This window comes from Bos javanicus, chromosome 26 (genome assembly GCF_032452875.1).
Source record: "Bos javanicus breed banteng chromosome 26, ARS-OSU_banteng_1.0, whole genome shotgun sequence".
Classification (NCBI taxonomy): domain Eukaryota; kingdom Metazoa; phylum Chordata; class Mammalia; order Artiodactyla; family Bovidae; genus Bos; species Bos javanicus.
Genome location: NC_083893.1, coordinates 10,755,368 through 10,827,456, shown reverse-complemented (window position 1 = coordinate 10,827,456; position 72,089 = coordinate 10,755,368). Strand labels below are relative to the sequence as shown.

At 40.4% G+C, this 72,089-nt stretch overlaps 1 protein-coding gene across 4 annotated transcripts; it reads right to left on the bottom strand.

Moving 5' to 3' along the window:
• Positions 1 to 17,775: 17,775 nt before the first annotated feature.
• On the bottom strand, positions 17,776 to 68,186 carry FAS (Fas cell surface death receptor). Of its 4 annotated transcripts, XM_061402742.1 has the most exons (10): positions 67,917 to 68,140; positions 53,043 to 53,199; positions 42,592 to 42,729; positions 41,212 to 41,320; positions 38,290 to 38,345; positions 38,047 to 38,121; positions 36,254 to 36,315; positions 35,067 to 35,091; positions 28,880 to 28,960; positions 17,776 to 18,624 (listed from the first exon to the last, which is right to left on the bottom strand). In XM_061402742.1, the coding sequence occupies exons 1-10, from the start codon at positions 67,944 to 67,946 to the stop codon at positions 18,617 to 18,619; spliced, it is 741 nt and encodes a 246-aa protein (XP_061258726.1). In that variant the 5' UTR covers positions 67,947 to 68,140; the 3' UTR covers positions 17,776 to 18,616. The 4 variants fall into 4 exon arrangements, with proteins under 4 accessions (XP_061258726.1, XP_061258725.1, XP_061258723.1 ...); XM_061402741.1 differs by lacking the exon at positions 17,776 to 18,624 and having other exon boundaries at positions 28,456 to 28,960; XM_061402739.1 differs by lacking the exons at positions 17,776 to 18,624; positions 28,880 to 28,960 and adding an exon at positions 32,391 to 34,348 and having other exon boundaries at positions 67,917 to 68,186.
• Positions 68,187 to 72,089: the final 3,903 nt, after the last annotated feature.

Below are 72,089 nucleotides of genomic sequence, written 5' to 3'. Positions count from 1 at the left end.
GAATAGAGGACACTTACAAAAATGCAAAAAAAACACTAATTAAATGCAATAAAAATGCTAGTTCAACCTGTGTTTATTGAAGACTTACAAGATGCACAACTCTTTCAGTCACTAAGCTCTGGGACTTCAAAATCAGCACCAATCTTTTATGAAAGAATTTACAGCCCAGCTGGGGAGACAAGATATAAAGTTATAAAACAATTAGTGATAAGAACTAACAGCACTATGTAATGTAATGTATTAGGTTATGTAATGTAAAATAATGTACTAGGTTATGTAATGGATCACTCAACTCTCTAAGTCAAGGGCTATGACAATAAATGATATGGTGACGGCTATTTAGACAGTAAGAGGCAAAAAAATTAGAACCTAAGTAAATTTGACCTCTAAATGACTTTGGAAATTCCAGAAAAAAAAACCTGGAGGCAAATTAGCATGTTTGTGTGTGTGTATGTGTATAAGATTGCATTTTTCCAGGAAAGATAGACTCAAGGTTGTGTTTTAGTCTTTCTGTATCCTTTTTTTCCCTCTTCTGTATCCTTTTTGAAGTAAATTACTTACTGACACTATAGGAGGAAACACATGTGATGTTTTCTGCTTCCTCCTAAGAGTACAGATTTCTATTAATTTCCTATTTCTCAAAGCTTTGTGCTATACTTTTTATTGTTCTTTTGCCAAGGCCGTCCTTCTTAACTTTCTACTGGATTCAAAGTACAATAATGAATTCTTAGAATGGAAATTGTGTGTATATTTAGTTTTTTTCCAGGGCATATATTTAGTTTTTTCCAGGGCATATATTTTAAAGCTTTTTTTCTTTTATTAAAATATTTGAAACATTTCTGACAACTGCTGATATTTGTTACACTTTGGTTGTGAGTACATGAATGTCTCTATTGTATCATGTACCATATATATCCTATTAGATTATATTTAAATTTTTCAAAATAGAAACAAACTTTTTACCCAATTATAATATTCCCAAATTCTTGGCATTAGGAATATAGCTCACAGCTACAATCTAACATCCATCATCAACAAATGAGGCAAACCCCAGGATAACTTATATCCAACACAGCAAGTAGGAGGAAAGTGAGAAAGATTAGCTTGGGATGACAGTTACAAAACTGTTTTAATATAAAAAGGAAGGCAAATCTCTAACTTAAGTTTAACAGAATCAAATTGCGATAGAAGTCAAATGTACCACCCAGAAAACAAAAAGAAGAAATGGTATAATTCCATATTTTTTACTATTCCTCTTCTCTACACATCCTTCCAAGGCTTCCAAACACATAATGCATTTAACATCTCTAGCTCAGAAAAGTCTTTATGAATTCAAGAAATGAAATGACTGGCTCATTTCCTAATAGTTTAGGGGCATAGCCTTCCTGGGGTGTTGTTTAGTCGCTAAGTCATGTCTGGCTCTTGAGACCCCACGGACTGTAGCCTGCCAGTCACTCTCAAACCACAGCACACACGCTGTCTAGTTGGACCTGGACTTCCATCAGAATAGTTGATGGAAGTGTTTCCATTTTTGCAACTTTTGTATTTGAAAGACAATGAATTTTTTTAACTGAACCTTGTTTTCCAGAACAGATTTAGAGATTTACAAAAAATTAAGATGATAATACACTTGGTTTCCCCTACTTTTTATTGAGGTTACATTGGTTTGTAACATAATGTAAATTTCATGTATACAACATGATATTTCAACTTCTGTACACATTTTCCACTCCTCCCCTTACAGTCAACTCCCTTTACTAATTTTGCCTTTCCCCTCCCACCCTGGCAACCACTGCTCTGTTCTCTGTGTCTATGTGTTTATTTTTGTTTGTTAAATTATTTATTTGTTTTATAGTTCACATGTGAATGAAGTCACATGCTTTTTGTCTTTCTCCCTCTGATTTATTTCAGTTTGCATAATATTCTCAAGGTCCATTCGTGTTTTTGCCAATGGCAAGATTTTATCTTTTTCATGATATCTTTGAATGAGTAGTATTCCATTGTGTGTGTGTGTGTATACCAACCACATCTTCTGTCTTCTTTTTCGTTGGACTCTTAGGCTGTCTCCATCTCTTGGTTATTGTTAATAGTGCTGCAATGAACATAGAGGTGCCTATATTGTTTTGAACTAGTGTTTTTGTTCATTTCAGATAAATGCCCAGAGGTGGATATTAATTGGCTGGATCACAAGATAGTTCTATTCTTAATTTTTTGAGGAATCTTCATACTGTTTTCCACAGTGACTTCACCAACTTACAACCCCAGCAACAGTATATAAGTGTTCTTTTTCTCTACATTCTCTCCAACATTTGTTATTTCTATCCTTTTTAATAATAGCCTTTATAATTCCAATTATAGTTCTGATTTGCAGTTCCCTAGTACAGCAATGTTTAGCCATCTTTTCATGTACCTGTTTCCCATCAGTGTTTCTTCTTTACAGAAATGTCTATTCTGATCTTCTGCCCCTTTTTAGTCGGGTTGTTTGGGGGGGTTTTGTTGTTGTTAAGTTGTTTGAATTCTTTCCATATTTGAATATTAATCCCCTAATGGATATACAATCTGCAAATATCTTCTCCCATTCAGTAGATTGTCTCTTCAACTTTATTGATAGTCTCCTTAGCTATGCAGAAACTTTTTAGTTTGATGTAATTCCATTTGCTTATTTTTGCTTTTGTTTCCCTTGCATGAGAAGACAGATGCCAAAAAAAAAAAAAAAAAAGGATATTTCTCCTTTATATCTGAATGATAACTTTGCTGGATAGAGTATTCTTGGCAGACAGTTTCAGTATTCTAAGTATGTCAAGTATTTTAAGTATGTAAGATAATTTTCAGTATTGTCTTTCAGTATTTTAAGTATGTCGTTCCATTGTCTCCTGGCCTTGTAGAGTTTCTGCTGAAAATCTGCTGATTGTCTATTGTGGTTTCCTTTGTAGGTTACTGTTTTTTTTCCCTGTCTGCCTTCAAAATTCTTTCTTTGTCATCAACTTTTTATAATTTTACTATAATGTGTTTTGGAGACAGTTTTTTTGGGGTTGAGGTAATTGGACGTTCTCTTAGCTTCATAGACTTGTATATGTTTCTCCCCCAAATTTGGAAAGTTCTCAGTTACTGTTTCTTTAAATAAACTCTCTGCTTCCTTCTCCCCCTCTTTTCATTCTGGGATACCCATTATCCTTATGTTTCCCTTCCTTATAGAGTCAGATAGTCCTCATAGAATTTCTTCATATTTTAGCTTCTAATTTTTTTAGATTTTTTGAATGTGGATCATTTTTTAAAAGTCTTTACTGGGATTTCTTTGGAAGGAATGATGCTAAAGCTGAAACTCCAGTACTTTGGCCACCTCATGCGAAGAGTTGACTCATTGGAAAAGACTCTGATGCTGGGAGGGATTGGGGGCAGGAGGAGAAGGGGATGACAGAGGATGAGATGGCTGGATGGCATCACTGACTCGATGGACGTGAGTCTCAGTGAACTCCGGGAGATGGTGATGGACAGGGAGGCCTGGCGTGCTGCGATTCATGGGGTCGCAAAGAGTCGGACACAACTGAGCGACTGATCTGATCTGATCTGATTGACTTTGTTACAATATTGATCCTGTTGTTTATGTTCTGATTTTTTGGCCATGAGGCATGTGGGATCTTAACTCCCTGACCAGGAATCAAACCTACACTCCCTGCATTAGAAGGCAAAGTCTTAACCATTGGACTGTCAGGAAAGTCCCATTGGTTTAGATTTTAGCTGTTTCTACTTGTATCATTTCTAAATTTTTATCTTCCAGCTCACTAATTCTTTCTTCCATATGGTCTGCTCTATTTCCAATACTTTCCAATGTTTCTTTGTCTCATTTATTAAATACTTTAGCTCCATAATTTCTATTTGGTTGTATTTTAGAGTTTCAATCTCTTTGGTAAAGTATTCCATCTGTTTATTAATTTTATTTCTGAGTTCATTGAACTGCCTGTAAATTTTCTTGTAGCTCATTAGTTTCTTCATAGTGGCCATTTTGAATTCTCTATCAGTTATATCACAATATTCCATAATTTTAAGTGTGGCTTCTGGAGAATTATTATTTTCTTTTTGTGATACTGTATTCCATGATTTTACATGGTACTTGATGAATTGTTCCTCTGCTGGTGAATATGAAGTAGCAAACACCTTTCATCTTTAGGTAGAGCTCTTTTTAACTTGATTCTAAAGATTCAAGTTTAGTAATTAGAGACCTTTCTTTTGTTTTTCAGTAGCTGGCACTAGAGCACAGGTTTCTGTTTCTCTTACCTGAGCTACCTCTGAGATACAGGCATCAGTTCAGATCAGATCAGTCGCTCAGTCGTGTCCGACTCTTTGTGACCCCGTGAATCACAGCACACCAGGCCTCCCTGTCCATCACCAACTCCCGGAGTTCACTCAGACTCACGTGACAGGGTGACACGTGACAGCAGGGTGACAATATACAGCCTTGACGTACTCCTTTCCTATTTGGAACCAGTCTGTTGTTCCATGTCCAGTTCTAATTGTTGCTTCCTGACCTGCATACAGATTTCTTAAGAGGCAGATCAGGTGGTCTGGTATTCCCATCTCTTTCAGAATTTTCCACAGTTTATTGTGATCCACACAGTCAAAGGCTTTGGCATAGTCAATAAAGCAGAAATAGATGTTTTTCTACAACTCTCTTGCTTTTTCCATGATCCAGCAGATGTTGGCAATTTGATCTCTGGTTCCTCTGCCTTTTCTAAAACCAGCTTGAACATCAGGAAGTTCACGGTTCACATATTGCTGAAGCCTGGCTTGGAGAATTTTGAGCATTACTTTACTAGCATGTGAGATGAGTGCAATTGTGCAGTAGTTTGAGCATTCTTTGGCATTGCCTTTCTTTGGGATTGGAATGAAAACTGACCTTTTCCAGTCCTGTGGCCACTGCTGAGTTTTCCAAATTTGCTGGCGTATTGAGTGCAGCACTTTCACAGCATCATCTTTCAGGATTTGGAATAGCTCAACTGGAATTCCATCACCTCCACTAGCTTTGTTCATAGTGATGCTTTCTAAGGCCCACTTGACTTCACATTCCGGGATGTCTGGCTCTAGGTCAGTGATCACACCATCGTGATTATCTGGGTCGTCAAGATCTTTTTTGTACAGTTCTTCTGTGTATTCTTGCCATCTCTTCTTAATATCTTCTGCTTCTGTTAGGTCCATACCATTTCGGTCCTTTATCGAGCTCATCTGAGATATAGCAGATACAGTGCTAGACCACCACGATAAAACAGATGTTGCAATAAAGCAAGTCACATGAACTTTTTGGCTTCCCAGTACATACAGAACTTACGTTTATACTATACTTTATATAGTATAAACATAACTTCAGTTATGTTAAGCTTGTAGTAGCATTACGTCTAAAAACCATTTTCACATACCTTATTTTTAAAAAAACTTTATTTCTAAAAAATGCTAACCATCATTTGACAAAGCAGGGTTACCACAAACCTTCAATTTACAAAAACAAAAAACAAAACAAAAAAACACCCACACACAAATAAGCAAAGCACAATAAACAAGGTATATCATTATTTGAGAATCAGCACTTTCCACCCTCCAGGACTGTTGTAAATTTTACTCAAAAAATGGTAAGGAGTTCCAACCAATTAATGGAATGAAGAATTTGGTGCCAGCAACACATTTTCAGTATTGAGAATAAAGTAGAAATAGAAGAGAATCTTCTTAACACTACTAGTCTTACACTTTAGCTATTTATCCAACTTGAGAAAGTTTAATTGAGTAATGTGTGATGTTACCTTGAATCCATTTGTAATAGTTAATTTATAAAGCAAAAATTTAGAAATCTAATTTTCTTTGTCTATATATCTTTTGTCAATCTTGTATATTTACCAATTGAGTACATCTTATATAAAACAAGAACTATTATTTCCAGGAGAGGCTTTGATTAATGTTTGATGACCTCATTTCAAACATATCAAATTATTTACAAGCTTAAATTATGTAGTTATATAAATATTTAACTGCATTTATTATTTTTATATTCAATTTTCTTGTTAAATACATCAAAATTTGCAACAAGTTTCAGTTTCTGGGTTGACAACTGATAACTTTAATGCAATTGTGTACCAGTATAAAGAACCGGAAGCTACATAATTCTAAGCTGAATCTTCTTGAGCCCTAGATAGAAGCACTAATACCCTCCCCCATATCCCCTACACACACGTTCTTTTTGAGTTTTTATGATGGCAGTGGGAGATTCCAAATTAATACTCATTTTATGAGATTAGATTTAAAATCTTGACCTCTGAGTTCTTTCACCTTTGTCTCATGACATGCTTAGATGGCATTCTGTAATCCTTTCCTAGGTTGTTTTATTAATTAATTAGATTAAATCTATAAATCTATTTAATGTTTGAGTGTATTAACCACAACTCTAAAGTCATTTTAATGATAAATGTTTGCCATCTTCTCCTTTTAACTCTCAAATCACATTTTTGCCTCTACATTCTGAGAAAATTTTTCCTTTCCTATTAAATTGATTTGATTTTTTTTTTAATTGGGTAATCGGAGTATCTTAAATTGAATGTAGTTTCTATACCTCCTCTGTCCCATTTGCCTTATGAAGGTTTTTTGGTGAAATAGCCACTTTTCACTAGTCCATGAATGAATAGTGTTACCATTGTATCACAAAAAGAACTCATAATCTCTCTCATATGGTTAGAGCTATGTTTCTCCTGGGGGATTTGCAACTTGTGATTTAAATCTGAAAGAATTCTTCTCTGGACCACCTTTAGACTCAAAACCGCAATGTAGATTCCTGCCTCCCTGCACCGCAGATTGCAAACTTGTCAGCCCCACGTCTGCGTGAGCCAATCCCTTAAAACTCTCTCTCTCTCTCACCATATAGATCACCGTATAGGCTCTGTTTCTCTGGAGAACTCTAATACAATTTTTTTTTGCTTTTTTTTTTGTTTTGTTTTGTTTAAGATGTGGGGTGTGTAGTATAGATGTAGAAGTGATTCTGTGATTGCTAAGGCCAGGTTTCAAAAATGATGGGGCTTCTGCTTACTTCTTTTGGGTTGCTTGCTGGTGAGAGCCAGCGATCACTCTGGAAGATGAATGAAAAAACTGCATGTTGGTGTTCTGACTACAGTCCAGCTCAGATCCCACATGGCAGCCAACCTTAACCACCAGACACATGAAGGAGGAAAGGAGGGAGGGAGGGAGGGATCTTGTGGTCCAGCCCTCAGCCACTGAGCTGCACTAATTTATTCTTCAGGGAACAGAAAGATGCTAGCTTCAACTCTCCCCAGCGCCAGCTCTGCCTAAGTTGCAGGTTTGTAAGCAAACAAAATGATAATTGCCGTTTTAAGCCACTAGTTTTTGGGTGGATTGTAAACAACAATTGATAACTGAAATACCTTGTAAGTAAACATATGGATCAGCTTAGACTAGGTTTAATTACAATAGCTATCAACTCACCAAATCTCAGAGACTTAATAACATCAAAAGTTTATTTCTTGCTCCTATCACTTGCCGACTGTGAGTCAGCTGCAGTTCTACTCCAAATAATCTTTGCTCTGGACCCAAAATGAGAGGGCAGCTTCAGTCTGCAGCTTAGTGATGTCATAGCAAAGGGTCAAAAGGAAATGAGGTAACTACACTTTGGCCCTTAAAGCTTCTACTTGGAAGATTCATACATTTCCACTCAGGCTTCATTAGACAAATCATATGGCCAAGATGATTACATTTCAAATGGGGCAAGAAAGGATGGCCTCCTGCAAGAAACAGCAGAAGTTGGACTTCCCTGGTGGTTCAGTGGATAAGAATCTGCCTGCCAATGCAGAGGACAGGAGTTCAATCCCTGGTCCAGGAAGATTCCACATGCCATGGAACAACGAAAGCCTGTGTGCCTCAAGTACTGAGCTCGTGCTCTAGAGCCCACGAGCTGTAACTGCTAAAGCTCATGAGCCTAGAGACTATTCTGCAACAAGAGAAGCCACCACAATGGGAAGCCTGCACATCCTCACTCACTGAACTAGAGAAAGCCCACATAAAGCAGCAGAGACCCAGCACAGCCGTAAATAAAATGAAGGAGCAGAAGCCACATGAGCAGCCATACTGGGACATGCACGCATCACCCTCTCACGGGGAGGAGTGGGGAACTTGCTGGACAGTGTTGTGATCTGCCAGAGGGGACATCCTTATGTAGGAGAAAGCACAGGAAACAGTCAATGGTTTGGACCCTTTCTAAATCTAGTTCCTGAAAAAAAAATTGCTCAAACATCAATACCTCTCATAAAACATTGCCCACTCTCCCTGTTCCCTGTTCTCATAGTACTTAGCATTTCCCTCCTCAATATTTATCATACTCTTGTAATACATCATACTAGTAGGCAAATGAATTTAACCTGAATGCTATCTCTAAAAGACAATGAGTTATTGAGGATTTGTGAGTAGAAGGGCAAAGCAATCTACTTTATATTTTAGAAAGACTGATCTGGTAGGCATTTGGAAGATGGGTTCAGATAGGATGAAACTGGAGACCAGTTAACCAGCAACTCAGCATTTTGTCTAGAAGTGTAGTGACTAGGGTCTGAATAAGTTCATAATGGGACAAAGGCCAAGGACATGGGTTAAAATTGTTAATAAATTTCATTGACTAGCATGAGTGATAAATAGGATATGGGAAGTGAGAGAGAAAGAGATGGGGATGCTTGAGTTTTCCAGTTTAAATAATTTCTCATTAAGATAGAACAACTGGCATGTTTCCTTTCTTATGTTATCATTTCTAACTTTCCAGAGAAGAGAGCCTAATTTGCAAAAAAAAAAAAAAGAAAAGAAAAGACTTCCAGGAACACAGGACTTTTGTTTAAGACAGGAGTGTTCTACTAGTTTATCAATGTTTGTGTCATAGGTCTTAGATACTTCTTACCCAAAATCTACATGAAAATTATTCTTAGACCAAGAAAGAAATAATGGCAATAAAATTTAAACTTGAACTCTGCTGAAATGTGTGTCTGGGAATTCTGGGCAAGGAAGGATGTGAAACCATCAGAAATGACGCTGCCCGATGCTCCATGACAAGTCATGAAAAGACACAGAGGGTTGCTCAGCAGAGCAGTATCTATCTACTTGGAAGTTCTCCAACTGAATGGCAAAGAGAGACTATCTTTTGAGGAAAGAGGAGAGGGAGAAGATTTATCTGCCCAGATTCCTCCCAATGGATGTTTTGCCATATTCAACATTTTTTTCCCACAAGGAGAAAATGCGCCTGGGTTGTGTCATCCAGTCTTTTCATCCCCAAACCCTGATACATGGTGTTCTGTCTAAATCTAGAAATGATGACCAGAACTGGAAACACCAACAGGGCTGGTAGTCAAGGTTGAGTCAACACACTCAGCGCCAATTACTGGGTGGCCTTAGATAGCAGAGCGACAGGGACAAGCAGAGTTTAGGGGACTGTACTTGACAAGTGGAGTAGTAGCTGGAGTCCTGGGAGACCTGTGGAGTTGAAGGAAGCTGAAAGGGTGTATAAGATGTGTTCCCCATACATAACCTATTTTCTTTACTATGTCACTGCTGCACACCAGATACTCTGTTCAGATCATCTAATCATTATAACCTTGTAGACATTTTACATGTGAGGAAAATGTGTGACAGAGGTTAATGTGTTGGCTAAGTCCACACTGCTAGAAATGCAGAACAATTTGGAAGGAATTTCTTGGCCACAGTACTAAATTGGCAGACTTGGAGGAAAGTCTCCTGCACTTGATCATCGACATCATGAAGTTGAGACCCTGGCTGTCTTATTGCCACAGAAGATATGCATTCCATTAGCACTGCTTGAATAAATTTAACAAACAAAACACTCCATTACTCGAAAAAAATATTTTATTTGCATTCTTTCTCCTTAACTTACCTATTGTGTAATTTTTCAAAACCATAGGACTCTGGGTCCCTTCAGAATGCTGAAAAATATAGTTTAGAAGAAAAAAAAGAGTCTCAATTATGTACAATATGAATTCTCATTGGTAGACATACTTTTCTCACTATGATATATTATTTATGAAAAAGTGCTCCCTGAGAGCAGAATGCAATCCCCATCTCATCATTCAGCAATAAATCATTAAAATTTAACAATAAATCCGCTGAGTTTTTATCTCAAATGTTAGACTTTAAGCACATAAGATTAACTGCTTGTATACAATAACGAGTCATCAACAATATGAAAGCCTTTGAAGCACAACACTTGGTAAATTATTAAGCTCCCATAGCTTTGAAAGACCATAATACAGATATTTTGTTTTTCCTTCTTTGACAGCCATAATTAGATTTATGTTTGATGACAGTGTGGTTAAAAATGAATATGGAAACATTATCCAATAACACAGCACACTGAATAGCATACATGCCTGCCAATAACATATACATTCTGAGTTTAATATATATCAAGAAAGAAGAGGAAGATAAAGTATAAAATGTGGCTTGCAGTTACATGGATTTTTTTTTTTTCACAAATGTACAAAACTGATCCTAAAATTTATATGGAAATGTAAGAGACCTCGAAAGCCAAAGCAATCTTTGCTTTGGCAAAAAGAATAAAGCAAGAGCACTCATATTTTCCTGTTTCAAAACAGACTGTAATCAAGACAGTGTGGTACTTCCCTAAGGATAGATATATAGATTGATAGAATAGAATTAAGAGTTAGTAAACAAACCCTTACATTTATTGTAAATTGGCTTTTGACAAGGGTGCCAAGATGCCTCAATGGGGAAAGAACAGCAAATGGTTCTGGGACGCCTGGGCATATCCACATACCGGTAAATCAAGCAGGGCTCCTATCACACACCACATAACAAAATTATCTCAAAATAGACATAAACCTAAAGGTACAAAACTATGAAATCATCAGTGGAAAACATAAGAATAAATCTTGGTAACCTTGGGTTAAACCATGGATTCTTAGATACAATACCAAAAGCGCAAGTGACAAGATAAGAAAATAGATAAAGTAGACTGTATTAAAATTTAAAATTTTTGGACTGCAAATGATATTAAGCAAGTGAAAGGAAAACCCAAAGAATAGGAGAAATATTGCAAATCATGTATCTGATAAGTGACTGAAGTCTAGAATTTATAAAGAACATTAATAATTCAATAATAAAAAGACAAGTCAAAAGTGGGTAATCGACATGAATAGTCATATCTCCATAGTTGTGCGAATAACCAATAGGCTCTAAATTTTGATAGATGTCGTAGTCATTATGGAGTTGAAAATCAGAGCTACAGTGCAATATCATTTCACATCCCATAAGATGAATATCATCAAAAAGACAGACAGTAGCAAGTATTAGGAGAACATGGAGAAACTGGAACCCACGTTGCTTGCTACCGGAAATGTAAAGTGGTGTAGTCACTTCCCAAAAAAGTTGGACAGTTCATCAAAATGTAAACTCTAGAGTTGACATGGGATCCAGCAAGTCTACCTATTTCTAAGTATATACCCAAGAGCAATGAAAACATGTCCACACAAGACCTGGTACATGAATGTGCAAAACAGCATTATCCGTAATAGCCAAGAAGTGTAAGCCACCCACATATCCACCAACTGATACATAAAATGTGATATATCTATACAACGTAATTGTATACAATATTTATCCACAGAAAGGAATGAAGTACTGTACATGGTATAACATGGATGAAACTTGAAAATATTATGCTAAGTGGAAAAAAGCAATCACAAAAGGCAACATATTGCATGACTGCATTGATATCCAATGTCCAGGATACAGGGATAGAAAGTAAATTAGTGCCTACCTAGGGTCGGACATGGGGACTCATTGCTAATGAGTATGAGTTTTTTGGTGAGGTGATAAAAATGTTATAAATTTAGATTATAATGATGGCTGCACAATTCCTTGAATATACCAAAACCCATTGAACTGTACACTTAATTTTTTTAATTAATTACTTTTTGGCTATGCTGGTTCTTCATTGCTGCATGGGCTTTTCTCTAGTTGTGGAGTGGGGGACTACTCTCTAGTTTAGGCGTGCAGGCTTCTCATTTCTGTGGCTTCTCTTATTGCAGAGCATGGGCTCTAGGGTGCATGGCTTCAGTAATTGTTCCCCGGCTCTAGAGCACAGGCTTAGTAGCTGTGGTGCATGAGCTTGGTTGCTCTGGGGCATGTGGGATCTTCCTGGCTCAGGGATGGAACCTGTGTGCCCTGCATTGGCAGGCAGATTCTTTACCACTGAGCCACCAGGGAAGTCTCCTGAACTGTACACTTTAAACAGATGAATTCATTCAGGGCTGTTGAAGCGGCAGGTGGAGGGACTATTTAACTTCTCTGAGCTTCAGTTTTATCATTTGTAAATTACTTAGTTCACCGGCTTTTGTTGAAATGAAATGTTCAATGAGCACCTAGCCCTTAAGAAGCACACGCCAATCAATACTCTTCAAGGAGGTGATTTGTAATTCATTTCCAACCTGGATTTTAGAAAAGTTGATGAAAAGGATGGGCTGTTTCCTAGAAAAATTTACACACAAGCTCAATGTAATACATAATTCTAGAGGACTCAAGGCTCCTGGAAGCACATCTGCAGGTTCCTAGGTCTGTATTTCTCAGGGGATCATCACTGGAATTCACTCATGGAGAACCATGTTAGGAATTCAGCTATTACCACTGTGCACTGGAATCTGCATGAGAACATCCTCTACGTTTTAAACCTACCCCACAAGGTGATTCATGTGCACTCACTACCACAGAGGTTAAATGACTCCAGTCATGTCCTGCCTGCCATTCTGGGTTATTCGCAGGAGTAAGACGATGCAGCCTAAGCACACTCAGAATGTGCTTTTACATGCTCGGCTTGCCTTTCCCTCAGGACAGCAAGGAAACTCTGTCCAGGAGCCTCCTTGACATACTCATCCAGCAAAGGCGCTCTGACCTCAGCGAGTGCATCACAAAGGAAGTTCTCTGCCTGGTGTTGCAGAAAGACTAGCCTCGTGCGATGGCTTCCATTAGGGTCCAGCTGCTGCTGCTGCTAAGTCGCTTCAGTCGTGTCCGACTCTGTGCGACCCCATAGACGGCAGCCCACCAGGTTACCCCATCCCTGGGATTCTCCAGGCAAGAACACTGGAATGGGTTGCCATTTCCTTCTCCAGCAGACACTGTCATTATTTGAGTTTGTAATAGGTATTTTGCAATCCAATTCTTGGAAAAACAAAACATCTGACAGTTCCTAAGTGCCTCTATGGATATCAAATAGCTCCTTATTTAGTAAAAATCGCAGAGTCAAGGATCAAAAATCAGCAGAGATCATCTGTTTTTCATTTGATTGTATTTAAATCTAACTTTCAATAAATGTGTATGTAGTTTACATAGGAAATGCCTTAAAAATAATTCATTTCATATGTGTGTGTGTGTGTTTGTGTGTGTGTGTTGAAAGAATAATTCTATATAATTCCAATGCTCACTGTTTGGAGATAATTACATTTTAATTTTTCATGAATATCTGTTCATATCCATTAGAGATACATTTAGATATAGAAGAATACAGTTTGATATCATGTCCTTGAGAAGCTCTTCCTTAGTCTTTTACCCTCATCCCAGTCTAGAATAGTTTCCCCTGTTAAACCAGTTCTTATCACCTGTACTTTTTCTTGATATTCCTTATTAGAGAAGAAATTATTTAGTTAATTACTGGAGATGTTTCCTGCTGTATATTTCCACTATGAAATAAGTTCTTACTAGTGAGGTAAGACGGAGAAGACAATGGCACCCTACTCCAGTACTCTTGCTTGGAAAATCCCATGGACGGGGGAGCCTGGTGGGCTGCCATCTATGGGGTCGCACAGAGTCAGACACGACTGAAGTGACTTAACATAGCATAGTGAGGTAAGAACAATGTCTATCTCATTCATTGCTATATCCCCAGCATTAAACTGAGTGCTAAGTATATAGCATATGTTTCTTGAATTAACAAAGGTTAACATTAAAAGTCTATGTGTGTGTTGTAAAGTCAGTTAGCTACCATTTCAAACATTTTTGTCTGGTGCAGTCTTGAAAACATCCTATAGAAACAAGAACGCTACTAAAGCTCTCATTAGGAACTGATACATTTTGTGGAGTTGAAACAGAATAGAGTTGATGACCAAGAGAAGTAAGGTATGAGAGGGGGCAGGGATGCTCAAGAAGGAGGGATGGATATACATATATTTGTTTATTTATGGCTGATTCACCTTGTTTGTGGCAGATGCCAACATAACACTGTAAAGCAACTATCCTCAAATTAAAAAAAAAAACAGAACAGGGAACTCACATACACGTACACAGAGTTTGTGAGGAGCAGTATGAGGCGTAGAGGACACTGGCAAAGTTTGAGCCTGGTCTGGTCATCTTTATTGAGTGTCAACTGAGAGAGTCTTCTCTAGGTGAGAGCAGGCACCTCTTCATCTAATTCTAAATCTCATGTCAGACCTATGTTGGTTTTCAATGAAAGCTCATTAGGCTTCCAGTGAGATGTAGGAATGACTAAGAGTTCCTGCAAATGACACTGCTCATTATTTTAGAACTTTCTCTAGAATGTAAAAACTCAGTCTGCGTTGTCAGCTGAAAGATGTATAAATATGCATGAAGCTTTATCTTCTTAAAGCCTTGGTTTCTTCATCCTTAAAATGGGGATAATAATACCTACCTCAAAGTCTGGGAATAAAATGCATTGATGGAATTAAAATTTAAAAGGATTCTTGAGTGAACCAGTAATCAGTAAGTCAGTCAGTCAGTTCAGTCACTCAGTCATGTCTGACTCTTTGCAACCCCATGGACTGCAGCACGCCAGGCCTTCCTGTCCATTGCTAACCCCTGGAGCTTGCTCATACTCATGGCCATCAAGTCAGTGATGCCATCCAACCATCTGTCTTCTGTCGTCCCCTTCTCCTCCTGACTTCAATCTTTCCTAGCATCAGGGTCTTTTCCAATGAGTCAGTTCTTTGCGTCAGGTGGTCAAAGTACTGGAGCTTGAGCTTCGGCATTAGTCCTTCCAATGAACACTCAGGACCAGAAATATTTCTCCATAAATGAAAAAAGTAAGACTACCTCAAATCTCTTCACATGTGAGACCCTCTAGCTTCACATCTTACAGGAAACAATCTCACCACCAAAGAATTGATGCTTTTGAACTGTGGTGTTGGAGAAGACTCTTGAGAGTCCCTTGGACTGCAAGGAGATCCAACCAGTCCATTCTGAAGGAGATCAGCCCTGGGATTTCTTTGGAAGGAATGATGCTAAAGCTGAAACTCCAGTACTTTGGCCACCTCATGCGAAGAGTTGACTCATTGGAAAAGATTCTGATGCTGGGAGGGATTGGGGGCAGGAGGAGAAGGGGACGACAGAGGATGAGATGGCTGGATGGCATCACTGACTTGATGGACGTGAGTTTGAGTGAACTCCAGGAGTTGGTGATGGACAGGGAGGCCTGGAGTGCTGCGATTCATGGGGTCACAAAGAGTCGGACACGACTGAGCGACTGAAGTGAACTGAAACCTCTATTGAAATGCTTGCTTTTATTGACAATAAGGGCAGAAACTGAGGAAAGACTATGCAAGGACCTATCAAAGCTATTATTGTTGCCACATGTATTCTGAATATTTTTTTTAATTTTTATTGGCATATAGTTGATTTACAATGTTGTGTTAGTTTCAGGTGTTATTATATATCTTTATCCAAAGAAAACTTGCCCTAGGAAATATAAATCTGACAAGCATTGTATGTGTCACCTGAAGCTGAAGAAATCAGAAAAATCTTTGATTATAACTATCAGATAAGAACTAGCAGGTTCTTATTGCATTTCCTTTTTTTCACTGCAGAATTAAAATCTGCTGCTTCACTTGAATATTCTTAGACATACAGTTCATTGAGAGAAAGCAAACACAAAAGACCACATATTATGTGATTTCATTTATATGAAATGTCCAGAAGAGTTAAACCCTTAGAGACAGAAAGCAAATTGGTGGTTTCCAGGGGCTGGAGTTGGGGATGGGGAGAAATGACCCCTACATGGATACAGGGTTTTCTTTAGGAATGATGGAAATGTTTTGGAACTAGAGAGAGATGGTGATTGCACAATTTTGTGAGTATACTAAATGCCGCTGAACTGTACACTTTCAAGTGGATAATCTTATGTGAATTTCATCTCAGTTGAAAACAAAAAAAGAGAGGTGCAGAAAGGGACTTTCCAAATTCGATGTTCTTAAGAAAGTCCTTTCTCAGTGAAGAGATGACTAAGGTGTGAGGCATAGGTCATCCCTAGGAAAAAGTAGTGGAGTCAGGAAAATGCCCAAGGGCAGAGTGTGCTTTGCACAAGGACTTGGCAGGATGGGGTGCAAAAAGTGTTGCATTAATGAGTCACATTTTAGGTCAAGCAAAAACAGTATCACATTCCTTTATTTGCTATACTACATTTAAATCAGATTTAGTTCTTCCATGCTCCTCACATTTCTGTATTCAATCTTTTTTCCTAAGCAACTGCTAAGAGCAAGAGCTGGACGAATAAAACCACCGAAATAAAAAAAGGAAGTGCTGCATTGAGATCACCTCTCATTTACTGATTCAGGTTTCCACCAATTCAACAAATGGTCTTTACAAAGATCAACTGCAATCAAGTCCATTTATTATGTAGTGTGTCTCCTGCTGCTAGAATCTTAGCTCCACAAAGAGTAAGTAAGTATGCAAAGTCAGTGTCCGACTCTTTGCGACCCCATGGACTGTAGCCTACCAGGCTCCTCAGTCCATGGAATTTTCTAGGCAAGAGTACTGGAGTCTTTGGATATTTTATTAACATTTTAGTGAAAGGTTTAAAATGGTGCCTGGCTCAAAAAGAATAGTTCAACAGGGATTTTCTCAAAGACTAAAAATTCTGTGATTCCATTTAAGCACCTTCCTTGCCATATTAGTGTGAAGTCTGAACATAGCCCCAGCAAAGCAAGTTTCTGCAGCCCCTTTGGGAAGCTTTGCTGTCTCCTGTTGCCTAAGATGAGAGTAGAAATACTAATGTCCAGGTGCTGGGGTTGTCACATCAAGCTATTCTACTCCAGCCCCACTTGCCAGGGGCCAGACTGCATAACGCTTGTGCACGCTTTGAACTGGACCGTCTCTGCTGGGGCAACAACGCAGTGGATGAGCACACTCTGAAGAGTAGGGGGGCCGAATCTTTGCTTTGATATTGTGAAAATCTTGCCAGTACTGGTCGGAAAGACCTGGAGGTCTGTGATAGACACAGTGACGGAGAACTTAATGAGATTCCTGAAACTTCGTTGCTAAACTTCCTGCACATCTACCTCTTTCTGCAGGGTGAAGCCATTATCAGAAGGCACTGGGTCACTTATTTGTAAGCAAAGAGCAGCCCATGGGAGTCCAGAGGCAGAGCTCAAGATGATTCTGTTGAGTCTGCCAAGTCCTGTTACCCAAATATATCCGTAAATGAGGTAAAACCTTCAAGGATGCTTTACAGACTGTCCTAGATCTGACTGCACGTGTGCTAAGTCACTTCAGTCATGTCTAACTCTTTGTGACCCTATGAACCGTAGCCTGCCAGGCTCCTCTGTCCATGGGATTCTCCAGGCAAGAATACTGGAGTGGGTTGTCATGCCCTCCTCCAGGCGATCTTCCCCCCTCCCCTAGATCTGATTACCACACAGTAAATATTTATAAATATTTGCTGTGAACACCAAAGGATGAACAAAATACAATGCTCTGATTTAATTAATCTATGAGTAAAGGGGACTTCATAAAACTTTTATTCAAAATAGAAAATAATTAGTGTTATTACAAAGGAAGTTAATAACTTCTGTGCCTTAATCTCTCTTTCAATTGGTATATATTTGCATAACGCAGTTTCTTAAATTGTGGTCCAAGAGCCTTCAGCATCATGATTATTTATCAAAGATGCTTGGTAATATACACCTTTCCAGGCACAGCCCTGTACTTACTGAACATCTCTGGGAGAAAGACCTGGGGAATATGCATTTAAAGAATTTTCTCAGGTGATTCTATGCACATTAATGGTTAAGAACCTGTTCCATAGTGCATTATAATTTATTACACTTGCCAATGTATTTTCTTCTTGTTCTTTTCCATCATAAGAAGGGCAAGCCAGATGTGTCTTTTATAGGTGAGGAAACGGAAACTTGGAGATGTTAAATTCAAGATTGTAAGTTAGTGGCAGAACTAGAATCTGAACTTGGATTTATCTGATTTCAGATTGAGTCCTTGACCTACTACTCCAATCTGTGCTGTGCCTGTACTAGGAAAAATTAAAAAAAAAAAAAGAATTAAAAGCACAAAATGACCACTTTGTTTCTGTAGGCATGTCTTTTATACAAGCAGGGCAGTTAGTACTAGGAGAAACACTGCCATCTTCTGGCCATCTGAAAGCAAAGTGTAACCTTGTTATTTTACTGATCATTTTCTCTTGCTGACCTTGATGCGCCTTTCAATGATGGATATGTTCTGAGCCATCCTCACTCACCACAGATGCATTTGAAGGACCAGTGGACCAGTCCTTTGGTCTTTAATTTTGTAGTTGCGATTTTTTTCCCTCGTAGCTGAAGTTAGCTTACTCGTCTAGGAGGGCAGATACCACAAGATTACTAGTGCCATACACACAGTAGATCCAAGGTACATTGATGAAAATGTTTTCTGGGGCCAACATATCCTGAATCTCTAGACTCTTAGTCTTTGTTTTTAATTTAAAAATATTTTTTGCTATGGTTATACAACTTTCCTGATGAATCCAATGTGCAAGTTAGAGAAGTAAAGGGAAAGAATATAGCAAATGCGTGAGATGGAGGGAAAGAAGAAGGATGGGGAAGAGCGAGGGGCAAGAGAGAGGTGATTTCAAGTGGTTGCTAGAGAAGAAGGGGAAGAGGAGAAAGCTGAGAAAATGAGGCGAGCAGGAAGGAAAGGAAAGGCTCTCCCTTCCTGGTTCGGTGGCCACTGGTGGCACCCAGTCTCCGTGTTCTGGGTTTGTCTCTCCAATAGGAGCTGATGGTTGATGACTGCAGATGTCTCACAAGGTGATTAATGTTGCCACTAGATTAGTCCCCTCTCATTAAAAAACTAAAAAAAAATATTACTGTTGGTGTCAGAAAGCTAACCCCTCTCTTCAAACATTTTTTTAACACTAGTTATTTATTTGATTGTGCCAGGTCTTGAGTTGTGGCTTGTGGGATCTTCAATCTGCAATGCAGCATGCAAACTCTTAATTGTGGCATGTGGGATCTAATTCCCTGACCAGGGGTTGAACCTGGGCTCCCTGCATTGGGAGCACAGACTCAACCACCGGACCACCAGGAAAGTCCCCTTCAAACATGCTCATGGAAGAGAAGAAGACAGAGCTTCTCTCTGCTCTGCTTAGTCTCTCCGACGTGTCCCACTCTTTAGCTTGACCCTATCTTTATCAGTGTAAGCGTTACCAGACAGATGCTTGGAATGGTGGCTAGAAATTAAATGTAGGACTTTTAAGCAAAACTTGGAAGTCTCCTGACATTCACTGGGTTTCATAGTAGACTGATCTCTTCTACCTAAAAAGCAAAGTAATTATTCCCACCACAGTAATATAAAGGGAAGCGAAGTCGCTCATTCATGCCCGACTCTTTGCGACCCCATGGACAGTAGCCTGCACCAAGCTCCTCCATCCATGGGATTTTCTAGGCAAGAGTACCGGAGTGGGTTGCCATTTCCTTCTCCAGGGAATCTTCCTGACCCAGGGATCGAACCCAGGTCAGTAAGCTGCCAACAATTTAACAGTTGGCTTACAAAATTCCTGAGTATTGAACAATTAATGCTTGTGAGCTGGTCCAAGCAGTCTTCATGGTATTGCTGAGCCATGCCTTTGGGCTGCCCGTCCTGTAATGTATTGGGTTGGCCAAAAAGTTCATAGCATTTTATGGAAAACCCAAATGAACTTTTTGGCCAACCTGATACTGTATTTTTCTACTGTCAGTTTGAGTTGGGTACCCAAAACATCCTAGCACTCCTACTGAGAACCCCCCTCCCCCTTTTACCCTCTTAGCAAGGGTCCTCCTCCCAACTACATCTTTGGCAACTCAGGGAAACCTGATCCTACCCGAGGCTCAAGATTGAGCCACATGGATTTAGCCAACCAGAACGTCTTGCCCCCTTACATAACTGTTGTCCTTCCTGGATGTTGTGATACACAGATAGGTCCAAGTAGCTTGTCGTCATCAGCCTGACAAGTACATCCATATGAAGATGGTAAATCCAAGAGAATCACAGGAAATCATGACTGGAGGCACTGGAATAGGTTAGTGCTTAAACCCACCCTATCTCTGAACTGCTAGTAAAATATGCCAGTCAATTTACATTTTGCTTATGCATCTCAGTTGGATTTTTTTTATTACTATCTGCCAAGGTATGGAGTCAGGCACCATTGGCATATACTTCATACATGTTCAATTTATTCATCATAAAACTCCAAAATGCTGAAACAATTTCCCCATTCTATAGATGGGGAAACTAAGTCTGAAAGACATTAAAATATGCATTTCTACCCTTATGGAGTGTTGTGGGCCAGAGTGAGGCACTCGGCCCGTGGCAAAGGTCATGAGGAAGGAGGCTCGACATACTCAAAGGCGGGATCGAGCCTCAGGAGTCCCCCTGGAAATCCTCGAGCATCTACCCCCATAACCAGAGCCTGCCTACTTTACTACTTTGTGCTCTCACCTACATCTCTGACTTTACGGGTGGCTGTACCCCACCACCTCTTTCGGAGAAGGAGTTAACTTAGAGCTCCAGTTAATAAAAACTACTGGGCATGACAAGAGTGTTTTAACCTACAAACTCCTCTGAAGTTTCTCTAGCCTGCCTGACAGGCTTGTCCAGCCACATGTGATTGCTCACAGCCTCCCAACCGTGAGAGGCACGAGATGCTTTAAACCTTCTAAAAACAGGTTCCTTAGAAAAGTTAGAAAACCATTAGTATAAGTATAATAGGCTGATTAGAAATTGTATTGGTGAAGGGTTTTTCATTTGTTGAGCCAATGTTTACTGCTAAGTCTCCACATCCCCTGCTCTTACACACATTAATGAATATATAGAAGAAATAAGTATTAACCTTTGATATAAATCATGTTAGACCTTAGGCTAAGTAAATTCTTTCCTTAACTAAAACCCACTATACCCTCACCCTATAGGAATGTAACTTTGTTTGGGTGGCATCTGTTTTAAGAATAATCACCCCTGGAGAAATAAGTGTCCTGGTTGACTGACCGCTGTCACAAGGAGAGGGTCATAAATTGTCAGCAGGCCCCCTGGCTAGAAGATGACGTAACACCCCTAAGACCTCTGTATACATTTGTATGAAGCACCTGACTTTGATAAAAGTCAGGACTGCTGACCCCGCGTGACTTTTGCATGACATCTCAGTGTATAAAAGTAGACCATGGAAAATAAAGAATTGGGATCAGTTTCTCAAAATACTGGTCTCCCCATGTCGCTCTCTCTCTCACTCTGGCTGAGTCTCCATCTGGAGCGCGGAACCCACCAAGCTTACTAATTTTGCGTGGGCTTCTAAGATCCGACCGGGGAGGCCTCAGTGTCTCCTCTCCTTTGGGAGAACGGAAGGACGCCTGCGGCCTACGTAAGTGGTGCAAGCTTCTTGTCTTGAAGTTTTATTGGTCTCCCGCGTAAACCAAGCTACTCAGCCTCTTTTCTCCACTGAATTTTCCTACTGAGCTATCCTCATTCTATTACTCTTTACATCTTTAATTAATATCTAATTGAAGCTATTGTATCCTGATCCTCGCCGACGCCGTCCCTGCTTCGAACTCCCTGGATCAGCCGGGGTTGGATCCCGGCAATGGAGAAAATAAACATTTAATCCCAGATCTGTAGGTCTCTAGATGTATCACAATAATAAAACTCAGGTCCACTTGGGAAATCCTACAGTCCCTATTCTTCTATTCTTATCAAAGGACTCTGTGTAACTGAAAACAACTTGAGTGTTAGTTGTAGCTTAAAAATGTAAAACAAAGCATTGTTTCTGATCACCTAATGACAAAATTGGGGCCTTTAGGGTTAGACTAGAATTGTAAGTGCACTTCTGGAGGGCCAGCCCCTCCCAATCTGAACAAATAGCAATGATCCACAACACACTTTAAAAGGAAAATGAAAAGGCACAGCCAGGCTAAAGAATAAGAAACTCTTCCTTGCTAGAAGAATGGAAAACAACTGCAAGATAATTAATGACCTGACACAAGCCAAAGCCCTGTGAGATCAATGCCCGGAAGGAAAGCAGGGCTTGTTCACAGGTTTAGTCAACAATAAATATGTCCCATTTGAGGCTGAGGACAAGAGCCAGCCTCCCTTCTTACAATCGGGGAATGAGGCAGAGCTTTCTGACTGGTGGAAGAAAGCTAAACAGAACTTCTGCCAGACATGGCCCGGGACTATGGCTTATATGGAGTTGTGGAGTTTGAGAGCTAGTAAGTCCTAGGTACAACAGCCACATGACATGGAGCTGAGCCAAGCTGACCCTAGATGCCTGAGTGAATATTGTTGTTGTTCAGTCGCTAAGCTGTGTCTTACTCTTTGTGACCCCATGGACTGCTGCACACCAGGCTCCTCCGTCTGAATATGCGACAGCTCTAATGTCACCAAGAACTGTGAGTTGCATAACACATCTATAAATCCAGTCTCAGAACTGAGGATTCTGGAAGCCCTGGTAAAAGAGGCCATGAAACTACTAGACAGATGAGACTGCAGAGAAAAGGGGTTGGGGGGGAGGTGAGGATCTGTTATTACAGAGCTCAAAAATACAAGAAGAAAATCCTTCCAGAAGAGCCACACTTCAAAATCAGTATGAAATTGCTTCAGTTAAAGTTAACAAAGCAATTCTAAAAAAGACTTTAAAATAACTATAAGATCCTCTTCTCTATAAGGAGATAGATGGTGGAATAAAATCTATTAAACTCTAATACATTGCCAATGAAAAACAAGCATAAATGAGATAAGTACAAGAGAAAATGTGAAAGAAGCACTTAGAAATGTTACGAACGATAAAGGTAGAGAATAAAATATATACCTAAGTGGATAGAATACTCCAACCTGATTAGTAAGAAAAAATAGTTAATTTAAAAAGAACAATGAGGAATTTCCCCCAAATGCAACATTTAGAGACAAATATATTAAAAATAAAAAGGTAAAAATTAGATACTCAAGAAACTTCACCAGATAATACTAAGAGTTTCAAAAGAAACTCTTATGAAAGAGAAAATAGCTGAGAATTTTCCAGACAGAACAAAAACCACAGCCCTATCTTTCTGATAAAAATTCTACACTTATTACATAGGCTAAGTAAAAATAAATCTTCACTGAAGCTCATTATAAAAATAAATCTTCACTGAAGCTCATTATAGTGAAACAGCAGAATACCAAAGACAAGGTAGGGGAAACTTTAAAACTTATCAGAGTTAAAAAATAAATATTATCTTTGAGGGAATGATATTTAGACCAACAGTAGACATTCCTTTGGCAGCAATAAATGTAAGAAGACAATAGATTAACATTTTCAAAGAGATGAGGGAAACTTGCAAGTATCCTAACATAAAATTCTGTACTCAGATAAAATACCTTTCAGGAGTGCGTGTGGAAAATTTTTAAAATTTTATTGATTCTATAACTTATCTAGACAGCTGTGCAGAAACTGATTCGATAGCTAAAAATTTCTGATCAAATCAGAGTTAGGAGAGCTCCATGTGCAAGCCAATGGGGAAGACCAAGCTGTTTGTGTAAGCATGTCTCACTGTGTGATCTATGACCTCCTTCTGCAAATGAACTTTTCCTTCCGGCTCACAGGTGATACTCTTCCCCATGATGTCTGCCACCAAGAAGACCAGATCATGTTCACCACAGTAAGGGTGATCTTGAACCAAGGGCCATCTCAGACTCTGGAACATGGTTGTAACTATTCGGAACAGTCACACTCAAGTGAAATTATGAGGGCAAGAGCCATGCCACCAAGTCCAAAGACCTTCTCAACTTCCCTCGTCCTCCCAAAGGAACCTGAAATTCTTGGATTGGAGCTCACCAGAGAGGGTACAGGGTGTTCTATGACTCAAGTTCACCTTGCAAAGTACAAGGCATACCTCAGAGATATCGTGGACTCTGCTTTAGATTACTGCAATAAAGCAAATATTGCAAAAAAAGGCAAGTCGCACAAATTATGGGGTCACCCAGTGCATGTAAAAGTTATGTTTATACTATACTTTAGTCTATTTAGTGTGCATTAGCATTATGTCTAAAAAAATTTATAAACACTAATTTTTAAACGTTTTATTGCTAAAAAATGCTAACCATCATCTGAACCTCCAGCAAGTTTTATATATATATACATATATATATATATATATATATGTATATATATTGGCAGCAGATGGCTCAGATGGTAAAGAATCTGCTTGCAATGCAGGAGTGGTAGTGGTTTAGTTGCTAAGTCATGTCCGACTTTTGTGAACCCATGAACTGTAGCCTGCTAGGCTCCTTTGTCCATGGGATCCTCCAGGCAAGAATGCAGGAGTGGGTTGCAATTTCCTTCTCCAGAGGATCTTCCCGACCCAGGAATCGAACCCAGGTCTCCTGCATTTCAGGCAGATTCTTTACTGACTGAGCTATCAGGGAAGACCAGCAATGCAGGAGACCCAAGTTCAATCCCTGAGTCAGGAAGATCCCCTGGAAAAGGGAATGGCAACATATTCTGTAGTATTCTTGCCTGGAAAATTCCATGGACAGAGAAGCCTGGCAGGCTTTATAGTCCATGGGGTTGCAAAGAGTTGGACATGACTGAGCAACTAACACTTTCACTTTCACTTTTCACAACATCAGAGATCACTGATCACAGTTCAGCTCAGTTCACACGCTCAATCGTGTCCGACTCTTTGTGACCCATGGACTGCAACACACCAGGCCTCCCTGTCCTTCACCAACTCCTGGAGTTTACTCAAACTCATGTCTATAGAGTCAGTGATGCCATCCAACCATCTCATCCTCCGTCGTCCCCTTCTTCTCCCACCTTCAATCTTTCCCAGCATCAGGTTCTTTTCAAATGAGTCAGTTTTTCACATGAGGTGGCCAAAGAATTCGAGTTTCAGCTTCAGCATCAGTCCTTCCAATGAATTTTCAGAACTGATTTCCTTTAGGATGGACTGGTTGGATCTCCTTGCTGTCCAAGGGACTCTCAAGAGTCTTCTCTAACACCACAGTTCAAAAGCATCAATTCTTCGGTGCTCAGCTTTCTTCACAGTCCAACTCTCACAACCATACATGACTACGGGAAAACCATAGCTTTGACTAGACAGACCTTTGTTGGCAAAGTAATGTCTCTGCTTTTTAATAAGCTGTCTAGGTTGGTCATAACTTTTATTCCAAGGTGCAAGCATGTTTTAATTTCATGGCTGTCACCATCTGTAGTGATTTTGGAGCCCAGAAGAATAAAGTCGATCACTGTTTTCCCATCTACTTGCCATGAAGTGATGGGACCAGATGTCATGATCTTAGTTTTCTGAATGTTGAGTTTTAAGCCAAATTTTTCACTCTCCTCTTTCACTTTCATCAAGAGGCTCTTTGGTTCTTCACTTTCTGCCATAAGGTGTCATCTGCATAAGTGAGGTTATTGCTATTCTCCTGGCAATCTTGATTCCAGGTTGTCCACCCTTTCTCATGATGTACTCTGCATATGTGTTAAATAGACAGGGTGACAATATACAGCCTTGACGTATCCCTTTCCCTATTTGGAACCAGTCGTTGTTACATGTTCAGTTCTAACTGTTGCTTCCTGACCGGCACACAGATTTCTCAAGAGGAAGGTCAGGTGGTCTAGTATTCCCATCTCTTTCAGAATTTTCCATTGTGTTCCATTGTGTTTATTGTGATCCACACAGTCAAAGGCTGTGGCATAGTCAATAAAGTAGAAATAGATGTTTTTCTGGAACTCTCTTGCTTTTTCGATGATCCAGCAGATGTTGGCAATTTGATCTCTGGTTCCTCTGCCTTTTCTAAAACCAGCTTGAACATCAGGAGGTTCACAGTTCATGCACTGTTGAAGCATGGTTTGGAGAATTTTGAGCATTATTTTGCTAGCATGTGAGATAAGTGCAACTGTGTGGTAGTTTAAGCATTCTTTAGCATTGCCTTTCTTTGGGATTGGAATGAAAACTGTCCTTTTCCAGTCCTGTGGCCTCTGATGAGTTTTCCAAATTTGTTGGCATATTGAGTGCAGCACTTTCACAGCACCATCTTTTAGCATTTGAAAGAGCTCCACTGGAATTCCATCACCTCCACTAGCTTTGTTCATAGTGATGCTTCCTAAGGCCCACTTGACTTTGCATTCCAGGATGTCTGGCTCTAGGTCAGTGATCACACCATCGTGATTATCTGGGTTGTGAAGATCTTTTTTGTACAGTTCTTCTATGTATTCCTGCCACCTCTTCTTAATATCTTCTGCCTCTGTTAGGTCCATACCATTTTGTCCTTTATTGTGCTCATCTTTGCATGAAATATTTCCTTGGTATCTCTAATTTTCTTGAAGAGATCTCTAGTCTTTCCCATTCTATTGTTTTCCTCTATTTCTTTGCATTTATCACCAAGGAAGGCTTTCTTATCTCTCCTTGCTTTTCTTTGGAACTCTGCATTCAAATGGGTATATCTTTCCTTTTCTCCTTTGTCTTTGTCTTTCTATTCTCTTCTTTTCGTAGCTGTTTGTAAGGCCTCCTCTGACAACCATTTGCCTTTTTGCATTTCTTTTTCTTGGGGACAGTCTTGATCACTGCCTCCTATACAATGTCACGAACCTTCATCCATAGCTCTTCAAGCACTCTATCAGATCTAATCCCTTGAATCTATTTCTCACTTCCACTGTATAGTTGTAATGGATTTGATTTAGATCATACCTGAATGATCTAGTGGTTTTCCCTATTTTCTTCAATTTAAGTCTGAATTTGGCAATAAGGAGTTCATCATCTTAGCCACAATCAGCTCCTGGTCTTGTTTTTGCTGACTGTATAGAGCTTCTCCATCTTTGGCTGCAAAGAATATAATCAATCTGATTTCAGTGTTGACTATCTGGTGATGTCCATGTGTACAGTCTTCTCTTGTGTTGTTGGAAGAGGGTGCTTGCTATGACCAGTGTGTTCTCTTGGCAAAACTCTATTAGCCTTTGCCCTGCTTCATTCCGTACTCCAAGGCCAAATTTGCCTGTTACTCCAGGTGTTTCTTGACTTCCTACTTTTCCTACTTCCTACTTTTTCCCCTATAATGAAAAGGACATCTTTTTTGGGTGTTAGTTCTAGAAGGTCTTGTAAGTCTCCATAGAATGATTCAACTTTGACTTCTTCAGCATTACTGGTCAGGGCATAGTCTTGGATTACTGTGATACTGAATGGTTTGCCTTGTAAATGAACAGAGATCATTCTGTTGTTTTTATGACTGCATCCAAGTACTGCATTTTGGATTTTTTTGTTGACTACGATGGCTACTCCATTTCATCCAAGGGATTCTTGCCCACAGTAGTAGATATAATGGTCCTCTGAGTTAAATTTACCCATTCCAGTCCATTTTAGTTAGCTGATTCCTAGAATGTCGACATGCACTCTTGCCATCTCCCATTTGACCACTTCCAATTTGCCTTGATTCATGGACCTAACATTCCAGGTTCCTATGTAGTACTGCTCTTTACAGCATCGGACTTTACTTCCATCACCAGTCACATCCACAACTCCGTGCTGTTTTTGCTTTGGCTCCATCTCTTCATTCTTTCTGTAGTTAGTTCTCCACTGATTTCCAGTAGCATACTGGGCACCTACTAACCTGGGGAATTATCTTTCAGTGTCCTATCTTTTTGCATTTTCATACTGTTCATGGGGTTCTCAAGGCAAGAATGCTGAAGTGGTTTGCCATTTTCTTCTCCAGTTGACCACGTTTTGTATCCACCATGACCAATCCATCTTGGATGGCCCTACATGGCATCGTTCATAGTTTCATTGAGTTAAACAAGGCTGTGGTCCATGTGATCAGATTGGTTAGTTTTCTTGGATTGTGGTTTTCAGTCTGTCTGCCCTCTGATGGAGAAGGATAAATGGCTTATGGGACCTTCCTGATGGGAGAGACTGACTGAGGGGGAAACTGGGTCTTGCTCCAATGGGCGGGGCCATGCTCAGTAAATCTTTAATCCAATTTTTTGTTGAAGGGTGGGGCTGTGTTCCCTCCCTGTTATTTGACCTAAGACCAAACTATGGTGGAGGTAATGAAGATAATGGTGACCTCCTTCAAAAGATCCCATGCACACACCGCTACACTCAGTGCCCCCGACTCTGCAGTAGGCCACTGCTGACCCACATGACCCATGTGTCTGACCCATGTGTCTCTGCCAGAGACACATGGACACTCATGGGCAAGTCTGGGTCAGTCTCTTGTGGGGTCACTGCTCCTTTCTCCTGGGTCCTGATGCACACAAGCTTCTCTTTGTGCCCTCCCAGAGTCTGTCTCCCCAGTCCTGTGTAAGTTCTGTTGGCTCTATGGTGGGGTTAATGGCGACCTCCTCCAAGAGGGCTTATGCCATACCCAGGTCTACTGCACCCAGAGCCCCTGCCCCTGAAGCAGTCCACTGCTGACTGTACCTCCTCAGGAGACACCCAAAAATAGTTCTGTCTCAGTCTGTGTGGGGTCTCTGGGTCCTGGTGCGCACAAGGTTTGTTTGAGCCCTCTGAGCATCTCTGGTTGGTATGGGATTTGATTCTAATCACAGATTACCATAGTAAATAAATCATCATGAGAAAGTCCAAGATATTGATACTGCAAGAATTACCAAAATGAGCACGAAGTGAGCAAATTCTGTTAGAAAAATATGACACCAATAGTCTTGCTCGATGCAGGGTTGCCACAAAACCTGTTGGGAAAAATCACAATATCTGTAAAATGCAATAAAGTGAAGCACAACATACTGAGATGTGGCCATAGGACTTCTGCTTTTGGCCATGAAGATGAACTAGTTGCCCCACTGTTGTCTAGAACTAGAAAACCAGATAATAGAGTACAGATTGTCCCTTAGAGGATAGAAACTAATGAGGTGACCCTTATGATCACTCAGACCTTCTGCCCACAGGCTCTTTTCAGACCCGGGTACAGGAGGAACTCTAAGCAGAGAATAGTCTTCTTATCAAGTTGAGGGGCACAGGGTAGTATTTAGGAGGCTGAGGCTGCCAGACTTTTCAGAACAGAGTACTGAAAAGAAGGAAGTTACACAGAAAAAGAGTTCCAGAAATCTGTGCAGAGATTCTTTGAAACCTTTGGCTGTTACTATGTGCAGAGATAAGACTCTGAGAGCCAGCAAAGAACAGCTGTGGGTGCTGTAAGCAGAACAATTCCCAGCAATGACATGGGGGTGGGAGATGTTGACACTCCAACCAACCAGAGTAAAGAGAAGCCCTTGAAAAGATGGTGAAAGTACTGGACTCTAGTAGTAGGGCTAAACCAGCCATAGAGTTAAATTTGCAGACCTGCCCTAATAAAGATAGAGACCTGAACTATCAACACCATAGCCACTAGCCACCAGCTGTTGAATCTTTGAAATGCAGCCAGTCCAAACTAGAGATGTGTTTAAAACTGTAACTAAAATACAAACCAGATTTTGAAGGCTTTACTAGGAAAAAAAAGAAAGAATGCAAATAATCTCATTAATAGTTTTTATATTGCATACATGTTGAAATGATGACATGCTGGAGTCCAGCTCCAGCAGCCAGGGAATCAGCCTGAAGGGTTGAGTGGTGTTGGCGGACGATGATGTAGCCTCTGACTCACAGTACGGAACTACATGTTTATTTCAAGCTTCAGGTTTTCTTTTCTACTTTGACAAAAGCATTAGGTCAGAGGTTTGACATTTTTAGTTTTCCCCACCCAGATTTATTGTCTCCAGAAATCACTGTTGTCCTACAAACTGAGTTCCTGCTTCAGTGATTCTCTCAGAATCAGCTTTACTATCTATTATCTGGAGAAGGCAATGGCAACCCACTCCAGCACTCTTGCCTGGAAAATCCCATGGATGGAGGAGCCTGGTAGGCTGCAGTCCATGGGGTCGCTGGGAGTCAGACACGACTGAGCGACTTCACTTTCACTTTTCACTTTCATGCATTGGAGAAGGAAATGGCAGCCCACTCCAGTGTTCTTGCCTGGAGAATCCCAGGGACAGGGAGCCTGGTGGGCTCCCGTCTATGGGGTCACACAGAGTTGGACACGACTGAAGCAACTTCGCAGCAGCAGCAGCAGCAGCATCTATTACCTACTTTCTCTTATGTGTCCTATACTTAACTTGTGATTACATTGTTAACTCATGCCACATTCCTCAGTTTCTTTCTTATCTTTCTAAATCCTGTTTGCCCCTAGCATCTTAAGATCACTATCTCCTAAAAAGGCTTCTAGCTATTCTTAATTATTCCTAAACCCTAAACTCAGCAAACTTCTTTTGCCATAAATATTTCCCTCACAAGCAGGTCTCAGATAACAATCCTTCTCATGGCCTCAAGCTGCAGGCTATGTGCTCATCCTGGAACATTCTTTGTAAAGATCCTTGAACAAATGTCAATGGTTACTTTATAGATTATTTTCTGGGCACAACTGCAGAAGGCTTTGTGCTTTCTCATGCTTCTCTCAAACACCTTAACATTCTTTCCAGCCAACTCAACCGAAGAAAGGAAAGAACAAGTCAGAATCACAAGGCCTAACTCCTTCATCCCCGGACTGTGCCTGCGAGATGAGGAGAGGGGGTTGGGGCCGTGCCTCCATTTTGTCAGTAATGTGTAACCCAGCTCCCAACAATAACATTTGGGAAATAATGGACTAAACAAAATGTATTATTAAAATTAAATTTTAAAAAAGAGAGATAGTCCAGTGGTCGTTACGGAGCCAGAAATAAAAAGTATGCAGGAAGGAATATTTCAAAATCCCCATTTAGCTTTCTTACCAATAAAACAAATCCTTTGAACTATTTACTTTTTTCTTTTTCTTATATATTTCCAGTTATCCCCCGTCCCTGGGATTCTCCAGGCAAGAACACTGGAGTGGGTTGCCATTTCCTTCTCCAAGGCATGAAAGTGAAAAGTGAAAGTGAAGTCGCTCAGTCGTGTCTGACTCCCAGCGACCCCATGGACTGCAGCCAACTAGGCTCCTCCGTCCATGGGATTTTCCAGGCAAGAATACTGGAGTGGGGTGCCATTGCCTTCTCCATAGTTTCTGCTATATAACAAAGTAAATCAGTTATACATACACATATATCCCCTCCCTCGTAAGCCTCCCTCCCACCCATCTAGGTCATCTCAGAGCACTCAGCTGAGCTACCTGTGCTATACAGCAGGTTCCCACTAGCTATCTATTTTACACATGGTACTGTAATATAGGATACTACCCAGGTAGTGCTAGTGGTAAAGAACCCACCTGTCAATGCAAGAGACATAAGAGATGCAGCTTCGCTCCCTGGGTTGGGAAGATACCCTGGAGGAGGAAATAGCAACCCACTCCAGTTTTCTTGCCTGAAGAATCCATGGACAGAGGAGCCTAGAAGGCTAGAGTCCACAGGGTTGCAAAGAGTCGGACGTGACTGAAGTGACACAGCATGCACGCACCATATATATATCAATGCTGCTGCTGCTGCTGCTAAGTCACTTCAGTCGTGTCCGACTCTGTGTGACCCCATAGACGGCAGCCCACCAGGCTCCCCCGTCCCTGGGATTCTCCAGGCAAGAACACTGGAGTGGGTTGCCATTTCCTTCTCCACTGCAGGAAAGTGAAAATTGAAAGTGAATTCGCTCAGTCGTGTCTGACTCTTCGAGACCCCATGGACTGCAGCCCACCAGGCTCCTCCATCCATGGGATTCTCCAGGCAAGAGTACTGGAGTGGGGTGCCAGTGCCTTCTCCATATATCAATGCTACTCTCCCAATTTGTCTCACCCTCCTTTCCCTGCCTATGTCTACACGTCTGTTCTCTACATCTGCATCTCTATTCCTGCTCTGCAAATGCGTTCATCGGTACCATTTTTCTAGATTTCACTTACATGTGTCAGTATACAACACTTCTAGTGCCTAATATATAATCTTGTCATGGTAAGTCCTCACATAATAAGTAATTATGTGTTGTTTAGGAGATATATTCTTAGAGTAGCAGCCTATGGAGGAAATGACTTAACCACTAAAAGCCTTTAAAAAGGAAATACCTCCTGAGAGATCAGAGAATGGATGAAAGATTAATGAACAGGTTACAGTTAGTAATAAATAGAAAAAAGGAAAATAAAAAGCAAGGTCCCACCAAAAAAGAGATAACCAGAAATACCAAAAACATGATTTTAATAAAATATTTTTACTTATATTTTCTATTTCCAGACATAAAGAGAAAACATCTTCCATCAATGGAAGCTCTTTAGGTAGTTTGGAGCATCTGCTTCAGCTTATAACTTACAACTATACAAATATAAATAGTATTTATTAACATTCACAGTTAATACAAACTTTCAAAAGTGTTTAAATGTAAAAGCAAGGAAGTGATAGTGGGGAGAGGGGCTTGTCTAAGAAGCTACAGAAAACAACAGAAGCAATTCTTAACACCTAGTATGATTTCTGGAGAAGGCAATGGCACCCCACTCCAGTACTCTTGCCTGGAAAATCCCATGGATGGAGGAGCCCTGCAATCCATGGGATTTCGGAGTCGGACATGACTGGGCGACTTCATTTTCACTTTTCACTTTCATGCCTTGGAGAAGGAAATGGCAACCCACTCCAGTGTTCTTGCCTGGAGAATCCCAGGGACGCGGGAGCCTAGTGGGCTGCCGCCTACGGGGTCCCACAGAGTCGGACATGACTGAAGCGATTTAGCAGCAGCAGCAGTATGATTTCACTTCTGCTGTGTATAAGCTGACTTTACACTAACAGAGAACACATGGCAAGTTACTGAGTACTTTGTGGGGGATGGAACAAAATAAGAATCTATCTTATCAGCTTTGATGATAGACATGGGCTCATGATATGCCACAAAGCTACCTTCCATAAGAGCAGCTGGTCTCTCCAAACCAAGCTAGATGTTTCTAAGGGCAGCCCCAGTTTTTCACGAATCATTCAGTGTTTCTTAGAAAGTCCTTTCAAGTCTGGGGATACACAGTCTACCAGGATGCACATCAAGGTGAAAACAGAGAGATGACAGTGATCTAATAATTCTTTCCTGATCAAAATGTTTGACACCTGAGAAAGAAGTGGGTTATTTGATCCAAGTGACAAATATAAAATATTCAAGCATTATAACTGAGTCTGCATTTTCTATGTGAATCCAAAATGGAAATATTTCACTATGAAAGGCCAATAAACTGTGTAAAGATTATTTGTGCAATAATCTGTGTAAAGATCTTAATCCTTATTAAATTTTACGTTCAGAGGATATGTGCAGGTTTTCCCTGAATATACTCCTCTCAAAGGTGTAAACAAAATTTATAAATATGGCAAAATCTCTAGAATTATCAGTGGAGCTGGGGAGGTAATTTAGAGGCAGTTGATCACATCGACTAATTCATGGAATGGGGTCAACCTGTGGATAGGCATGTGTGTTCACATACATTAATTACCTTCACACTGACAGGATCATATGTTACACACTTGAGCATGATCTCAATCTTTGAATTCACGCTTTTTTAGACACTTAACAGGCAAGAAGATGAACATGGGTATTTACTCTCACCAGCATTCATCTCCCCAACTAGACTTTAAAAATCCTTGAAAGCAGAATCATGAAATGCTAAAAGCTATTAGCCCTACAAATAGCTTTGAGCAAATATATTAGCTCTACAAATCTAATAAATGAAAAAAGAAAACACACCCAGTAAAAAGCCAAGCCAAGCAATATCTATAGCTACTCAGAACTTATTTGAACATATTTAGAATATTTAGTATATTCTCAGAACTGAGTTAGTTGTTTTTCACTTTAAACCAAGTTTTCATTTTCATTTTGCAAGTTTGCATTTTCACGTTCATTAGTAATGTCCTTCATGACTATGTCACAAATTTTCTCTGCAAGAGCTTTTGGGAGACTTTTAGTCAAAGTGCAATATGCATTTTTCTTCCCATGACTTTGATACCAATTTCGGAGCAGTTGGACCTTCTGTTCAGCTGTTTCATGGACATTGTCATGCATGATATCATCTATTTTGGCTTCCTCCATACCGTTCTTCCGAACAAACTCTTTAACTTCAGTTATTCTCATTTGTTCAGCAATACTAGGGATATATTTACCCAAGTCAACATCTAAAAAATAGAGAACAGTCTCTGAAAATTTGTTTTTCTAAACAAAATTCCCACTTTTGAAAAACCATAGTTATTTCTCTTCTTACTGTACTTAAGAATATGGGTAAGTCCTAGACATCTAAAGAGCCATTTGGGGAAAAATAAAAACAGAAACAACCTTGAGTTCTTATCCCAGCTCCTTCTATGTCCCCAGTAATTTGCTCTGTACCCTGGGCAAGATACATAACATCTCTGCATCTTCTTTTATCATCTATATAATAAGAGGGCTGGAAGTGCTCATTTCTAATGCCTTCATGGACCTGATGATCAATGATCCACAAATATAAAAGGCAGGCCAAGGGTTTATGACCATCTTATCACTGACTCACTGGAACTAGGATACACCAAGAGTAAGTATACAACTGAGTCTACAATTCAGATTACCTAGGAGTTTAGGCAGAGTTTTTCTATACTATACCCAACTGCTTGTGAAGGAAAACAAAGCTGTAAGAATATAGCATCTTATGTTACCTGACTTATTTTTAATAATGAGCATTAGTTATAAATTTAAACACACTGCCTAAGAAACCCTTGTTAGTGAGCAGGAAGAAGTGCAGCCTCAAGGAATAGCAAGACCCCACAATGTGCCACTGAAATTTACAACATTATTTTAACTGCAAAATTAGCCTGTTACTCCCAAGGAAGCCATCTCTATCAAACAAAATGATAAAAATCTTACCTGTTAAATTCAGTTGCCTCCCTTCCTGGGGAAAAAAAAAAAACAAAAACAAAAACAGAGGGAAGAAGAGAGGGAAATAAAAATATATTTAGAATACTCTAAATGCAATCTTCCAATTCTTCCTTAATACTCAAGGAAGTACACTTACTTGATGTATACAATTAGACTAAATGACTAAGGAGGATTCTTTCACCATTCAAATTTTTATTCTGAAATGTTCCAGCCTAACCAGAAACGAAGGGAATAATGGTTCATTTTTTACAGAGGCAAGAAACCTAAGGGTTTGTGAAATGTGCTGAGATTATTCTTTGTACAGGCACATGAAAAACAACATAGTAAACATCATTCTAACATTTTCTTTACTGTAACGATTTGAATTTTTGACACAAGAACATAGTTTAAGTTGAAATGATTTTGTACTATATTGATTTAAAGAACCCTAAATCCCACTGGCCCCAAATGAGAAAATCAATATTCACCAGGTGAGCGGGTCACTCTCCCCATTGTACCTTTGGCTGTTTTTTTTTTTTTTCCTCCTTTGGGCACGGCTTGCAGGATCTCAGTTCCCTGATAGGGACTGAACCCAGGCTACGGCACTGAAAGCCACTAGGCCACCAGGGAACTCCTTTTTTTAGCGATGTGACAGGCTTTGATTCCATGTTGGAAAAAGATATGGTGACAGATAAGGTAACAAGTGACTGGAGAGAGCTGAGTTGTGCCTTTAGTGTGGACTTCCAGAGTAATCTCTTTGCTTGGGCATGTTGAATCCATGCTCTGGGAAAGGATATCTCTCTGCATTTCTGTTCATGAATAATACCAACATGGAACGTGGATGCTTGGCCACATCCTTTTGTCAGCTCCCTTTGTGTAAGTGAGAACTTATTAATAAGAATTTATTTGTATGTTATTTGTATAGAAGTTTCTTATAAACTGGGCACCATATCTTAATTCATTTTTGATGCCCCTCTAATCCATGCACACACAAGCACCATAAAGGTTTGCTTTTTAAAAAGTAACAAGTAGGGGGACACATGTACACCCATGGCTGATTCAGGTCAATGTATGGCAAAAACCACCACAATATTGTAATTAGCCTCCAATTAAAATAAATTAATTTTTAAAAAGTAACAAGTAAAAAGCTGAATGACTATTTTTTTAGGTTAGCTGATGCACATTTCAACACTTACATCATTTGAGGCTGCAGAGTTGCAATAATCATTTTTTTTATTCCTCTCTCGACTTTTCACCACTGAAAGATCCAAGAAATATCTATCAGACTCAGGTCTCAGCCTTGTAGGAAGCATGACAGAACAAAGTCTCATACTGAGAAGCATGAGAAGAAAGGAGAAATTCATTCACTAAAATGTACAGCAACCAAGCACCAAAAGAAGCCTATTTGTCCTGATTTTGAAAATTCCATCCCACTGAGTCAAGTGGTACAGAGATATGCCACATCTTTTTTTAAATTTTTTTTTCTATGTGGACCATTTTAAAAGTCTTTTATTGAGTTTGTTAAGTCTTCCCTGGTGGCTCAGATGGTAAAGAACCTGCCTGCATTGTGGGATACTGGGTTCGATCCCTGGGTCAGGAAGATCCCCTGGAGAAGAGAATGGCAACCCACTCCAGTATTCTTGCCTGGAGAATTCCATGGACAGAAGAGCCCGGTGAGCTACAGTCCATTCGGGTCGCAAAGAGTTAGACACGACTGAGCAACTAACACACACACTGAATTTGTTCTAGTATTGCTTCTGTTTTATGTTTGGTTTTCTGGCCATAAGGCATGTAGGATCGTAGCTCCCCAACCAGGATCGAACCTACACCCCCAGCACTGGAAGGTGAAATCTTAACCACTGGACCGTTAGGAATGTCCTGATATGCCACATCTTAATGGAGCCATCCAGTTACCACACAGTAGCCTGAAGCTGGCTTTTGACTTACTGTGTGGCCATCGCCACTCTGTCTCACTCGCTTGAAGCTGGGTGACATGGCTACAGCAGGACACAGAAGCCATAGGTTACAGAAAGTTGACTTCAGTTTGCTGGGAAGTGGCATTGTTTAAACATTGAGTTTATATTTTCAGCTAAACCTCTCAAGGCAAGACAATTTTTTTATCTTCAGCTGACCTGGAGAAACAGTGATTTGTTCCAACAGAAAGGAAAAATTGGATGTATCAGTGTTATCAAAAGTTGGCTCTGCCATGTGTTGTATGAATGATCTAATGGGAGTTTTCTAGAATAATTATTGTTGTTGCTTTAGTTGCTAAGTTGTGTCCGACTCTTTTGTGACCCCATGGACTGTAGCCCACCAGGCTCCTCTGACTATGGGGTTTCCCAGGCAAGAATACCGGAGCAGATTGCCATTTCCTTCTCCAGGGAATCTTCCTGACCCAGGGATCGAACCCGTGTCTTCTGCATTGGCAAACAAATTCTTTACCACTGAGCCACCTGGGAAGCCCAGGGTAATTACAAGTATTCCAAATTTTGGTTTACCTGATGATTTTACTAAGTAACTCTTGCATAAAAGGTATGCCACAGTCTTTAAAGTGGATAAATAATAAAAAAAACATGGGGTCTTGACAAGGGAGAAGAGGCACAGAGAGGGATGAATTTATCAAGTGTCTGCTGCAATCCCTTTGCTCTTGGAGTTCTCTTTATGCAGGGGATGATCTCAATGTAGAGTCAAGGACTACTTCTAATTCTTGGCCAACTTGGCTGCTGTGTAAATGAAAATACCCTTGTTCATGGGGAGGATGGGAATACCCAATCAGTGCCCCAGAATGGTTGCTCAGAAACAGTAGCTGAAGGATAATATCATCTATTCTTATCAGCTCTCAGGGGTGCATTTAGAAGTAGGAATTTAACTATACTAGAGTTGCTACCTGGTAGGAGCTTTCTTACAAGTAGAAGACAGAAGGGAATTCTTGTGAACAATGACTTCCCAAGTCACTTCAACTCGCCATTTGAATGAAGGAAGAGCTTACCTTTGTATATTATTAGAACTATTGGGATGAGGAGGATCAGGAGGGCCCATAAACTGTTTGCGTGAGATCTGGATCCTGTAGATAGGAACATTGTACATGATATATGAAAGTACATACTTCTTAAGATTATTAAAAAAAAGATGAAAACAAAGTACTCGAAGAGTCAAAATGGATTGCCTTTTCTTCATATTTTACAGTGAGTTTGGGAGAAAGGAGAATATAATCATAAAAAGAAATAATAACCTTTGCATTTGGTGTTGCTCGTTGGTGTGCATTTCTCAATGATTCCATGTTCACACCTAGAAAAAAATACAGAGGGAATTCAAAAATTCTGATGGACTGATTCCTTGATCATTTTCAATAACATACTATAAATCCAGGGACATTTTATCCATTTTTGCATCTCTGGCAAACATATTCCCTCAAATATTTCTAGATTAGCATTTTGTTGTTGTTGTACAGTCACTCAGCTGTGTCTGACTCTTTGCAGCCCCATGGACTGCAGCATGCTAGGCTTCCCTGTCCTTCACCATCTCCCAGAGTTTGCTCAAACTCATGCTCATTGGGTCGGTGATGCCAACCAACCATCTAATCCTCTGTCATCCCTGTCTCCTCCTGCAATCAATCTTTCTCAGCATCAGGGTCTTTTGCAATGAGTTGGCTCTTCACATCAGGTGGCCCAGGTATCGGAGCTTCAGCTTCAGCATCAGTCCTTCCAATGAATATTCAGGGTTGATTTCCTTTAGGATTGACTGGTTTGATCTCCTTGCTGTCTAAGGGGCTCTCAAGAGTCTTCTCCAATACCACAGTTCGAAAGCATCTATTCTTCGGCACTCAGCCTTCTTTACGGTCCAACTCTCACATCCATACATAACTAATGGAAAAACCATAGCTTTGACTATATAGTCCTTTATCAGCAAAGTAATGTTTCTGTTTTTTAATACACTGTCTAGGTTTGTCATAGCTTTTTTCCCAAGGAGCAAGTGTCTTTTAATTTCATGGCTGCAGTTACCATCCACAGTGATTTTTGGAGTCCGAGCAAATAAAGTCTGTCACTGTTTCCATTTTTTCCCCATCTATTTGCCATGAAGTGATAGGACCAGATTGGAGAAGGAAATGGCAACCCAATCCAGTATTCTTGCCTGGAGAATCCCATGGACAGAGAAGCCTGGTGGGCTACAGTCCATAGGGTTGCAAAGAGACAGACATGACTGAGCGACTAAGCACGCATGCCTAATGGGATCGGATGACACGATCTTAGTGTTTTTTAGCATCTACTTGGTGCAAATTCATGACATAATTTGGGTGTTTGGATGAAAAATATCCTAAAGAATGACTATGGGTTAAAAATACCTTAGGGTTACAAATACCTTGAGGTTAAAAAAAAGGCATTAAAATATCAACATGTGAGAAAAAAGATGGAATAGACATAAAAATAAAGTTTAATTAGCTAATAAACGTAAAATTATAAATTTCCAAAAGCAATTTCAAAACAGTCATAGAGCAATTAAATGGTCAGACAATAGCCCACTGCCCAGCCTGCTGCTTATGGAGTCTACTTAGCTAGCCCCTTAAAGGCCTCCTCTTTTATATCAATTAGTGATTAGGGCACTCAAGAAGTTCCTGTAGGATTTTCTTCAGATAGCCAAATACTGACAAATTGTCTGAATTATAACCTGGCTCTGCCCATTCCCTAACTAGGTGAGCTTGGACAAATTTCTACAGCACATACTACCCAATCTGATTGTCACAGAAATGATGTTGATAAGACAAGTGAGTATTATTTGCATCCTCATTCAAAAAACTAAGATCATGGCATCCAGTCCCATCACTGCATGGCAAATAGATGGGGGTAAAAATGGAAAGTGACAGACTTTATTTCCTTGGGCCCCAGAATCACTGCGGATGGTGACTGCAGCCATGAAATTAAAAGACGCTTGCTCCTTGGAAGAAAAGCTATGACAAAACTAGACAGCGTATTAAGAAGCAGAGACAATACTTTGCTGACAAAGGACCATATAGTCAAAGCTATGGTTTTTCCGTTAGTTATGTACGGATGTGAGATTTGGACCATAAAGAAGTATGAGTGCCGAAGAATTGATGCTTTTTAGCCCTGGTGCTGGGTAAGACTTTTGAGAGTCCCTTGGACAGCTAGGAGATCAAACCAGTCAGTCCTAAAGGAAATCAACCCTGAATATTCATTGGAAGGACTGATACTGAAAATAAAGCTCCAATAGTTTGCCCACTTGATACAAACAGCTAACTCATTGGAAAGGACCCTGATGCTGGGAAAGATTGAGGGCAGGAGGAGAAAAGGGCGACAGAGGATGAGATGGATGGATGGCATCATCAATTCAATGGACATGAGTTTGAACAAACTCTGGGAGATAGTAAAGGACAGGGAAGCCTGGCATGCTGCAGTCCATGGGGTCGCAAACGGACACAACTTAGCGACTGAACAACAACAAAATGAGTGAAGAAACCAAAGTGCAGAGAGGTTAAGTGATCTTTTCAAAATCACCCAATTAATCGGAAGAAAAGTGAAACCTACAATCAGGTGTCCTATCTTTGGGTTAAAATCAAGCACTTTAGCATGAAAGACAGGTCCTTCATGATCTGACCTGGTTCCTTCTCAGTCTTTCCTAAACTCCAGCCAGGTCCTTTGTTCCCCAGAGCTTCCTTTTGCCTTGTTGCAGTTGCTGTTCCCCTGCCTGAAATGTCCTTTCTGTTCACACCAGGTAAGTATCTTTCCTTCCTTTTTTCAAGACTCAAGCCATGTGTCATATCTTTACCCATCCCCCAGAGTTCAAAGGTTTTCCTATATAACTCAAAATCTGGAACACAAGTCTAACCATATGGTCTGGACATAATAACCATCATCTTCCTTGACACTCTCTGCCTCTAGCCTTAGATCTTCAAGACCAGGCATGCGTCTGCATACATCAATGGCTTGAGCAGCCAGCACAGAATCAAGCACTCAGGAAGTGTTCAATAAATGTTTAGACACAGGATGTTTGGGTGAAAAAATGGTTGTTTAGTTTCTTGGAGTCAAAGCAAGATTAAAACCCAAATTTTTCACTCTCAGCCAGTGCTGCTTCCCTTTCAGGAAATCATTTTCTCTCAAGATACACCTACTGTTTTAACCAGAGAAAGACTACAACTTACGTGGTGCAAGGGTTACAGTGTTCACACGGAGAACTGTTACAAAAAAAGTTCGATTTGCATCTGCACTTGGTATTCCGGGTCCGAGTACAGTTTTGTTCCACTTCTAGCCCTAGAATACCAATTTGATGAATGAACAATGAAAAGGATGCGCAGGAGCAGCATGCGTTTTTGAGATCCAGTGCTGACATCAGCAATCAAACCATCAAACCTTTAGTAACATATCTAGCGTTTAAATGCCAAATAGACAATCCCAGGTTGAAAGAGCTGAAATCATCTAGCAGTGTTTTAAGCACACAGACAATCCAGCAACCTAGACAATCCCACCTGTACTTAAAATGGCTCCCCTGTTCTCGTCTAGAGCCTGGCTACTCAAAGTATGGCTTATAGATCAGCAACCTCAGCATCACCCAGGAGCTCGGTCAGGCCCTGCCCCAGACCTACTCAATCAGACCAATGCCAAAACCCTCACTTAGAGATTCTGATTTAATTGCTCTGAGATGGGACCTGAGTGAGAGAGTGAGTGAAAGTCACTCAGTGGTGTCCAACTCTTTGTGACCCCATGGACTGTAGCCCACCAGGCTCCTCTGTCCAAGGAATTCTCCAAGCAACAATACTGTGGTGGGTAGCCATTCTTTTCTCCAGGGAATCTCCCCGGCCCAGGGATCAAACCTGAGTCTCCTGCATTGCAGGCAAATTCTTTACCATCTGAGCCACTTAGGAAGCCCTTGAAATTGGACCTAAATGTGGGCAATTTTCATAGCTTACTGTTTGATTCTACTATACAGTTAGGGTTGAGAAACACTGCTTTAGAGCCCGCATAGGGACAAGAAAAGCTTTATGTCCAGAGGGTTCTTGATGTTCTTCTTAACAAAACTGGGAGTACTTCTGCTTTATTTTAATCTGAACCCTCAAGATAGACTGGAATATCCATGAAAATTCAGGTCCTCAACAGTAATTATCAGGACAAGCCAGATCCTCAGAGAAACGGGGAGCAGTCCACCCACCTCTTGGGTTTCTGTGTCCTTGTATCTGCAGGCTTCTGAGCTCTTTCTGGCTAAGAACAAAAGCCATTTTACAAGCATAAATCAAGGCAGGAAAGAAAGTCCCTGCAATTCTGGTTAGAGCTGATGGGTCCTGTTCACCATGCTTACATTTAGTCATTCTCTTACATCTGGAAGAATTGCCTAGAGTTGACCCATAAATGTCCAGACCACTCATTCACTGGGTACCTGATCCTGCTTCATCCCCATCAGCCCCACCCTCTCCCTCCTGTATGTTGACATAGCCCTAGCATAGGTCCCAGTTTCTGACTGTATTATACATGGTGCTACATGCAGTACCATGATTTGTCCCTTTTGAATGTTTTTTTAAGACACTTACCATGTTCTTCATCACAGATACTACATCTTATGCATTTGTCAGAATGATGGCTCTTGTCTGTGTACTCGTTCCCCTCTGAGCAGAGCACACATTCTGGTATATCTCCGTCGCGTTTGCAATCACCGTTTTTCCGTTTGCCTGCCCATGGGGAAAAAATGGAACAAGTGTTTAAACACAAGTGTTTAAACAACAGCAAGGGAAGTCTGCAGGGATGATAATAAAACACTCCTGAAACAGGAGTGGAAGGGCTAAGCTAATGAAATATAAATACAGTAGTGGAGAAGGCTGTTGAAAAATCATATCAAGAGACAGAATTTCTCCCAAGACAAAAGCTAAAAGAGTTACTGAGAGCCAGAGATCAAATTGCCAACATCCGCTGGATCATGGAAAAAGCAAGAGAGTTCCAGAAAAACATCTATTTCTGCTTTATTGACTATGCCAAAGCCTTTGACTATGTGGATCACAATAAACTGTGGGAAATTCTGAAAGAGATGGGAATACTAGACCACCTGACCTGCCTCTTGAGAAACCTATATGCAGGTCAGGAAGCAACAGTTAGAACTGGACATGGGACAACAGAGTGGTTCCAAATAGGAAAAGGAGTACATCAAGGCTGTATATTGTCACCCTGCTTATTTAACTTATATGCAGAGTACATCATGAGAAATGCTGGGCTGGAAGAAGCACAAGCTGGAATCAAGATTGCTGGGAGAAATATCAATAACCTCAGATATGCAGATGACAACACCCTTATGACAGAAAGTGAAGAGGAACTAAAAAGCCTCTTGATGAAAGTGAAAGAGGAAAGTGAAAAAGTTGGCTTAAAGCTCAACATTCAGAAAACGAAAATCATGGCATCTGGTCCCATCACTTCATGGGAAATAGATGGGGAAACAGTGGAAACAGTGTCAGACTTTATTTTGGGGGGCTTCAAAAATCAGTGCAGATGGTGATTGCAGCCATGAAATTAAAAGACGCTTACTCCTTGGAAGGAAAAGTTATGACCAACCTAGATAGCATATTGAAAAGCAGAGACATTACTTTGCCAACAAAGGTCCATCTAGTCAAGGCTATGGTTTTTCCAGTGGTCATGTATGGATGTGAGAGTTGGACTGTGAAGAAAGCTGAGCACCGAAGAACTGATGCTTTGAACTGTGGTGTTGGAGAAGACTCTTGAGAGTCCCTTGGACTGCAAGGAGATCCAACCAGTCCATTCTGAAGGAGATCAGTCCTGGATGTTCATTGGAAGGACTGATGCTAAAGCTGAAACTCCAACACTTTGGCCACCTCATGTGAAGAGTTGACTCAATGGAAAAGACCCTGATGCTGGGAGGGATTGGGGGCAGGAGGAAAAGGGGATGACAGAGGATGAGATTGCTGGATGGCATCACTGACTCGATGGATGTGAGTCTGGGTGAACTCTGGGAGTTGGTGATGGACAGGGAGGCCTGGCATGCTGTGATTCATGGGGTTGCAAAGAGTCGGACACGACTGAGGGACTGAACTGAACTGATGCCTACTTTATTTTTTTTAAATTTTATTTATTGATTGATTGATTTTTGGCTGTGCTGGATCTTCGCTGCTGCACAGGGGCTTTCTCTAGTTGCAGCGAGGAGGTGCTACTCTCAGGCTGTGGAGCGCAGGCCTCTCATTGCGGTGGCTTCTCTCGGGGTGGTGCACAGGCTCTAGGGCACTCAGGCTTCAGTAGTTGTGGCACATGGGCTTAGTTGCCCAACAGCATGTGGAATCTTCCTGGACCAGGGATCGAACTCACGTTCCTTGCATTGGCAGGCAGATTTCTAACCACTGGCCCACCAGGGAAGTTCCTATGCCTACTTCTATAGGATGATTAGCAATAGGAACATATGAAAAAGAGGTCAGAATGACCAAAAGCACTGGAAGAGATGCCTTTACCAGCTTTGGGGGAAGAGGGAAGAAGGTTGTTAAGTATATATTCACAGTAAGAGATGACTGCCACTGGCCACTGAGATGACCCAATTCTTGCTCTGACTTCTCATTTGACTTTCCAAAGTCCACAAATCCTGGTAAGAATAGTACTGTTTGAGGAAAAGAACATTTGAAGTTCTAAAGACTCTGGCTATATTTTTAACAGCAATAACATCTTCAACAAGCTGCTTAATCTCTCTGAGCCGAATTTCTTCATGCATGTGATGGAGATAATCACACTTCGTTTGCACAACTAAAAGAACTGCAAGGGACCTGCCCAGTAAGTGCTCACAGTTTCCTTTTCACTCCTCTTTCTTTCTATTTCTTTGCCACTAAGTGGCAGAGTATGTTATGATGTGTAGGTTTGCTATCTTAATACACAAAACTTTAAATCATATTCATGTTTGCTTTCCTTTAAAAATAAAATGAATCACTGGACTGCTATTAGTAAGTATTATACAACAATGGCCTTCCCTGAGAGCTTAGTTGGTAAAGAATCTGTCTGCAATGTAGGAGACCCTGGTTTAATTCCTGGGTCGGGAAGATCCCCTGGAGAAGGGAAAGGCTATCCACTCCAGTATTCTGGCCTAGAGAATTCCATGGACTGTATAGTCCATGGGGTTGCAAAGAGTCAGACATGACTGAGAGAGTTTCACTTTCTTTTTTCATACAACACTGTGTTCTGGAAAATTCATTTCCTTAAGACGTGTTTATGAATACCTATTGTGTGCCAGGCACGTTCTGGGAGCTGGAGATACCCTTGGAAGACCAGTCCTTGGTCTCCAAAGACTTCACATTTTCAAGGTATAAGCAGGCCATGCACAAATAAATACAGGATGGCAAGTGGTGATAATTGCTGTGGGGGAAGCTAAGTTATAGCAAGGGAACAGAGAAAGATGAAAGAAAAAATATAAAGGGACATTTAAGAGAAAAGCCTAAGTAGTGACTAAACTTGTTATAACTAAACAAAAAGAATAGGCAAAATCTAATCTGCCCCCCTCGTATGAACAGCAAACATAATTTATTCTGTTTTTCTCAGGTATATGACTTTCTTAATAACTTCATAGCATTCTTTTTTGTCTTCTTCTTAGTTTTTTAAAAAATTTATTATTGGAATATAATTGCTTTACAACGTTGTGTTAGATTCTTCTGTACAACAAAGCAAATCAGCTTTATGTATACGTAAGAATCTGCCTCCCAATGCAGGAGATGTGAGAGACACAGGTTCAATCCCTGGCTCAGGAAGATCCCCTGGAGGAGAAAACGGCAAGCCACTCCAAATATTGCCTGGAGAATCCCATGGACAGAAGAGCCTGGTGGGCTATAGTCCGTGGGGTTCCAAAGAGTCGTACACCACTGGGCGACTTTCACTCACTCTCTCACTCAGGTCACATCTCAGAGCAATTAAATCAGAATTTCTAAGTGAGGGTTTTGGCATTGGTCTGATTGAGTAGGTCTGGGGCAGGGCCTGACACTCTGCATTTCTAACAAACTCCTGGCTAATGTGGATTTTGCTGACTTATAAACCATACTTGGAGTAGACAGGCTCTAGATGAGAACAGGGGAGCCATTTTAAGTAAAGGTGGGGTTGTCCCCGTTGCTGGCTTGTCTGTCTACTTAAAATTCCACTAGGTGATTTCAGTTCTTTCAACCTAGGGCTCAGAAACAGGGTGTACATATGACAGTTCAGTTCAGTTCAGTCACTCAGTCATGTCCGACTCTTTTCGACCCCATGAATTGCAGCACACCAGGCCTCCCTGGAGTTCACTCAAACTCATGTCCATGGAGTTGGTGATGCCATCCAGCCATCTAATCCACTGTCGACCCCTTCTCCTCCTGCCCCCAATCCCTCCCAGCATCAGAGTCTTTTCCAATGAGTCAACTCTTCGCATGAGGTGGCCAAAGTACTAGAGTTTCAGCTTTAGCATCAGTCCTTCCAAAGAACACCCAGGACTGATCTCCTTGCAGTCCAAGGGACTCTCAAGAGTCTTCTCCAACACCACAGCGCTCAGCTTTCTTCACAGTCCAACTCTCACATCCAAACATGACTACTGGAAAAACCATAGCCCTGACTAGACAGACCTTTGCTGGCAAACTAATGTCTCTGCTTTTGAATAGGCTATCTAGGTTGGTCATAACTTTTCTTCCAAGGAGTAAGCATCTTTTAATTTCATGGCTGCAATCACCATCTGCAGTGACTTTGGAGCCCAAAAAAATAAAGTCTGACACTGTTTCCACTGTTTCCCCATCTATTTCCCATAAAGTGATGGGACCAGATGACATGATCTTCATTTTCTGAATGTTGAGCTTTAAGCCAACTTTTTCACTCTCCTCTTTCACTTTCATCAAGAGGCTTTTTAGTTCCTCTTCACTTTCTGCCATAAGGGTGGTGTCATTTGCATATCTGAGGTTATTGATATTTCTCCCAGCAATCTTGATTCCAGCTTGTGCTTCCTCCAGCCCAGCGTGTCTCATGATGTACTCTGCATATAAGTTAAATGAGCAGGGTGACAATATACAATCTTGACGAACTCCTTTTCCTATTTGGAACCAGTCTGTTGTTCCATGTCCAGTGCTACTCTAATTTATTGTAACATTTCAGACAATTACTTTACATGACTGTTCAGAAAATATTCTCATTTCAGATTCCATGGTGGAACAACAAAAGATTAGTGGATTAGTATACAGAGAAAATGAGAGAAGGAACATTTGAGATTTATGTTAAATTTTAAAAGAAAATTCCTCACTTACAGTAGCTCATTGTCATTCATGAGAAATATGTTATAAGGCCATCACAAATTCTCAGTTTCACTTATTCCAATATAGCATGTCATTCCATCCAGAAGAATGCAGGTAAAGTGTATATGAACGCATCAGATCCATTCAAATGAACCCATTCAAATGTATATGAACCTGTTATAATTCTTACAATGGTAATAATACATGATAATAGTAACACTCATTGAGCCAAGCGCTCTGCTACACACTAGAAACACATTCCATTTGTTGTTCACAATAATCCCAAAAGGTCAGAACTATTACTACTTCCATTTTACAATTAAAGAACCAGACTCAAAGAAATCAAGTATCTTGCCCAATGAAGCTTGTAAATAGCTAGGAGAATCAATCATCCCTGTGTGCCCAGGATGTGAGACTGTTAGTGCTAAAATTGGGGAAGTCTCGGGCAAACCAGAATATGCTGGTCATCCTGTTAAGTGTCAGAGGGAGGACCTGAAAGCAGTGTCTGATGCCAGTACTTAAACTATGAAACACAATTCAATATCTGCTTGGTAAAGATTTCAGCTATCATATTGCAAACTCGTAATATGACAAAACTTTTCAGGGGCTCTGTCCTATTTCTCTGCCTTCATCTCACAGTCCCAGTGGCTTATCCGCTGCACTGGAGAATGTGTGTACCAGAGCATGATTCTTTACTTGCTTTCCTTTTCCTTTCTAACATTGTCCCATAACTGTCTCTCGGAAGTCAGTTTGCCTTCCTGGGATCGCTTTACTGGGGAGCTCTTTACTGGGTGTGCCCACTATGGGTGCCAAAAACCTAACTGCAAACGGTGATACTACACAGATCAACACATGACAATGTCTTCACATTTTTCTTAATGTAGAACTTTGTAAAAGATCAATGTTGCAGAGATCCCTGATTCACCCAATATCCATTTTTCCTTCTCTCATAAGAAGAGAGTATTTACTAGGAGACATGGCTGCCCTGAGTCAAGACTACATCTCCCAGCCTCCTTTGCATGGCCATATAATTAAATTCTGGCCAATGGGATGTTAGCAAAGTGTCCAGTAATATCGTACAGGATGTTTCCTGAAGAGAGCTGGAATGCACTTTAAAGTTTAATCTGCCCTATTCGCATGAAGAGCAAAAATTATGTATACTATCTTTCCTAGGAACATAGAAATTGTTCCTCGGAAATCTAGGAACATAGAAATTCTTAATAATTTCTTTTCACAGCATTTCTTTTGATAAAACAAAATACTACTCAATACATAAACAAGTCATGAAATTTAAACATATACAATACTTTAGTAAACAAAGGCAATGGTATGTCAATAGAAAAAAATAAACAAATGGTGGAAACTCGGAACCAATTTAAATACAGCGCATCGGGGTTCTGTATCATTGCAGCAGTTTGTTTAAGAAAACCAAGTCAAAGTACAACTTTAATTGCTTGCCAGTAGAATAATACTGCTTTCTAAACGGGCTGACCTCTTTAATGAATTACCTTGCAGAATGCCTATGGCATGACAGAGATATAATATCACAAGTTCTTTCTTTCTTCCAAAGGATAAAACCTAAATTTATCAAAATATTAAAAAAGGAGTTGTTTTCTTGAAAATAATATTTTAAAATATATTTGTTTCTGAGTATACTACTATATATGCTCACTGTATAAATTTTAGGAAAGTGTAAAAAGCACCTATATATCAACCACTCTGAGATATTATTTTGGTGCATTCCTACACATATATACATGTGAGTGTATGTATGCATACACACCTATGTGTATATGTATGTGTATATATATATACACACACAGGTATGTATGTGATCCCCTATGTGAATTGACTTTTTTTTAATCAAAAAAGTCCTTATCACATCACCATATTCAATAAGAAGGATTCTATGGTACACTGCATACATTGCATATATATTTTTTGATTAAAAAAAGTCAATTCAAATAGGGGATCACAGAAAAATTACTATAAATAATTCAGTTTATAAAGTATAACTGTATAATTATTTGCCACTCTTGTGATATAGAAACAACTTATTAGAATTCCAGCTTCTTTCTCACTTAAGTCACATCCAAAATGTATCACTCACAATTTCTTTTTTCTTTCTCCTTCTTCCTTTGTTTTTGACGGAAAGAAAAGTTAAAGACTTCAATAATCTGTATGAAAGGCTTTCATAGTTTCATTATTTTCCCCATGTATTTTGCCTCCACCTAATTCATTAATAATTTTTTTTAGTAACTCGACTTTACTGAAATTCTCCAAAGCATTAAAAATAATTTTCATAGAAATTAAATGTTTTTCCTGTGTATTTATTTACTGATTTATGTAATGTTAAATTATATATTACTATCACAAAAATTTTTGGAAGCAATTTGGATACTGATAAGCTTAAATTTCTTTTCAAAAAGGAATAGAAGTGGGAAGATTTTTAGTACATATTGGACACCATCCAGGATGTTTTAGAGATGGAGCAGAGAGAATCAGTTAATCCAGCCAGCAGATCAGTTAGAAATCTCTTAAGAAAATTTATATACATTGAGGTTTATATCAGAAATATATCAGAAACATGATTTTGATTGATACATAGTATTCCAATCTTTGAATACTTTGAAATTTACTTAATCTCACATCATTGGATATCACAGTGAAATGTTATGCATATATTTATTTTTTACTATTTTTAAGACATTTTTCCACAAATCTATTATAGTATAAGTAGATTTTCAAATTTTTGACCCACATATCCAAATTTCTTTCTTAAAATGTTTTAACAATTGACATTCCAAGAGTGATGTAGGAGAGTCTGCTTATCTCATAAGCAAACTCACTGAGATCACTTCGAAAATGAAAATAAAACAAAGCAAAACAAAAAAAGGAAGCAAACAAAAGTCCTTAACAGCTTGATATGCAAAGCATATTATCTTCATTTTAATTTGCATTTTAGCATTTAAAAATATGAGTAAAGATCTCAATTCATAAGACAAATAGATGGTGTTTGTGAGTGAGCATGAAGTCGCTCAGTCATGTCCAACTCTTTGCGACCCCATGGACTGTAGCCTACCAGGCTCCTCTGTCCATGGGATTTTCCAGGCAAGATTTCTGGAGTGGATTGCCATTTCCTTCTCCTCTCCAGGGGATCTTTCCAACACAGAGGTCAAACCCAGGTATCCCACATTGCAGGCGGATTCTTTACCAGCAGATTACAAAAAGCCAGGAAGCCAGTCTTTATTCTCATTTGGAGGAGACTAAATATAAACAGGCTTAAATATAGTTGGATTATGACAGATTTTCCATAAGGATTGTTAAAACCTGGAGAGAAGGCCAAGTAAGACTGTTAGAATCTTTTCATAAACAGGGCCCACATCTGTTTAGCAGCTTAAGTACTGGAGGCCCAGAAAGCCAAACATGAAACCTACCACCATCCTTTGCTGCTGCTGCTGCTGCTGCTGCTAAGTCGCTTCAGTCGTGTCTGACTCTGTGCGACCCCATAGACAGCAGCCCACCAGGCTTCCCGGTCCCTGGGATTCTCCAGGCAAGGACACTGGAGTGGGTTGCCATTTCCTTCTCCAATGCATGAAAGTGAAAAGTGAAACTGAAGTCGCTCAGTCGTGTCTGACTCTTAGCGACCCCATGGACTGCAGCCTACCAGGCTCCTCCGCCCATGGAATTTTCCAGGCAAGAGTACTGGAGTGGGGTGCCATTGCCTTCTCCAACTACCATCCTTTATGGTTCTATTAATCTATTATATATGCCCATGTGCTGTTTTCCTTTATCTTCCTGTCTTCCTTCATGATGCAGCTGGGAAATGCTTATCTGTATAACATAATAGTCAACTCTACTCCGTGTTGAAAATAAAAGTCTGCACAATTGCTTTTTGCTTAGCTTTTAATTTGCTAGTGTTCAGAGGATTTCCGATCTGAAATTGGTTTTCATTTCAAAAATACTGATTTAAAAAAAATGGTTGGTTTTTATTCTTTGCTTTCGTAGCTCATCTAGTTATTCGGTTGCAAAATGCAAATGTATTTTTCAGGCTTCAGTGCTAGGACAAACATTCTTAGAGACTTTCTGATTGAAGGGAAGTGTTGAGACATATCTCTTAAGGGTAGAAGTTTCTTGCATTTAGAGCTCCACAATTATTATGATACATTCTAACCAGTTCTGATGTGGTAAGTTTTAATATCCACAACTTAGTCTTTTTTGGCTATTGAAAAATGGAGCTAAACAAATAGAGAAAGCTTTTGACAAAATTCAACAGCCATTTATGATAAAAACTCTCCAGAAAGCAGGAATAGAAGGAACATACCTCAACATAATAAAAGCTATATATGACAAACCCACAGCAAACATTATCCTCAATGGTGAAAAATTGAAAGCATTTCCTCTAAAGTCAGGAACAAGACAAGGGTGCCCACTTTCACCATTACTATTCAACATAGTTTTGGAAGTTTTGGCCACAGCAATCAGAGCAGAAAAAGAAATAAAAGGAATCCAAATTGGAAAAGAAGAAGTAAAACTCTCACTATTTGCAGATGACATGATCCTCTACATAGAAAGCCCTAAAGACTCCACCAGAAAATTACTAGAACTAATCAATGATTATAGTAAAGTTGCAGGATATAAAATCAACACACAGAAATCCCTTGCATTCCTATACACTAATAATGAGAAAACAGAAAGAGAAATTAAGGAAACAATTCCATTCACCATTGCAACAAAAAGAATAAAATACTTAGGAATATATCTACCTAAAGAAACTAAAGACCTATATATAGAAAACTATAAAAAAAAAAAAAAAGAAAAATGGAGCTAAACAAATAAGTCCTCTCACTTCTGAGTTACATGTCATTTACAAATTACATTTACTCATGTTCACATCAAATCAGTGTGATAAAGATAAAATAAGCTAGTCTTGGAGGAATAAAACCACCGTATGACCCAGCAGTCCCACTCCTAGGCATATACCCTGAGGAAACCAAAATTGCAACGTTCATTGCAGCACTATTTACGATAGCTAGAACACGGAAGCAAGGTAGATGTCCATCGACAGATGAATGAATTAAGAAGTTGTGGTATATATTCACAATAAATATTACTCAGTCATAAAAAGGAACACATTTGAGTCAATTCTAATGAGGTGGATGAACCTAGAACCTATTATACAGAGTGAAGTAAGTCAAAAAGGGAAAGATAAATATCATATACTAATTCATATATATGGAATCTAGAAAGATGGTACTGATGAATTTATTAGCAAGACAGCAATGGAGAAACAGACATAGAGAATAGATTTACGGACATGGGGAGAGGAGAGGAGAAGGTGAGATGTATGGAGAGAGTAACATGGAAACTTACATTACCATATAAAATGGACAGCCAACAGGAATTTGCTGTGTATCTCAGGGAACTAAAACAGGGGCTCTGTGACAACCTAGAGGGGTGGGTTGGGGAGGAGATTCAAGAGGGAGGGGACATATGTACACCCATGGCTGATTAGTGTTGATGTTTGGCAGAAAACAACAAAATTCTGTAAAGCAATTATCCTTCAATTAAAAAGTAAATAAATTAAAAAATTAAGCCAGTCTTGGGAAAATAATGTCATAGTTGTTTTTCTTTTCAGTCATGCCATAATGCAGGAGAACTAAATGCTGTAAAAACACTCTCTTCATTATTACCACATGCTAGTCCTCACCCCGATTTTCACCCTGATTACTGGATTTTTTTTTGTTTGCGTGTGTATAACATACCAGGAGGACAAGGCTGACAACAAAACTGGTGCTCACGATACAGGCCTTCTTGGCAGGAGTTCGCTTCAGTAATATTCAATTTCAGCCCCTCAGAGTTGATACCAGCCATGTGGGCATTTTCACCTTTAGACAATGGTCCGGAAACAGAGATAAATATCTGTAAAAGAAAAGCATGAAGAGAATTTTACTGACTTCTGATCTAAGCAACTTGGTAAAAAAGGTGTTAACTCACCCCAAACGGCTGTATTTTATTTGCTGCACACAGATCGACATAGGCTCCATCCTTCCACTGACCCATCTCCAAAAAAGGAGCAGGTCAACCGAATAACAGTCCAAACCTCGGGTTCTCCAAACCACCTGAGAAACAGCATCACAGATGGTAGCTCAAGCGACAACGTAGCAGACTGGGAAAATACATGAAATTTCAAAACAACTGGGCTTGAATCCTAGCTCTGCGGTCGACATTGACTTTAGGCAAGTTAGATAACCTCAGGGATCCTCAAGGTCCTGATCTGTGAGTGACAACAGCAGTTTCTGTCTCGAAGCGCTGAGGATAAAAAGTGGTAATTTCTCCCAAACCTGGTACTTAGCGTACAGCATGTTCTATTTCTTCCTTTTTCATATATAGTGACAGAATAGTCAGTGCTGATGAACTCCTTCCTGGTTAACCAGCACTAATAGGTGACTCAGTAAATAATCTGCCAACAGTGCAGAAGACTTAAGGTCAATCCCCGGGTGGGGAAGATCTGCTGGAGGAGGAAATGGCAACCCACTCCAGCACTCTTGCCTGGAGAATCACGGACATAAGAGCCTGGTGGCTTTCACAATAAATCCAACAGGATTTTTTTCACTTTTATTCAGGAAAAATGAACTTCTTTTAATATTGGTTCCTTTGTTTGGGAGACAAAATCCATAAGGGACACTGTGTCAAATTTATCTTAGTCAGTTGTAGGCTTGAGTTCCTCAGAAAAATGAGCTCCTAAAATGTATAGAAACATTTGGGGTTAATGTCTGTTTGATCCCTTTCTCAGGTTTTCTAAACATTTATTGTTTGTCTCTCTAAACACAAATTTAAATAATCTTTCCTTCTGTGTGGAATATGTAAATTCATTGCCAAGCATCACAATTTTTTAAACTACTAGTTCTGAGGGTTTTTTCCCTCAAGGTCATTTTTCACATTTTTCATGGCATACATTATTTTTTCTACTTCATGGCATGTTCTGGGTTAAGGGAACTAAATATTCTTTGTGTATAAATCACTGTCACAGGAGTCCCCAAATCTTCCCTTTTAGCCTTTCCCCCTTTGTCACCAAAGCCTGCATTGCCAAGTCACAATATACCATGGGACCTCCAAGGAAGGAAGGATGAAGGAACTGTGGTTGCCATCTTTTCCTTCTGGGATGGCTGATTTAAAAATGCATTTCCAGGGACTTCCTGGTAGTCCAGTGCTTAAGAATCCACCTTGCAATGCAGAAGACATGGATTCGATCCCTGGTTGGAGAAACTAAGATCCCACATGCCATGGAGAAACTAAGCCCATGTGCCACAATTACTGAAGCCCACAAGCTCTGGAGCCCACATACTATAACTAGAGAGAGTCTGTGTGCAGCAGCAAAGATTCACATGTTGCAACTAAGTCCCAGCCCAGGCAAAGAAAGACAGGAAGAAAAATATTTTAAAAATAAATTAAAAAGCAAAAATCCATTACTAACATCCAGACTCCAGGAGAAAAAAAATCACACCAAAATATCGAGAAAATACCTGACTTATCCAGGGTCACTCATGAGCAAAAAAGCAGAGAGCTAGGACTTGTCTAAGTCACCTTACTCATATTACAGTGTTTTTCCTGCTACACCCAACTCACCATAAAATGTAGCTTACTTTTTCTATGTCAACAATTCTATTTAAAGAATAACTGGAACTGGTAAACAGATCAGAGGAATTATGCCTCAGTGTGCTGGCTTCACTATCAAACCACTGCCTTTACAACCCAACAGACATTTCTTTAGCACCTACTCTGTGAATACAGAGATGCGTAACACTGATTATAATAGAAATTATAATTATATTATATATAATATATAAATTATAATTATATGTGTAACACTGTTTATAATCAAAAATGAATTTTAAGTTTCCAAAAGCACAGGGGCGTGTTATTTGTAATATATTAATCATTTGGGAATTTTTTAATTTCTTAACATTATATTTGCCTGACTTTTACTTTTTAAAACACATTTGAATCTATGGTCTTTGTCTAAAGCAGCTCTGAACTAAAGATATTTATCAGTATCAATTTCTCTTTTCAAGATGACAGTTCCTCAACCAATTCTTACCTTCTCTACAGAAGATCATCCTCTTAATATTAGTCCCTCTTCTAAATCATAGAATCATAGCTAATGAACAGTAACTGAATTGAACACTTTAGGAAATAATGTGATTGAAATCACACCAAAGCTTTCACTGTTAAGATGGGAAGGGCTTTCAAATGAAAATCACCCATGTTTTAGGATCTTTATTCTATCACAAACTTTGCTCTATGTGACAGTCAGGAATTAAATATACTAACCATATAACATTCCAGACATTGCCAGCACATGAAAATTCTTGCACAAATTAACAAGTTTCTGTAGCTAGAAGCCCCTTCTAAAACAGATAATGGAAAACTGAATCTAAGCAACCAAACTGCGTAGGAGCAATTCTTTCTGTTATCAGCCACCTCAAGGCCTGGAAAGAGGGAGTTAACAGTGAGATACTACTTGCTCTCTTCTTTCAATTCTGGTTTCTCATCTCACCAGAAAATGAACAAAATGCCACACATTCAAACTCAAAGAGATTTGAGTCAAAATTGGACTAGTTAAAACTGACAATTTAAAGGTGTTCAAAATTGATACACAGTAGAGTGTGTGTGTGTGTGTGTGTGTATACCCTACAGCTATAGGGCCCATCTTCCTTGGTATACTAATTTCATTCAGTAATCATGTGACAATATTATAAGCAGGTCCACAATTCCTGGTTTAAATGATCGAGTGCTCAGAGGAGCAGCACATTTTATATGTATGAATTGTTATATTAGTGTTATTTCTAAAAACACTGTGCATATACTCAACTTTCTGGAACTGTCTGAAAGAAATGTACTTGCTAATACATTTCGTTTTAGTGTTGAAGTTTTTGACTGGAAATCAAAAGTCACTGTCCAAAATACATTCAGAATTTGAGAAATGTGAATCTTGGAGTAGAACAGTGAAAGACATATATATCATTGGCCATGAAGCAGACACCGGCACCAAACTCACTTCATATCTGATCACACCAGCTTCAGAGAGTTCAATTTCTGGAAATATTTCCTACTTACTTCAGCATCAAAGAATTATGTCAAGTATTAAAAAAGAAAGATGTGTCTAAAGAGCATATTCTGTTACATGATTTGATGTAAACAGTTTCCACACAGCTTGCATTTTTTAAAGTTTTTATATTAGCTCAAGTTTGCAGTATGCAAAGATTTAACCCAAACTTTCCTGGCAGAAACTGGGGTGTTTTTAATTGCGACAAGGCAGGAAACCCACAAAGAACTAAATGATCAGAATGCTAAAAAATTGTTTTTCAAAAAAGCTGAAAAGGCCAGAAAATTAGTTCAAGATTTGAAAAGCAGAAAAACTAAGGAAAATGATAACCAAATGGGGAAAAAAGGAATAAAACTAACCATCATAACAAAGATTAAAAAGTCGAAAGGACCTCAGTTTTAGATTCTGCTGGGAATAATCTTAGCTGATACATTAATCAATTATTTAAATGAGCAAATACTTTGCTGAGTACCTTTGCTGCTGTTTAGTCACTCAGCATATCCAGTTGTTCGTGACCCCATGGATCCTCTGTCCACGGGATTTCCCAGGCAAGAATACTGGAGTGGGCTGCCATTTCCTTCTCCAGTTGAGTGCCTGCTATGCGCCAGACAGACTGTGGGAACAGAGCAGTATACAGATAAAGACTCAGCTCTTACAGCATTTATATGTAAATGATTGGTCAGGCTTCTCAAGAAAAACAGGCTCAGTACTGAGTGTGTGTGTGTGTGTGTGTGTGTGTGTGTATGAAGAAAGAGAGACTGATTGATTTTCAGGAATTGGCTCACACAACTGTAAAGGCTTGGCAAGTCCAGATTCTGCTGGTGGGGTAGGTCAGTATGTTGGAGAGTCGGAGGAGAGTAGCAGCTGAACTTCAAAGGTAGTCTGGCAGAATTCTTTCTTCCTTAGGGGGGGTCTCAGTCTTCGTTCTACTGAGGCCTTCAACTGATTGAATGAGACCCATACACATTACAGAAGGTATCTAATTTACTCAAAGTTTAGCACTTTAAATGTTCAACTCATACAAAGCAAACAAACAAAACCTTCACAGAAATATCCAGAGTACTGTTTGAACAAATATCTGGGTGCCATGGTCCAGTCATGTAGACAAATAATATTAGGCATCACACGGAGGGAAATGATGAAGAAACAAAGAAATAGGCAACATAACCAGGAGGAATGAGGACTATTTAAAGGAATAAGGCAAGCTTAGGGGGCATGGAGAATTTGAGGTGTGAGGCAGTGCTCTTTTAGGAAAAGTTGTCTGTGAAGGCCACTGAATAAGAAAACTGACTTGTTGCAAGTAGATGATTAGCTGAAAAGGGCTTTCCAGGCAAGTCACACCCAGAGCAACTTGGCTTAGCCCAAATGGGGACATACCTGAGGTCCTCAGAAAAATATTATTAACAGTTAGCTATTAACAGAAATAAAGATCAATGTCTCCTGAACCACACAGGTAATTAACATGTTGACTATTGAAGACTTAGTGCATGGGATCACACAGCCAATCATAACCACAGACGCTGCAATCTTGTAGAATCCTGAAACATCAGAGCAGAAGGGGACCATGTAACCATCTGCTCCACTTCCACATAGATTTAAAAAGTGGATCTTCTTGAGTCTTTCCTTATCTACAAGATTTTAATGTTTTCTGCAAATCAGAAAATTTCTTATGAAATGATGAAGAAAGGTAAGGTTTGTTATTTAGCATGCCCAGTAGATGCTTTAACAGCATAAAGCCTAAAACCTGGTGAAATTCATTTTGAGAAATGGCACGTAAAAATATTACAATCTCTTAAATTCAGAATCTTGAGAGTTCTGTTAATGAAGTGGCAACTCATATCTAGCATCCTAAGTGAGGAGAATATTATGACCAAAATGTCATTCGGTCGAATGGATAGAGTCCCGAATCATTCATGAAAGTGTTGTCAGGAAACCAAACCCTAGAGTCATTTACCTGTTCTCCCTTGACATTTGCCTGGCGTTTTATGAAGTTCATTCATATACATCACCTCAGTTCAGTTCAGTTCAGTCGCTCAGTTGTGTCCAACTCTTTGCGACCCCATGAATTGCAGCACACCAGGCTTCCCTGTCCATCACCAACTCCCGGAGTTCACTCAGACTCACATCCATCGAGTCAGTGATGCCATCCAGCCATCTCATCCTATGTCATGCCCTTCTCCTCCTGCCCCCAATCCCTCCCAGCATCAGAGTCTTTTCTAATGAGTCAATTCTTTGCATGAGGTGGCCAAAGCACTGGAGTTTCAGCTTTAGCATCATTCCTTCCAAAAATCACCTCATGGTCACCACAATAAACCTAGACATGAGGAATTATTACTTTCTTATTTTATAGCTGAGGAAGCTGAACAGAGTATGTGAAATGACTCATTGGATAATCCCCGTTAGGACAGGCTAAGGGAAGACTCGGCACCTCTGGCGCAAATCTGGACTCTGGTTCTGGTTTATAAATCAGTTTCTTAATCGCTTTCTCCATTTATGCATGCAAACAATGCAGTCTGTTTTCAGACAATTGTGGGCAAGATGGCTGAGTGTTAATTTTACAATGAACCTTCAAAGCAAATGCATGTTGAGGGTGGAGGAAGTTAGCAGGAACTTTCTGAAAACCAGAAGTCCGTCCCAAGCCCTCTAGTCTGGGAAAACTGTGGCAGGGCTATCCAGGCTGGGATTCTGGCTGGCAGGGAAGGGGAAACTTCCTAGCCCTGATCTGCATCTTGAAAAGAAGGGGAGTTTGGGTTTCCCTTCCTCCCATCTGGGTGCTGAGTTTCTGAGCACAGCCATCAAAGGCACTGTGAGTCTCTTGTGGGTGCGGGGATTTGCAATGAATAGCTGGGAACCAGGAGTCCTCCTAGCCTATCATTGATCTTTGCATTTGCTCCCTTTGAAAGTCTCAAAAACAGGCTGACATGAGAGTCTGTCTCTTGTATCAGATGACGGTTGACTTTATATTAATTAATTGTATCATATGATGGATCACTTTTCATAGCCAACTGGGTTACTACATAGAAGAAACAAAGCAGGAAGGGCCAGATCCAGAAATCAACAACCACCCTTGAGGCATATCACTCCCCTTTGACAAGCTCACCATGCTTTCCCAGGAATTGTAAACATTCAAGATCTAACATGGCAATCACAAATAGAGTAGCCTCACAGTGACTGAATTAAACAAACTACTGGAAGAAACTGAGAATCCCATTAGGGTTACTTCAAAGAATCAGTGTGGCAATAGCCCTTAGAGATGAGCCAGGGTTTGAAAAGGAAGTTTAAAAAAAAAAAATCACCTTTTTTTCTGTTCTCAGTGAAGTTCAAAGCAACAGGAAAAGAATTTGTAAAAGCAGAGGAGGAAAAAAAAAAAAAAGGTGTCTGAAGGTGAAAAATGGCAGTCCTTCAAATGACAAGAGTAAGAAGACAGATGCTTAGAATGGTCAGTGAGAATTTTTGATACTGACCACATACTTCAGACTGACTACAAGCTCTCCAGTAATCACTGGGAAGAGTTTTAGAACCCTTCATCTGTTAGAGACAGCTATGCCCCAAACTGGCGGTCGGGTCTGGATCAAGAGAGTCAGTCTCTTTAGGCTGAGTTGTCTCTCCCTCACCTCCAAATTCTTCTGTTGAAGTCTTAACCCCAGTAACCCAGAATGTCACCACATTTACAGACAGGGTCTTTAAAGAGGAAATCAAAATAAGGTCATTGGGTGCACCCTAATCCAATATGACTGGTGTCCCTCTCAGAGGAGGAAATTTGGGCACAGAGACAAGGGGAAGAGGATATGAGGACACAGGAAGAAGGGCATTCATGAGCCAAGGAGAGAAGCATGGAACAGATCGTTACCTCGGGGTTTTCAGGAGCCAAACTTGTCGACATCTTGATCTCAGACGTCTAGGCTCCAGAACTGAGAGAAAATACATTTCTGTTGTTTAAGCCACCCAGTTACAGCAGCCACAGGAAATGAGTACCTATCGGCCCACACCACCATCTTTTGATTCCCTCAGAGTCTAGATTTGAGGGAGGTCCGTGGTACACACACATTTGGGAATCCCTCGCAGCTGAGCATTAGGATTTCCCATCTTCAACCATCACTGTGCTAAACGGACTAGAGACTGAAAATGGTCTTCAGAACTGGAATCCTCAGGGGCCAGGAGGAACCTGAACTTCCCAGTCTTACAGACCTCCACTAGGAAGTTGAAATCTCACTGGCCCCTCCTGTCCAGGGCACAACTGTAGCAACACATGAGTACTGGTCATTCCCTTTTCAGACTTTTAGTTACTGATCAACACTTTAGGAAAAAGAACTTCTAACAAACCATTAATAGTCCACCATTTCTGACTGTTCAATGCATCTCTATTTGTATAGAAAGTGAGATAATATTAATAGTGATGGTATTTTGTAGTAGGTACATTATTGAAAAACTGAAATAAAAACAAGTATTCTAAATTTTCTAAACATAGAAACATTTCAGTATTAAAGAGATAAGTGAAGATTTCTTTCGCTCTTATTTTTTGTGTGTAAATAAAAACACACAAGGTAATCTTATTCCAGTAAGGTCTTCATTGTTTCTTAAGGCTGGTTTCTGGGAAGACCAGGAGAAAAATAGCAAGGTCAGTAGAGTAAGTGATTGGTTAGACTCCTGTTGGGGGCCAGAGTGAGGTACTCCGCCCATGGCAAAGGTCATGAGGAAGGAGGCTCGACATACGCAAAGGCGGGATCGAGCCTCAGGAGTCCCCCTGGAAATCCTCGAGCATCTACCCCCATAACCAGAGCCTGCCTACTTTACTACTTTGTGCTCTTTCCTACATCTCTGACTTTACAGGGGGCTGTCCCCCACCACCTCTTTCGGAGAAGGAGTTAACCTAGAGCTCCAGTCAATAAAAACTCTTGGGTGTGACAAGAGTGTTTTAACCTACAAACTCCTCTGAAGGTTCTCTAGCCTGCCTGACAGGCTCCTCTGGCCACATGTGATTGCTCACAGCCTCCCAACCATGAGAGGCACAAGATGCTTTAAACCCTCTAAAAACAGGTTCTTTAGAGAAGTTAGAAAACTATAAGTATAGTGGGCTAATTAGAAATTGTGTTGGTGAAGGGTTTTTCATTTGTTGAGCCAATGTTTGTTGCTAAGTCTCCATATCCCCTGCCCTTACACACATTAATGAATATATAGAAGGAATAAGTATTAACCTTTGATATTAATCACGTTAGACCTTAGGCTAAGTAAATTCTTTCCTTAACTAAAACCCACTACACCCTCACCCTGTAGGAATGTAACTTTATTTGGGTGGCGTCTGTTTTGAGAATAATCAGCCCTGGAGAAATAAATGTCCTGATTGACTGACCACTGTCACAAGGAGAGGGTCGTAAATTGTCAGCAGGCCCCCCTGGCCAGAAGATGATGTAACACCCCTAAGACCTCTGTATACATTTGTGTGAAGCACCTGACTTTAATAAAAGTCAGGACTGCTGTCCCCATGTGACTTTTGTATAACATCTCAGTGTATAAAAACAGACTCTGGAAAATAAAGAATTGGGATCAGTTTCTCGAAATACTGGTCTCCCCATGTCGCTCTCTCTCTCACTCTGGCTGAGTCTCCATCTGGAGTGCGGAACCCACCATGCTTACTAATTATGCCTGGGCTTCTAAGATCCGACTGGGGAGGCCTCAGTGTCTCCTCTCCTTCGGGAGAACGAGAACGGAAGGACGCCTGCGGCCTACGTAAGTGGTGCAAGCTTCTTGTCTTGAAGTTTTATTGGTCTCCCGCGTAAACCAAGCTACTCAGCCTCTTTTCTCTACTGAATTTTCCTACTGAGCTATCCTTATTCTATTACTCTTTATATCTTTAATTAATATCTAATTGAAGCTATCGTATCCTGATCCTCGCCTATGCCGTCTCTCCTTCGAATACCCTGGATCAGCCGGGGCTGGTCCCCGGCAGACTCCTGACTGAATCAAGTCGTAAATAAAATAAAATGAAACCTAGAGAATTCCATTTGGGATTAGATTTGGGGTTTTGTGCTAGAGTTAGAAAAACTGTCCTCAAAACCCTGAAAAACATTAGAATCATGTAGTGATGGTTTTCCCAATGGCTCAGCAGGTAAAGAATCCGCCTGAAATGCAGGAGACACAGAGATGCAGGTTCGATCCGTGGGTCAGGAGGATCCCCTGTAGAAGGATATGGAGACCCACTCCAGTATTCTTGCCTGGGAAATCCCAAGGACAGAGGAGCCTGGTAGGCTACAGTACATGGGGTCACAAAGAGTTGGACAAAACTGAGCACACACATACACAGTGATACATTAAAAATATGAAATGCTTCGGTCCCAGCACAGACCTACAGAATCAGGATCTCTGAGAATGGGGCCTCCTCATGATTATGCTCAACCTTGTTTTTTAATATCTAATAACCCTGGTTATTTTGCTGCTGCTCGCAGCTGAAGACCTGGGAAGGTCTTTAGGGCTGGAAGAAGCGAAATCTGAGGTTAGCAGATGAGTACATTTACATGTGAGAAGAGTATTACAGACCAACAGCCTCTGTGCTCTGCACTTGCCAATTAGAATTTGACTTTTCATGGAGAAATAACGACCCTTCTAAAACTAAGCCTGAACGAAGAGAAGTCATCTTTGGTGGAGGAAATGGGAAGATTACCAAGTCCTAAACTAGAGCCCAAGAATTCTCAAATGCCCAGAAGGGTCACAGGAGTAAAGCATCCAGGTGGAACAGACAACAAAGTTCAGGCAGGGCTGTGAAAATGGAGAGGTGCACTTGCACCCAAGGGGCAGCCTTCTGATCCAGGAGGGTGGGGACCAGGTGGCATGTGGGTCCAGACCTTTCATTTTTCAAGAGAAACCAAAATCCTCCAACGTTTAAATGGGGCAACTAATATTAAAAATACATACCTGCCTATATACATTCTGCATGTGTCAAGGCAGTGCAGCAGAGACATAACACAGTCTGGGGCGGGGACTTTCCTGTGGTCCAGTGGCTAAGACTCCATGCTCCCAATGCAAGGGGCCTGGGTTGGATCCTCAGTTCGATCCTTGGTCAGGGAACTAGATCCTACATGCTCCAAATAAAGATCTTGCATGCTGCAGCTAAGACCCAGTGCAGCCAAATAAATAAATATTAAAAAACAAAAACATAGTCTGGGGCAATGTAAGCCCAATTTTTGAAATCACGCCTAAGACAGACATTCATATGAAAAAACAGTCCATTAGGTACAAGGATCCTTTTGTGAAGATGGCTAAAAACCAAAGCTCAAACCTCAGCAAGGGGTGGGAACATTATACCACATGTTCTGAGTTCATTTTCTCTCTCTCTATCTCTCTCTCTTTTTTCCAAGATCTTTGATGTCAGAAATCAAAAGTATTGACGTTTCTCACAGGTTATATTTTTATGGTGTCCCAGAACACAGAAGTGACTAAATCTACAATGCAGCCATCACTCGACTATAAGACAGCCTGACATTAATGACTTCAAAAAAAAGTTTATTCTAATTTCCCAAGTTTATCCCAGTTCACAGCTTAACAATACCTACATATAGTAGGTTTGCTTGCTTTGCTGGGCAGAGTACATCTGCTGAATGAGTTTGTAGTCAGACTGCTAATTTATAAGACTAGCCTTAATCAAAATGCATAATTTCATACAAAAGTTACTATCACCCCTCACTTAGTGGGTCTCTAGCCAGGTGTCCAGTAGAGCAATAGCTGCTGTTTCTAACTGGTCCACAGATGGGGATGGCTCAGTTGCGCAAAAGCTCATTCCAAATCAAGAAGGGAACTGTGATCAAAGAGGAGAACCAGCCCATTTCCTTCTGAGGAAGGTGAAGTTAACAGTCTTATAATGATCAACTTTCTAATTCGAGTCTTACTACTCATACTCTCACATCAAAGAAAATAAAAGTAGGCAAGTACATTTGAATTATTTGTTCCTATTTAAGACTGAATGGAAGATACTCAATTGGTGTTAGGGATCCAATTACATACAAAGCAAAAGATACACTACTTTATTTCATTTTTGTTTATTTATTTACTCATTTTATCTATTTCATTTAAAAGCAAAGGTCTTCTGGGAAATGAAAGGACTTATTAAGTAGTTAAATGCTGTTTTCCCACTTTTGTAAATAGATACACACACATAGCAAAAAGAATACACTACTGTCCATTAAGGTACTTACAATGATTCTGCAAATAATTTTTTGGTAACAAGCTATACATGTTATTACCTTTATGTTATTACTTTTCATCGTAAGTCAATAAATCTTTAGTACCTATTACAAAACATGTGCTCATTTAAGGGACTTTTGGAACCCAAGATAATTTACCAAAATGTACTTAACTCATTAGGGGTTTTCAAGTGGGGGATTTCCTTATTCAGGTTTTTGATCATCTCTTAGAAAGTGATTACTCCTTAGCAGCTGTGGTATAGAGCTAGTAGCCTTCAGAGAGGTTCCTTTGAAATGCTGACACTTCCACTCTTAGGAACTATTTAGAGGTAAATTACTTGTTTAGTATTCCAAAGAAACTTACTTACAGACAACATCAAAATCTTGAGTCCTCTTTGCCTCTATCTCACTTTTCTCCTTCTATAAACTCAGTGCAAGAATAAAAACTGCTTTGCTAAATTAAACTCCAGTTTTGCCACTAAGGGTGGTAATTGTATTATGGAGATAGACAATAGAAGAGTTTTCATTCAGCTAATTGAAGCTAGCGGTGAAGGCCCTGAGGATCTTCACATATCAATTTCATTTTTGCTTCCCAATCTTGCCATCTTTTATCAATGTGTGTTTTTACATGCTGGTTGTTAATGTTTTAAATTACATTTCATAATATTATTTAATTCAAAAGAATTTTCAAGTCCGCCATGAGATAAGGAAAACCTGCGAAAAACAACAATAAATAGAAACACACCACAACCTCTTTCTTGCTTCTTAGCCTTGTTTATGGAAAAATTATTAAATTACAAATTAAATGACTGTCCTTTACTTTCTCCTCAAAGCTCTCCTGTATGGTTACTTTAAATACACTTTTTCAGCTGCCCTCTCCTTTCCCTTGCCCATAATTTTGAAAACTCCAAGAAATAAAGGACAGGAAAATGGCTATCTAGTAATTGCCTAACCATAGACCTAAAGAGTACAAAACAAAAGCTATCAGAACTATGTGGTATTACAAGTAGCAGCAGCAGTACTCACAGCTATTTCTCACACAAATTTCTAAAGTAACTATGCCTTTTCTTCTGTATCCAAACAACACCCAGAATCCAAGAGAGAGAAAACTAACTTCAACAGGGAAGAAAGAAGGAAAGAGGTAAAGGATGGGATATTTGCTGATGATAGACCACACTCGAGATGAACGGACCAGAGAAAGAAAGAGGAAAAAAGACAGCATGGTCGCTCCCTCCCATCCACTTCCAGGCCACTGACATGACTGAACCAAATGTGCTTCTGTGTTCCACGTAGTTAGCACTCACGCCCCAGTTTAACTGGTTTAATTTATTTGCGACTAGTAATTAAGCCCCACTAAATGCGAGGTCATAAAAGCAAGCATTTTCTGGAGACACACAAGGTGACATAATGGTGTGGAAACTTCTCTAAGAACAGAGGTGTGATGCTGGGCCCGTGATGGGGGCAGGGCAGGATTCTGGGTAACTAAACTGAAGAGCCATATTAGAAAAGGGAAATAGAAGATATACTACAAAATGTAAACAGCACTATCTAGGTGATAGTTATATCAGATTTTTTTCTTTCTACACATCTGTATTAACACATTTTATTCAATAAACATTCACTTCTGAGGTTCTATATCACATAACAATAATAAATGTTTAATATATATCATAGCTATTATAATCTGCATATACAAATAAATGTAAATAAATCTGTATTTGCACATATGTGTGTATGAATACGTGTGCATTCTTTCAGAAAAGCAGTTTCCTTGGTGTTTTAAACAGGCACCCCTGGTAGAGACACTATAGCATTATTATAAAAGTAAAGTGTAGCTCTGGGCTTTGATAATTTTGCTATACTAGTTGGAATTGTTGTTCCTAGAACGAAGAGATTGTCAAAGCAACCAAGACTGCAATAAGGCAGTGGTTCATGATAAGGAAGAATGTGATTTGAGGTTGTATAAATGGTTTCCCAACTTTGAATCTCAAATTTCCTCAAAGAAAATTTCTAAAGGAGCCCAAATATCGTACATTACTTCCAAAAGGACCAGGGAGAATTTTTTTTCCAACCATAAGACGGTTCCAGACATCTTTTTTTATCTTTTTTTTTCTCTTAAAACTCTTGGTGTCATCTGGACATAGTTGCGGTCGACACCCCCACCCCCACCCCCCAGGCTTTGGAATGGGATCTAAATTGGATTTAAATTCAGTCCTGCCTCTTACTGTTATGGACTCGACTTACATAAGCTGTCTGAACCTCATTTTGCCATCTGTAAGATGGAGATATTGCGCAGCCGCTGCGAGAACTGACTGAGATCATACTCATAAACATTCCTATCACACTGCCTGGCACGTCGATGAGGCCCAGCAAATAAGAATCCACTGGTTTTCAGAGAGTTCGGAACTCAAATGAACCCCTTGAGGCCAAAGTCTTCGATCAGCCATCACCAAGCCGGGATGTCTGAGGTAGGGACTCTCCAAAAGAGGTGGATGCGGCTTAGGCTTCTAGGCCAAGTACAGGCTGCTCAGCGCATGCGCGGTGGCAGCAGGTACCACCGCCTGAGCAATGGGGCCAGGGTTACCTCCCGCCTCCGAGTCCCGCAAGCAATGAAAGATTTAAAAAAAAAAAAAAAAACGGAAGAGAGATAGAGAGGGAAAAAAAGGGGCGGGGGGCAAACCTGAGACAGTGACTCACACTCTCAAGGAGAGGGATTCCCGGAAGGGAAACAAAACAGTTTCTTTTTCTGTGTAGCGGCAAAAAGGTAAACAAGTCTCTTTAAGGCGCATTCAGCCCCAAGATAACGTTTTCAAGAAAGAAACGGTGCGCTCCAAAGCCTGTGGTGTAACCACTGCCTCGAGGCTGATTTATTCCCTAAGTTGGGAAGTGTTGGAAAAACTTGTGTTATCAATTTCGAGAGAGCAAGTTCTCACCGCCCCGGGGCGCACACGTTCAGGGCACAGCCTTAGCGAGACATGCAAGGACTTATCCAGAAGACCCTTTCCTGCCTCAGACGGGGGTCTCCCTGCAGCGACCCCCAAACATCCTCGGCGCCGGCCAGCCCCCCGCGCCCACCCACTCGGCGCCGCAAACCGCGTTCCCAGGGGGCACCCAGAGATGTTCCGCCTGCCTCGAGGGCTCGCAGCTTCGCATCCAGCCCCAAGAAAAACCAGTAGCCTGGTTTCCTGAGACCTCGCCCTCAAGAGAAGTCCTAGCAGTCATGCGGAGCTAGCCGGGCAAAGGCCGGCCAAGTCCGCCGCCCACGCGCGCATCTCCCCCGCCGCCCCCAGAGCGCGTCCCGCGCCAGCCCAGTGGCCGAGCTGGGAGAGGCCCTCGCCGGGGCAGAGACGACTCACCAGTGACAAGTGAACCCAGATCCCGGACATGGCTGTGGAACAATCTCCGAAGTGAAGGAGCCTTACAACTGGCACCAGGGCGAGTTACGCACCGGGTGAGTAGTGAGCCCCGACTGGCCCCTCCCCGCGCTCCAGCCGGCCTGGGAGAGTGCTCCCCTCCCGGGCCCGCCCCGGGCGCTCACGCACAGTTACTCTCGGGACGCTTTCCTCTTTCTCCAGCAGCGTGTCTGAACACCTGTTGGTAGCTCATTTGAAAAGACCAAAAGAAATGTCCCCGGAGCCAGGGGGTGGGGGTTGGAGGAGGAAGCTTAGCTGGGGAACGCCCGAGTAGGGGAGGGCGCCTTTGATTCTGCAACCCTGCGCCTGGAGTTGGGGGTGGGGTGGGGGAAGGGGTGTTGAACGGGGAGCGGGGAAAGCGCCAGCGCTGTTGCACAAGCGGGCATTCCCCGTTGGGAGCGTTTCCGCAGTCGACTGGCAAGCTCGGGTTCAGGTGAGGATCCTGAGAACGGGCCCCATGTCCTTTCTAAACTCTTCTGCAGTTTCATCTGGGGAGGCTGGGGAGGACTGAAGTGCAGAGCGCACGCGTCTTGCTCGGAGCAGGAGCCTCGGCTGACTGCTGGGATTCCCAGAGCAGACCCAGCCTTGGCTCAGCTCCGTGTGCCGTGGTGGCGACGTTAAAGGCTCACAGGAACCCCGGACTAGTGTCTGTAGTGGCCAGTGCTGTGAGGATTCCGAAGAGGGAGGACCCTCTATATTTTATTTTCACGAGGAGTACAAAGCTAACTCCTAAGACAAATCACACACCTCCAGCTATATGATTAAAAGCGTACAATTACTTCCCCTCCTTGATTACTCATTTCCTGGCCAATTTTCTTTATTAAAAAAAAAAGTATACTTTAGTGCTTTGGTTAACAGCTCGAAGTCATTACTGTTTTGGAAAAGTTGATTCGTCTGGTTAGCCAGTTCGCAACAGTTTTACAGAAGGTTTGTATAATGACATCCTTCGTGAGCGTGATTCTGCAAGTAGTTGGTAAGCTGGGGCCCGCCTCCTCCATAAGCTCTGCATCTGCAGTCGGTTGTCCATCTTCCCTGTTGGCTGTATCCCATTAGGAACACTCTCCTTTCCCTCCCTTTGCCTGGCTCATTCCTCATCCATCTGGATCCCTCTCTGAAGACATTTTCAAGACATTTTCGTCTGGGAGATCTTCCTGTCTCCCAATTCAAGGTTAGGAGCTTTGCTTTGCTTCTAATGCTTTGCTTCTAAATGCTTTCACTCTCCCTGTTTTCTGCTCTGCACTCGTGGCCCTGTCTTACAGGTGTGGATTTACCTGCCCCCTGCTTCACTGCCCAGCAGATTGTTAGTGCTGTGAAGAAGATCCTGCTCCTGCAGTTCCCAACCCAAAACAGACACAAAAAGAAGTGAATGGTGGGAGGTTGGGGAGAGGGGTGTAAAGGGGCTGGCATATGGAGACTCTGTATTATCTTTGCAACTTTTCTGTAAGTCGAAAACTATTCTGAAATTAGAAGTTTATTGAAATAAAAAAAAATCATAAGAAAGGCGAGAGGAAGGGAGGGAGGAGAGCGAGACAGCTGACAAAATCAGCATCTCTTGAGAATGAATCATAAGTCAACAACTTTCACAAATGGTTCTTCCTTACCTAATATTTGCCATTTTAGCCCAGTGAGGTGTCTAATTATTATATTTACTTTATAAAGAATTGTAGCCAAAAAAATTTAAGCAACACTGACAGTTTGATTAGTTAGTAAATAGTAGATTCAGGAATTAAACTTAGATATTCTTGCTCTTTCTAACTCCCCTGAAACCTCCCCCACTCCACACACACACCTAACCCTTAAGTTTAATGAAATAGTAATAGGTACTTTGTGGGAAGAAATGTGTTACATGATCAAATGATTTTAGAAAATTCTGGGTTAATTTAAACAGGTCTCCTAATCTAAGAGTTCTCTGAGCCCTCAATATGCTAATATGCATTCTGACTAAGATAAACTGTGATCTATACTGTTTCCTAGTCTTCTTTGTCTTTATGGAGTTCTTTGAAGAACACCTACTGAATAACACCTTAGGAATGCTGGTGTTCTGGAAGAAACAGTTCAGACATCTTTAACAGTTAATTTTAACAACACATTTTTACAGGCCTTCAAGGGCAAAGAAATACAATTTTAATAATAGAGTTTCAGGCACTCCACCAGATGTGGGAGACACTTCGGACAACCATCCTGATTTTACTCAAACCACACCATGTAAGTTAAAGCCTGCTGCTTCTACTCTAAAGAAATCCTTGCCATTGAACATTTCATTCTGAATAACATTTAAACATATTTCTACTTATTTTAAAAAGCTGGGAGGAAGAAAACCCCCAATACCCTTTTACCATCAAGACTTTTTATTTCTTATCCCCTAATGTTTGAAAATTTTTGTCAACAAAGTTTCTCCTACTAAATAGCAGCAAATTGATTTCAATAATCCCCATCTGTAGTGCACATTCATGATTGTTTATCCTGCATCTTCTCCCCTTCTTCCTGGTAACATCTTCCAAGTTGTCTTTGTTCCTCTTCCGTCTTCCTAGCTATTGACATGGTTGCGTTAGTCAGGGTTCTCTAGAAAAACAAAGCCAATAGGATACATACAGATTAGCCATAGATACCAAGATTTATATAGCTATATCTATCTATTTTTACATAGACCTATATATAAACAGGGAGAGAGACAAGGATGTGTTGTAAGGGATTGTTTTATGTGATTTTGTAGGCTGACAAGTCCAAAATGTGCCAGGTAGGCTAGCAGGCTGGCAACCCAAGGAAGAATTGCAAAGGCCATCTGCTGGCAAAATTCCCTGTCTTTCAAGAGAGGTCAGTCCTTTACTCAGGGCCTTCAACTGGTAGGACGAGGCCCGCCCATACTATGGAGGGCAACTGCTTTACTCAAAGTCTCCTGATTTAAATATCAATCCCATCTAAAAAATACACCCATCTAAAAAATACATCTAAAAAATACACCATCTAGAAGAAACACCTAGAAAAGTACCAAGTCTTTGGATCCTGTGGCCTAGTCAAGGTGACACGTAAGATTAATCACTACAGCGGTCGTGACACCGATCCCAGAGTCTGTGTGTGTGTGTAAAGCGGGGGAGAGGAGGACAAGGAACCCCACGTGGTTAATGCAACCAGCACATCACATTCTGTCGTGAGCTTTCCAGGAAACAGTGGGACACAAGCTCTTCTTTTTCTTTTTTTCCACTGTATTTGAAGTGGAAATATTTGCGGTACAAAACTGATGAGGTTGCTCCTGCCAGAGCTGAAGGCAGAGTCAACCCAGGATGAAAAGAAACCACACCGAAGGGCCAAGCCTGATAGTGTCGCCTGAGTCCGGAATCGACTTAATCCTGAAATCGAAAGTTAGACTACCCGCAGTTACCCAGCTCAGTACAGTCTCAACGTTTGCTTAAGCCACAGTCTTACAGCTAAAAAGAGCCTTAACAAGTAGGTCATCGGAGCTTATAATCGGCATAAGAAATTCTCTGTTATCAAAATTAGTTGTTACAAACAGACTGTTACAGTTTCAATAAGGATGATGGTCTTAAGCCTATAGAGATGGCTGAAGATCTAGAACATCACTTCTACCAAAGACTCTTTCTGTCACTAGAGGGTGCCAGATACCACATCAGCCAAACGATGAAGCAACTTGAACAAGGTTTTGATTCGTGAATAAAAATATATTTGGATTCTTGGGAAATGGAAGAAAGAAGAGAGAGAATGTGTGAACTGATTATCTAGACATTTTCATCTGTATGAGAACATTCTTCCAGGATTAAAGACATGATGTATACAAAGCACCTAGCACATACAATAAATACTACTTTATCATTGCTCCTCCTAAATGAGGTGTGTTCACAGGACAGGTTGCTAATTGGGGTCACAGTTCAGGTAGAAAGACAGACAAATTTAGTAGCTTACAACCGCTTTTCTGTGCTACTTCCTGTATGAGTGTGATTGTGGCCTAAAGGTACAGCTCAAGGAAAATACTTGGAGCCTGGCAGACAGAGGCTGGAAAGCTTGGCCACTGGGATGTGGAACAAGTTCCTCAATCTCCCAATGTCTTCTGCCTTGAAACCTGATGTATCAGTCTACCTCTTGAGCAAGAACTTGAAAAAG

Excerpts from the sequence above, each read along its gene's own strand:
- FAS (XM_061402739.1), bottom strand. The coding sequence starts at position 67,946 with ATGTCCGGGATCTGGGTTCACTTGTCACTG. Across the intron at positions 53,200-67,916 it reads TCTGGGTTCACTTGTCACTG|ATATTTATCTCTGTTTCCGG; the intron begins GTGAGTCGTCTC and ends TTTCTTTTACAG. Across the intron at positions 38,346-41,211 it reads CACTGTAACCCTTGCACCAC|GTGTGAACATGGAATCATTG; the intron begins GTAAGTTGTAGT and ends ATTTTTTTCTAG.